The sequence below is a fragment of the Tenrec ecaudatus genome, chromosome 1 (genome assembly GCF_050624435.1).
Source record: "Tenrec ecaudatus isolate mTenEca1 chromosome 1, mTenEca1.hap1, whole genome shotgun sequence".
In the NCBI taxonomy this organism is placed as follows: Eukaryota; Metazoa; Chordata; class Mammalia; order Afrosoricida; family Tenrecidae; genus Tenrec; species Tenrec ecaudatus.
This window is the reverse complement of record NC_134530.1, coordinates 86,393,446-86,465,534: the sequence shown is the minus strand read 5'-3', so window position 1 is coordinate 86,465,534 and position 72,089 is coordinate 86,393,446. Positions and strand designations below refer to the sequence as shown.

The following is a 72,089-nucleotide window of genomic DNA, read 5'->3' as shown; positions in this document are numbered from 1 at the left end:
TCGCTCCCTCCAGAGCCAATTATACAATGCCTGATAGCTTCACCTGGCATCCTGCATGTGGACATCTGGATTCCCCACCCCTAACAAGTCCCAAGCCTCCTCTTGAATCTGCCATTGCTAAGCACCAGCTGATGATTTCCCAGACAGAAGCCATCTGCTGGTTATTAGGGAAAGTTAAATAAGCAAAGGAGCTGGGGGGAAGGTCAGCAAAAAGAGTACCATGTGCATAGAGAATTGGCCACCCATTGGCCTTTCTCACACAAGGTTCATGTGGGCTATGTTCAGTGTGCTTCACTTGGGATTACTCAGTATATTGGCTTATGGGATGTCCTTCTAATAAAGCCTGCCCTCATGTTCTTCCTTAGTGAAAATGAAGCTCCACAGAATCTCATCAGAAGCTGCTCCTCCTCTAAACAACAGTTTCATTAGGAACCAGAGAGTTCTGAGCCAGGGTAGCATTTCAGTTGGATTTGTAAAATGTTTACTCAACTTCGTGGTCGATGGTGAGCAAAATTGGCATGGCTGCTGCTCTCTGGGAGAATAAGTTGAAGCCGTGGTCTGGATGGCAAAGGTCTGATCCAACGGTGTGATCAGAGGTTAATTTGGTTCTAAGCCAAAACAGGCGAAATCATTAGTTGAAAGGTGAGGCAAAACTATGATACAATGTCAAGGGCTAACCAAGGTCAAGAAAGAACCCAAGATGGTGATTACTAATAATAGTTGCCACTCTCTGTGCCTATGTTTCATGGCCACACCTTTTTGGTGCACAGGGAGATTAGAATGATTTTTAAGAAGCAGGGTGGTTAGTTCACACATTTAGTCATTCATTCAATATCCGCTAACCAACTACTGTGCTCTAGTTCTTACTCCGTGTCATCCAGGAAAGAGAGGTATAAGAGTCCTCCTCCAATTAGAGGGTTCTCACAGGTTGTGTGAAAGGTTGCCACCCACCCAATGCCATCAAGTCAATTCTGGCTCATTGTAGCTCTATTGAGCGTTCCCACGGCCATAAGCCTTTAAAGGAGCATACAGCCTCATCATTTCACCTGCAGCACGACTAGTGGGTATGAACTGCAAATCTTATAGGAAGCAACCCAATATTGATCTAATAGTGCCACCAGTACACATTTGTGCTAATTATTGGGGAAAGTCCAAGATGCACTGAAGAAAGCATTAGAGAAAAATGAGGCTGCAGGGATTGACAGGATTTCCATGGAAATGTTTCAACAAATCGATGCAGTACAGAAAGCACACACTTGTGTATGCCAAGAAATTGGAAAGACAGCTAGCTGGCAAGCTGACTAAAAGAAACCCATATTAGTACCCATTTCTAAGAAAGGTAAACAAGCAGAATATCAACATTATGGAGCAATATCACTAATACTCACTTAAGTAAATTTTTGCTCAAGATAATTTAAAATAATGGTAGGAGTATGTCAACAGGGAGCTGCTGGAAATTCAAGCTGAAGTTCTTCTAGCATCCGTTTTGATCTTTTCTTTTTTTCCTGTCTTTTAGTGACCTTTCTGAATTCTTCCTGAATGATGTTCTCAATGTCCTCCCACAGCTCATCAAGTCTCCTGTCACTAGTGTTCAACGTAGTAAATCTGTTCTAGAGATGTTCTCGAAATTCAGGTGAGGTCAACTCCAGGTCGTATTTTGACTCCCATTGACTTGTTTTAATTTTATTCAACTTCAACCGGAATTCACATATGAGCAATTGATGGTCTGTTCCACAGTCAGGCCCTGGCCAGGTTTTAACTGTTGGTATCGAGCGTCTCTATCGTCTCTGCCCACAGATGTCGTTAATTTGATTCCGATGTATTCCATCTGGAGAAGTCCAGGCGGTTAGTCACCTTTCGAGTTCTTGGGGAAGAAAAAGGATACTTGCTCTAAGCAAAATTCCCTCATGCGATCTCCAGCTTTGTTTCTGTCACTAGGATTATATTTTCCAACTTCCGTTCCTTCCTCTTTGTTTTGAAGTGTTGCATTCTAATCACCAGTTATTATCAGTGCATCTTGAGTGCTCATTTGATCGATTTCAAACTGAAGACATTGGTATAATTCTTCAATTTCTTCATCATTAGCGTTTGTGGTAGGAGTCCTGGTGGCACAGTGGTTATGTATTGGACTGCGACCTGCAAGACCAACAAATTAAAACCACCAGCTGCATCAGAGCGAGAAAGACAGGCTTTCTACTCCCATAAACAGTTAGAGTCTGGGAAGCTCACAGGGGCTCTTCTACTACGTCCTGTAAGTTTGCAGTGAGTTGGCATCAACTCGATGGCAGTGAGGGTTTGTTTTGTTTTGCTGTTTTGCTGGTTGGTACGTCAATTTGAAAAATAGTTGTATTGGTTACATTTCCTTGAAGGCAGATAGACAATATCCTTTCACAGATAGACTTGGACTTCACAATAGATCATGAAATGCCCTTTCTGACAATGAATGCAATGTCATTTCTCTTTGCTCACGACATCCTTCAATATTGTAACTCGGGACTTGAATTTTTCTTCAGTTTTTTTAACTGGAGAAGTACTGAGTGTGTGTTTCCTTTTTGACATTTTTTAACTTCAAATCTTTGCACAAGTATTTCATTACAATACTTTGTTTTACTTTTTAGAATTGCCCTTGTGAATTTTCTTCCCAGCTTTTTAAATTCCTAATTTCTTCCATCATCTTAGTTACTCTCCATTCAGGAGTAAACTTCAGAGTCTCTTCTGACATCTGCTTTGCACTTTTCTTCCTCTCCTGTTTGTATTTGTTTGGGTTTTATTGTTTGTTTGTTTTTACCAGCACAAGACAGCATTCATTAACCTTTAGGGTGTTTTTGAGTCCTTTGAACTGAATCAGCCTTGCCATGCTCCCCAAAGTCTTTTCAGATCAGAAGACAGAGAACAGCCAGAAAGGAAAGAAAATGACTACCACAGACTGCTAGCCGGATATCCCCCTCCTGTCTCTTAAAAGCAGTGCTGCAGACAATAGGATAGCAGAGCAGAGGTGTTGGCATCCCTGGGGTCATGACGGAAAGGGCCTTGCCAGAAGGTTGTGGTAGAGGAAAATCTAAGACTGCTCCCCTTCGCAGGAGAGCAAAGATTCCCACTATGGAGACCAGGACCTGCTTCCGTCAATGACTGAGGTTTATACAGGATAGAGTGATGTGTGAGAGTGACACTGTTGGCAGACTTAATGGCAATTACTCTTATTCACATAATCATTCATGTTTTTGAACGACTATCATGAACAGGGAACATGATCAAGGAGACACAGTTTCTGACATCAAATTGAAAATTGAGACAAATGACCCAATATCCTACAATATGCTCGAAAATAGATAAGTATTGGAATGATGGAAAAACGTTACATAAACTTTCCAGGAAGATGTCAGGATAGGGAGGATTTGGGAAAGCTCAAGCCTGCGGTTTTTATATTGATACTTTTGGAAGATGTCAAAAGATCCATCAAGAAGACAACATGAGTCAAGGGCACTTTGTACATATGTAAAGGCATGGAAATGTGAAAATATATCCTGCACCCATGGGCCCATAAGTTGTTCAGTAGGCCTGGGCTCAAACCTGGAACTAGAAACAGAAGACAATGCCCAGAGACAGGTCAGAATGGTAAGTGATGCTGAGCCTTGCGGACTCCTGAGTGGCAGTTTGAGAGTTGGAGTCTGTTCTGTACATCCCGGGTTTCTAGCATGGATTATGCACGTCTTTCCAGAGGGATACTGAAAGAGAGTTTGACCTTCTGATTATTCTTAAAATAGCCTTTCAAATAAAAATGAAGTACTCAAACTGAAAATAGAAGGAGAATCTCAGCTTGAATCAAGATTGTCAGATATAATCAAGTCTATTCGATCACATCGTTCTCACCAAAAATCATGACTATTAGCAAGTGAAGCATGATTTGTACGGCCAATTACAGATAGTCTTAGGGAGCATTCATGTCTTCAATACCTTCATTGTTCTTTTTGACGTTTATGAAAACTCACTGCCCTGGAGTGGATTACAGCTCCCAGCGACCCTCGAGGACAGGGCAGAATCAGTCCAATGGGTTTCCAAGAGTGTAACTCTTTACAGCACAAAGAATCTCGCTATTCTCCTTCTGAGCAGCTGGTCGTTTTGAACTACTCACCTTGAGGATAGAAGCCCAAGCTGTCATCTCGTAATTTCACACTACAGTAGAGCATACATAAACCAAAGCCAACCTCACTGCCATTGAGTCAATGCCAACTCGTAGCCACACTGGACACATTTTCTGAGATTATACACCTTAACGGGAGCAGATGACCATCCCATCATTCTCCCCAGGAGCAGCTGGTGCGACTGACTCAATATCAACCCACCGCAACCCAAGAGGACAAGTATAGAGCTGCCCCTTCTGAAATTCCAGTGTCATAACTGTTTATGGGAATCGAAAGACCCATCTTTCTCCCACAGAGTGGGCGGGTGGTTTCAAACTTCGGACTCTGCAGTTCCAGCCCTCTAGGGCTCCCAGGATTCTCAAAATTGTATATGATATATAAATATCTACATAAAGCTAGAAAGTTGGAGGTGCTTGCTGAAATATATTTTATGAATAAATGTGAATAATCAAGAGTTTAACAGGCACGTTGGGAATGATGGGAACCCATCTGAGGGTTTGCTGTAGGACCATGGCATTTTAATGTTCACTCTTGGAAATAGCACCCCAGTGACTGTCTAGAGAAAGCCTGCAGGAAACCAGAATCAAGCTGACCCCCTCCCTGGAAGAGTGAGCTGCAGAGAATGACACTAGACCTCTGGTGGGGAAAAGAAACCAACCTACCATACCCAGATGGAAGCAAACCAAGAAGGAAAAAGAGAAAGGGGCAGTCGGCCTAGACTCCATATGGGCACATCCAGCCCAGAGGATGAGGTCCCTGCATGGAGCTGCTGGGGCACAGAGAGGACTGTGGGACAACCAACAGCTCAAGACAGGTTGTCCCCTAACTGGAGCATACGGAGATGGGGGACAATCATGGGGACACGCAGCCGAGAGACAGTGTGGGAATGGAGCATATCAGATCAGCAATCAGAGTATAGCTAAGCACAGAGCCCCCGAGGAACCCCTAGAATGAACTTCGGACTAGGAGGGGCAGCCCCTGGATCCCCCTCAGCACCAGGGGGGATGGTCCCATGGGGACCAGCAAACAGATCTGGACCGATCTATGGTCTTTTTTCCTTTTTTTTTTCTCTCTCATCTTTTTCTCTTGCCTGTTCTTTCTTCAGCCGTATGTTTTCTTATTGTTTGAACTAGGACATGGATGGGTTGCCTAATTATATTGGTTGGACCATGGCAAGAAAGCCCAGGGAGAAGGCAGTGGGGTCAATGGCCCTGGAAAGTAGAGGGAGAAGAAGGAGGCGGGGAGAAGGGTGTGGTGAGTGGATGGCGTCATGGACAGGAGAACAACTAGGAAAACAGAGTCAGCATCTAGGAGAGGGTAGGGGTCCTGTGAGTATTAGAGCAACACCAAGCTAGTGGAGAGGAAGCACTAAGAGGTAGAAGAAGGGAGAAAGTGATGGCAGGGCAGGAGGAGGCAAAGAAAACAGAGGCAAGCTCTAGGAAGCAAAGGCACAGATAGGGAGATTAACAGAGGTGTGCACTTATGCAAATACATTAATCCATAACAATAGTGATTTTGGCCTGTGTACATATAGTTACAAGGCAATACACGTAGGCTGCCAATGGGCCTTGGGCCTCGTTCGTACCTCCCCTCAATACAAGAACATATTGTAACAAATTGGCGTTCTGTGATGCTCACCCCTCTACCCCTACAAGATCACTGAAGACAATAGTGCATAAGCAGATGTGGTGAAGTCAGAGGATAATACCCGGCTATTAAAGGATAGAGTGTCTGGGGTCTTAAAGGCTTGAAGTTAAATAAGCGACCATCCAACAGTGAAGCAGCAAGCCCACATGGAAGAAGCACACCAGTCTGTGGGATTGTGAGGTGTCATCGAGACTGGGCAACAGGCATCAGAAGATTGACAACAAACGAACAAAAATGCATTGGTGAGAATGGATGGGGGTTGGAGTGGAGACCCAAAGCCCATCTATGGACAAGGGAACATCCTACCACAGAGGGTTCGCAGGGAGGGGGTGAGTCAAGTAGGATTCAGTAGAGCACTAATGGGTCACCCAATATACCTTTGTTCCCTGGAGGCCTCCTCACCCCCCGCTAACATGACCTCAGTGCTGCCTCCCAATCTAGACTAGACGGGAGCATGTACATAGGTATAGGCAAAAGATAAAACCCACAACACATGGAAGCCAGGAACAGAAATGGGAATAGAGGTACCAAAAGGGTAGGGGGAAGGGGAAAATTGGTGAGGAGGGAGGGGCCACCGATCTCAGTGAATGGCACATAACCACACAGCCCCCGGGCAAGGGGAAGAACAACAGAAACCAGAGGGGAAGAGAGACGGTGGTGGGAGTGAGATTTGAGAATAATTAACAATCTACAATCTATCAGGGAGCCACAAGGGTTGGCGGGGGGGGGGGGGGGGCTCCATGGAAAGTAAATGCCTAGAAAAGAGAAATGGAATATATGTATGAATATGTTGGATACAATTGATGTATGGTCTGTAGCAAGAGTTTTAAGAGCCCCCTCCCCTAAAACAGAACAGGAAAAAAGGGGTGTAGAGGAGAAAAGAATAGAGATAAGGACCCCATACCCTCCTTCAGGAGGATTTGTTGGAGGTCAAATTAGAAAGCAAGGAGCGCTCAAAGGGGCTCGGTGGGAATCTCTCAGCTGATCACCAAAAGAGCAGCTGTTTGAACCCACGGCCTCTTCCAGAGCAAAGACCTGGCATTCTGGTCCACATGACAGCTTTGAAAGCCACTGTGGACGTTGTACTCTCTTATACAGGGTCACTATGAGTGGAAATCAACCCCACCGCCACAAGAACAAAGTCTTGGGCAAAAAGGAAGTAAAGTATATTTGAAATCACAGCTATCAGTGTCCCAGTGACGTGAACAGTCAGAGCGGCTATAGGCTGCAAGGCTAAACTGATTCATTCCTCCCAAAATTACTCAGGTCCTTGGTCTCCAGGGCACAGGGGTTACATAGATTTGGGCTGGTTTTGAATTTGGATTTCCAAAGGCTGCCAGAATGTGTTCTAGTAGAAAGGGAAGGAGAGGGCACTCCAGGCCAGGGGGCTGCACACATGTGCAGGGAAAGAGAGGTGCTCTTAGGAAGCCAAGCATAGAAAGCTAAACTCTCCAGGACATGGAGGGCCAGGAATTCTGAAGTCGATGTAGCTACTAAATGTTACCTTAAAATACTGACCCAGCCAGAGTCTCATTAACGGCATTAGGGATGGGGACATATGGTTGGAAGGAAACACAAATCTACTCCTTATCCCAACTAGTTGGCTTGTTTATGTAGTTGCACAACAGGACCACACGGGGGCGAGCTCAACACATTGCATTCCTGAGCTGTTGGCCTCTTAGCATGTGTTCCTACCTTATTTCGCCCGAATTTTCTAATAATTACACTCTTCTGTACTGTTATGTTTTACTGTCTTTGGAAGAAATATTTTGGTTTTCTTTTCTTTTGCATTGCTTTGGTCTAGATGGTCCAGGTTTGATTTGGTTTGGTGCTGAGACATTAATGGTGCTTTAGCTAAATAGCTAATAAATTCTCCCGGGTCAAATTCAAATCCAGTCTTTTAGTTTTCAAACTGCACAGATAACATTCCATGGGACCACTGACAAACCTTGTAACTAAAATTCGCTTTAAAGAGTCCAGGGTATCATGTAGCCTAACCTCATAGTCCTCGTTTATAGATACAACAAAAGAAATCTCAAAAAAAAGCCATAGTAGATGTAGAAGTTAAATGGTTTAGAGAAATAGAACTTCTAGTATGTGGAACACCAGCAGCCTGGCTGTGAATTCTGTCGTCACCACTTAACGGCGGGAAACATTGCGTAAATTAGTACTTTGGAATTACTAGGTTAAAGTAATTTGTAATGTTTTTTCTTTATGTTTCAAAAGTTGCTGTTACTTCATAAGAACTACATATATTAGTCACCACCATCCTGATTTTAAAGATTATGTTTTTATAATGCAAACTTTACTGAGGCTATTTTATACATACCTGTTTTTAACGATACAGCATCCAAACAGGCTGACATATCAACAGACTTTATGATAAAGACAGCACTCCAAATCAGTAGGAGGAAGATGGATTAAGTAGCTAGTTTGAAAGTCATCTAGAAAAAACAGCAGTGTTAGAGCTCTGTTTCTCAAGACAAAATGTCAGATGGTTCAAATATATTTAAGTAGAACTTAAAACATTAAAGAAAGAAGTAGGAGGCAAAGGGCATACATAGAGGCCTAAATACAGGCATTTATATATGTAAATATATTTTTACATGATGGTGGGGAAATATATCTATGTGCATATATTTATAGGTGTAGTAGTAGGGTAGCAGATGGACATTGGGCCTCCATTCACGTACACCCTCAATACAAGAACACTTTGCTTGACTAGACGGACATTCCATGATACTCACCTTCCCGACACAATGTGTGCATAAGCAAATGTAGTGAAAAAAGCTGATGATGCCCGACTATCAAAAGATATAGCACCTAGGGTCTTAAATGCTTGAAGGAAACAAGCGGTTATCTAGTTGAAAAGCAACAAAACTCATAGGGAAAAAGCACACCAGATGGTGTGATCACGAGGTATTGAAGGGATAAGGTAGCAGACACCAAAGAACAAAAATCATCACTGTGTGCTCACCTTCCCCATACAAACACTGAAGACAAGTGTGTGCATAAGTAAGTGTAGCGAAGAAGGCTGATGGTGCCCAGCTATGGAGAGATATAGCGTCTGGGGTCTTAAAGGCTTTAAGGTAAGCAAGCGGCCATTTACCCCAGAAGCAACAAAGCTCACATGGAAGAAGTGCACCAGCCTGTGCGATCACGAGGGGTCAAAGGCATCAGGTATCAGGCATCTAAGAACAAAAATTCATATCATTGTGAATGAGGGGGACCCAATGCCCATCTGCAGACAACTGGACATCCCTTACAGAGGGGTAGTGGGGAGGAGATGAGTTACTCAGGGTGCAGTGCAGCATCGATGCAACACACAACTTTCCTCTAGTTCTTAAATGCTTCCTCCTCCTCTTCCCCCATCTCTTCATGATCCCAATTCTACCTTACAACCCTGGTTATACCAGGGGATGTACAGTGGTGCAGATAGGAACTGGAAACACAGGGAATCCAGGACAGATGAACCCCTCAGGACCAGTGGTGAGAGTGGCGAAACCGGGAGGGTAGAGGGAAGGTAGGGTAGAAAGGGGGAACCGATGACATGGATCTACATATAACCTCCTCCCTGGGGGATGGGCAACAGAAAAGTGGGTGAAGCGAGACGTCAGGCTGTGTAAGATATGATAAAGTAATAATAATTTATAAATTATCAAGGATTCATGAGGGAGGAGGGAGCGGGGAGGGAGGGAAAAAATAGAAAGAAAAATGAGGAGCTGATTCCAAGAGCCCAAGAAGAAAGCAAATGTTTTGAGAATGATGAGGAAAACGAATATACAAATGTGCTTTACACAATTGACGTATGTATGGATTGTGATAAGAGTTGCATGAGTCCCCAATAAAATGATTTTTAAAATAATATTAATAGCAGGGGCAGGGGAGGGAAAAAGGATGAGCTGATCACAAGGGCACAATGGCAAGTAAATGTCTAGAGAAAATGATGGAATATATGTACTATTATGTCAGAAACAATTGATATATGGATTGTAACAAGACTTGTAAGAGCCCCCAATAAAATGATTTTTAAATTTTTTTTAAGAATTCAAAATGAGATAAAACTATTGTATATTATTACCATAGGGGTGGCTTCTATAGGCATAACATATATTTTTTAAGGATAAAGAATACTGACAAGTTTTTTATGCATTAAACATTTAAAAATAGCTTTATTGGCATATAATTCATATATACAATTCAATAGTTCAATCATATTACAAAAAGTTGTAGTCATCACCAAAATCAATTTTAGAACACTTTCTTTTTCCACATACTCATTATTAGCTCCCTATGACCCCCTAACTTTCCCTGCAATATTCCCAAGAAATAATTAACCCAGCCAGTTAATGCCTATAGATTTATTAAATGAGAATTCGATTTGCTCCTTCAGATTTAGATTTTATTATTTCACAAATTTTACTATGCTTTTAAGAAAAAAGAACATTTTTGCAAATTAAAAATATTATAACCAGAGAAGTATGTGCAGAAACATACTATCAACACATATAATAGATAAAATTTACTCCACTTAACATATTAAGGTATATATACAAATCAATATGAAAAGAATCAACTTCCCAACAGGAAAAACAAACTGGGTAGAGGCAGTGAACTCAAAGAAAAATAAATACAAATGGCTATATAACCAAAAATATATGCACCTTCACTTTTGAGCATAAAAACAGTGTGCAATGAACTTGAAATAATAAATGATAACATGAAAATCAAATGCAATAATTTTTTCACTTATTCAATGGCATTTGAGCATAAGATTTTAGCTGGCATGGCAGCTTGATCAGGTCACTGCCCAATGACGGCTCCTTGGGGGTGTGGCCTTTGTAGAAGAGGAAACTCTGCCTTCCTGTTTCCCTAGTTCAGGGTCCAGCATTTGAGTGCACACAAGGCAACTGAACATGTCAGGGCTGGCGTCAGGCATGTCTGAATCCTCAAACTGATGTGCTTGTGTTTCAACATTTTAAAGAGGCCTTTCCCAATCCAATACTTTGATTTCTTGACTAGTGTTCATGGCTGTTGATTGTGGATCCAAGCAAAATAAAATCCTGGATGATGCCTTGTTTTCTCCATTTATTAGGATCTTGCCTACAGGTTCAAGTGTAAGAATATTCATGGTTTTTTTCTTATTTGAAGCATAATCCAGGCTTGGAATTTCATCCAGAAATACTTCAGGTTCTTTTTTTCAGTAAGCAAAGTTCTTTCATCCACATACTGCATGGTGTCCATGAATCTCCAATTCCAGATGTTTCTATTTATCCATGTTATTTATCTTCTACCATTCTTTACTCAGCATGCAGATTGAACAGTTAAGTTCTATGTACATGTCCTGCATGTGCACAGTTAAGCAAGTGTTCTGTAACAATGCTGTACATAATTTGTTGGAATGCACAATCAAATGCTTGTATACAGTCAATAAAACACAAGTAAAATTATTTCTGCTATTCTCTGCTTTCGGCCAAGATGCTGTTGACATGAGCAGGATTTTTCTAGTGCCACAACTTCATCTGAATCCTGCTTGAATTTCCGGTAGCTCTGTTGATGTAGGGTTGTAACTGGTGCCGAATTCTCTTCTCAAGACTTTACCTGTTTGTGATATTAATGATATTATTTAATAATTTCCACATCAGATGAGTCACTTGGTTTTTGGAAGGAGCACAAATAGGCCCTCTTTCAGCCAGTTGGTCAAGTAACTGATTTCCACATATCTCGGCATAGACAAGTGAGTGCATCCAGTACTTAATCAGCCTGAGGAAACATTTAAGTTGGGATTCTGTCTATTCCCGGAGCCTTGAATTTCAGTAAGGTCTTCAGTGCTACCTGGGTGTCTTCCATCAGTATCATCACTTCTTCGTCACAGGCTACCCAAGGCCATCTTTTCAACCACCAACCCTTCATGTCCAACGCTCTCTTCAGAATCACCGGAGACGATCAATGCTTCTTGATTTGATGCTTGACCACTTCCCACGGTGGAAGTTACAAGATGGCCAGTGTTTTAATCGTTGGCATTGGTCGCTGGGGTGAAAAGTTGAAGAACAGGCACAGTAACTGCTCCTCTTTGTAGGCTTGCGCATATGGCCCTAGCATTGGCAGCAATGCACTTCAGGGTATCTCCTGAAATGTTCTTTTTGACACGTGCAACACCATTTCTCTTTAACTTGTCATTCCTGTCAGCGTAGACCCTATATTTGTCTGATTTAAAATGAAAAGTACTTGTCCACTTCAGCTGACTAATCATCCCATTTATATTACTTCCCTGAAGAGGTAATTTTGGAGGGACAGAGAAAAGATTGGTGGTGGCCCGAGAAAGGGAGGTCTACAGAGGAGCTATCCATATTTTGTATTACATTTCATTTTTGGTGACTTGAATTTTCCTAAATTCATATTCAATAAGCCCCACTCACCAACGGTTACTAACTAATCTTTTCAGCCGTGCCTTCCCATTTTTGAAATGAGCCACATCAGCAAATGGTGGCCCTAAAAGCTTTAATCCATCCGTGTCATCAAGGTCCACTCTGCTCTGACAAGGCAGTACGTGCCCAGTCACATTTAGACCGACTTCCATCTTGTGACATTGATCAGACAATGTTACACGACTGCTTATGGGGTTTCCAGTGGTCAGGTTTTGTTGTTTGTTTGTTTTTAGAAGTAGACTGCCAAATTCTCCTTCTTAGTCTGTCTAAGCCTGGAAGCTCCACAGAAATCTGTCCACCATTGGTGACTCAGTGGTATTTGTAATGCTGGTAGCAAACCTTTTAGCACCACAGCAGCATCCAAGCCATTGCAGTCCTCCGAAATGGGAGCAGTGTTTCCATTTCATGTCACAAAGAATTTCCTTTTCTATTGTCTAAATTGTTACTAAAAATGAAAAAACAAAAGATGAATAAACAAAAAAGTTTTGACATAGAATCAAATCCTTATATAGCTCTCATTATATTCAAAGCAATTATATAGCTCTCATTATATTCAAAGCAATTATATATACATACATGCACTGGAGCCCTGGTGGCATGGTGGGTCTGTATTGCGCTGCGATCTGCATGGTCAGCAGTTCAAAAGCACCAGCAGCTCCGTGGGAGGAAAATCTATGTTTTCTACTCTGTTGAACAGTGACAGTGCGACAGTCTTCGAAACCCTCCAGGTGTCACTGTGGGCCAGCATTGACTCGGTAGCAGTAAATTGAGACGTGCGCACACATGGTGGTTGTGCGAAGTGAACAGGGCCAGGGCAGGGGCCTGTAAGATCAGCAGATGAAAGTTAGCAAGTGTTCAGAAGACATGGATGGCAGAAAGGCAGACCCTGCACCCAGCAAGCGGAGGGTAAAATATACTAGGTGCATTTATACGCCCAGAGAACTACCCACCAGCACCCGGCACTCGCCTTCCTTTGGCAGCACCTTTCAACTGGATTTAGAATAGTCCCGCCGGTCCTGTCCCTGACCCCCAGGGAAGAGCATTCTGGGGGTCTGGGACAAGAGGAAGAGTAAGGACCTCTGGTGGTGCAGTGGTTAGATCTTAGGCTGTCGGGAGTAAGTTCCCTAATGTGGACCCATGAGTGGCTTTGAAGACGTTATCAGTCGGCTTCATTAGCGATCATAGCAGCCTTACAAATCCTATGGGGCTCTTCTACTCTCTACCCCTCCTGGCAGCCTCCCCTCACCAGGGTTCCTAACGCTCTGAGTTCCTTCCTGTTCCCTCAAACATACAACACTGTCTAGGATTCTCAGCCCACACTTCCCCAGCACCGCTAACTGGCTGAGAGACCACTATTAAAGTGGTTTTGAAGATTACATTAAGGTAGCCAATGATCAATATTAACATGACTTATAGTAGGTTCTCACAGGTTTTCTGGTTTTGGTTTTGTATGTTCTTCTGTCTATGAAATCCAGAATAGGTAAATTAATAGAGAAAGCAGATGGATTAATAGGGAGAGTGGAGGGTGAGTGGGTTGGAAATGGGGAACTGATTACAAGGATCCACATGTGACCTCCTCCCTGGGAGAGGGACGGCAGAGAAGGGGGGGAAGGGAGACTCTGGATAGGGCAAGTTATGACAAAATAACAATATATAAATTACCAAGGGCACATGAGGGAGGGGGGAGCGGGGAGGGAGGGGGAAAAAAAGAGGACCTGATGCAAAGGGCTTAAGTGGAGAGCAAATGCTTTGAGAATGATTGGGGCAGGAAATGTGCAGATGTGCTTTATACAATTGATGTATGTATATGTATGGATTGTGATAAGAGTTGTATGAGCCCCTAATAAAATGTTTTTTTAAAAAATAGCTTCTTGGGAACATTGGGAGGATTGCACGCTGGCTGGTATGAGACAGAATTCACTATCTGTGCCCTGGTGTGGTTGATATAGATCCAGAGCTCTACAGCGGATACGGTGCCGTGTTAGCGTATGAGCACTGGGAAGAAGGACTGGAGGCACCTGTAAGAAATGTAGCCCTTTGCTTGATTCCACTATTCAGCTCTACAAACCAAGGCAGGTGAGAAGCAGAGATGGCCTCTACTTGGATAGAGTCATCACTTGCATAAACACATTTTTAAAAATTGAGTAATTACCATTCACTATCATTCAAATGTGCAAATGTATGAACATATGTATAAATGTCTGAGCATGCTTACATTCACTCTCTCTTCTCGCTTACTCTTTTATTCATTAAATGCCAAGGTCATAGAACTACCTGAGCTTAATTCCATTGTGCTTATATCTCACATACACCTTGGAAATTCATTCTACCACATTAGCTTGGTCACATTGGCTAAGCTGCCTCATAACACCTTTTCAGAAAGATGAGAAAAAGCATTAACACTGTATGTTGGTTGTGAGATTAACTGAGACCAAGGATGTCTACTTTAAACAGACACTGGCTGTTTTGGGGCCCAAGGGCCTTCCTCCCACGCATCTCTGTGCTCTGTTCCTCTCTGTGGCAATGAGTTTGTGTCCACATGCCCTGCACACAGAGTCCCTTCTGTCCTCAGAGACTGGCTGGGTGACTGGATGCCAGGCACCAGAAAACAAAATGCCTTTCTTATGGCTGTTCTAAATCTTTCTCACAGAACCTTTGAGGGAGGATGGCGGATCCTCTTCTTTATAGTTGGAGATCTGAGGTTCAAAAAAAGTGATGCAAATTTTCCAACAGCCCACATCTAATGAACAGGAGAACCCAGGTTCCGTTCATAGAACACCAGGGCTAGAATACTTTTCTCCCCACCTGCTGGTGGCCCTTTAAGACGAGGCTGTGTGACTACTCATAAGACGGCCCTTGTTGTTGTTAATCTCACTCAGCAACCTGATGTAGAACAGAAGAGAACAGCGTCTGATCCCAGCCGTACTCACAGCCTTTCTTTCTCTCAGGCCATTGCTGTAGCCACCAGATCCCCCAAGGAGGCTGTCCTTCTCCGCCTCCAGACGTCGTCTGTCCTGATGACATGTCCAGCGTACATCAGCTGAAGTTTCCCCAACCTTGCTTCTCAGGAAACTTCTTTTTGGCCTTATTGTTTTCTTTGCCCCATCTTCCTATTCATACGAAGCAGCTGAAGACACCACAGCTTGGTTCAGAAGCACCTTAGTCTCCAAAGCGATATCCTTGCTGCTTAACACTTTAAAGATCTCTGCAGCAGATTCTCCCATTCGACACGTCATTTGTGTTTGGTTTTGCTGTTTCTTCTGTGGGCACTGATTTGGGATTGAACTAAAATAACATCCATGACAAATCCAAACTCCTCTGCTTTTGTCGTCATGCTTACTGGTTCATTTTGAGGAGTTCTTTTTCTTGTACTGAGGTGTAATCCATATGGAAGACTGTAGTCTTTGATCTTCTAAGTCAGCCTTTAAAGTTTCCATTGTCTAGTGCAAGCCAAGGAATTTGTCGTCTAGTTAAATAGATCCTGAGTACTAGGGATTTATGTTTGCTGCAGCAGCTAAGAGCAACCTTGAGCAGGCTTATTGTCAGGCTCCAATGTGCTGCGTCCTGTGTCTTCTTTCACTGAACTCTAGGACAGTATTTATTCATCACAGTTCTACCCAGATGGCCTCATTCTAGAAACACATAGTAGGAACTCATGGCATCCATGCGTGTTGACTGTTTCTAAATAGTTCGGAAGGAAGTTCCAGTCCTGTATCGAATTGAATTTGAGTCTAGCTGAGAAGAGGAGAACAAAAAGGAGAGGAAACTGTCTGATGAGGTTTCAAGTGTAGTTTTTGACAGTGGAAGTGAGTATAGGCAGCAACGTTTCCAGGCCACGTTTTTCAGAGTGTGAAACTAAGCAACGGCGAGGTAAAAGGGTTTGCTGTGAAGCAATACAAAAATCTGGGGCACATCTTGCAGAATTTGTATTTCTGCTCTGAGGTACTTGGCTATCCAGCACACATGCACAGAGACCCACACGCCAGCTACCCTCAAGCAAGGTCAGGGAAAGGACAGACACCCCCCTTCATTCCAGGATGCACAGACGGGTGCATCTTCAATTCTGCCTCACACATGTCAGCTGGTGAAGAAATACAGGAACCTGTGTAGCATGGGTTTTGGACACTTGCCTACTTTGTTGTAGCTGGATTACCTTTGATCAAAGAAGTTCTTGTGCACAAGCACAAGAACATTCTGAACTGTACTATGACTCCTACCTGAGAGCACATCTTTAAGAAAAACAATAAGTTACTTATCTTAGGGACAAGTGTTTGCTCTTACTGTGGGATGCTTCATGTGTCTTTGTAACTGTTATTACTGTGGGATGCTTCATGTGTCTTTGTAACTGTTATTTGTCAATACTCCCAGAGAGCAGTATTGTTATAAAATCCCTGTCAATGAGAGGAGATGGGTGAGTATGGTTCTCAGCTGACGGCACCCACTCTGAGGATGTGGTACGGCTTCTCTTAAGATCAGAGGTTGGAGAGAAGCTGCCTCTCCTGCAGGAATGCTCTGGTTGTTTGATAATCAAGTAAACACAGGACGGGGCGGCACATTTCCTCATTCTACCTTCTCATTCCAAACTTCTCTTTGAGAAATGGAGTGGATTTGCTATGCATCAACTTCCTTCCTCTTGCCCTTGTTCAGTAGGCTTCACCACTAAGGTATGAAAGACAGAAAAAGCTCATGGGGGGGGGGGCGGTCTAGTGAAACCCAAGATATGTTAGAACTAGTAGTCATGAACATTTTAATTCATTATTCAATAAATAAACTCAAGTCTATCACTGTATCAAAGCAGAAGTTGTTTTTCACATGCTTTCCAGTTCCTCTCAGAAATGTTCCAACCTTTCACTCCACATTGATTCAGTATATTTGTAAGTTACCTGCCATGGGAAGCATGGTGCTAGGCCCAAAAGATTAAGTAGATGATGGACCCCACACAATCCCTCTTCTTTTGCAATTTCCATTCTATTCAGTGAGATCCATTATGACAATTCTTATTTAAAGTCTAACATGTCTTTTATTCCTAATAATATATTTTCTAAATAACGTATTTTATTTTAAACTTGTTCTAAAAATTTATTCCAAATAACATATTATCTATTAAGAAAACCAGACTTGTTGCTGTTGAGTCCATGCTGACTCACAGCAACCCCCTATGGGTTTCGGAGACGGTCACCATTTATGGGAGTAGAAAGCCCAGTCTTTCTCCCGAAGAGCTGCTGCTGGTTTCCAACTGCTGACCATGCAGCTCATAGCCCAAAGGGTAACCATTGTACCACCAGGATTTCTGCATAATATCAAGGGAGACCGTTAACACGAAATGAAACCTCTTCTTTGCTCATTCTCTACTGCATTTCTGGAACATCTCAGCAACTTCTAAAATACTAAGTAGCATATTTTCATAGTGCTTGTGAATAAGGTTTTCTTGATCAAGTGCAACTGTGGACATAGTCACTCATTGCTTTTGCTTATGTGCCTGGAAGTAAAAGGTGTTGAAACACTTCCATACTAGCTTCTGGTTCATACTTGAAGGCAATACATACTTTACATATTGAAGGTGTAGTTGCTTCCCAACAACACTTGCTATCAGTAGTCTTCCAGTTTCTTAGGGAGCTGTGCTTTGGCATCCGAACCTCATCCCCTTCTTTGGTGGGTCATGAACTCTAACTTGTGTCCCAGTAGGCCTGTGAGTTTTCAGAAACTGTTCAGCTTCTCAGCTTTGCAGTAACTTTTAGGTATTTGGAAAACACTGATAGGAGAATAGTGAGTAGAAATGGAGAGCCTCTCTGGGTTTCCTTCTTCTCCTAACAGAGGCCAGAAAGAAAGATATTTCTATCTTATCCTATCGGACAGTAGTGAGGACTAGATGTCTACCGGGTGGTAGAAATGTCAGAGACAAAGTCTAGGGGAAGAAAGGAGATATATATATATATATTCACTGCTATTGAGTCACTTTGGACTCACGATGATCCTACAGGAGGTGATGATTTTGAACTGATAACATTGTAGTTACCAGCTCAATGCATAACCACTATGCCACCAGAACTCCTTTATCAGAACACATGTCCCATATACATATAGATACCAGAACACACACACCGGAACATGTGTGTATGGGGGGGGGTATTAATCTTACTCTGGTGTTCTCAATATGGACTTTAGTAAAATCATTCAGTCTGCCATTATCAAAATTGGTAAATTACATCATTGAGAACAAACACATGGACTTGTTGAAAATTACAAGCATATATAAAAGCAGAATGACAAATGAGTCGCGGCAAACTTATCAAGGAGCTCTGGTGGCACAGTGGTTATGCATTGGACCGCTGACCACAGGTTGGAAAGTCAATACCACCAGCCACTCTGCAGGAGAAAGACGGAGCGTTCCACTCCTGTAAGATGTTACAGGCTCAGAAACCCACAGAGGCAGTTCTAATTCCCTCCTATAGGGTTTCTATGAGGCAGCCTCATCTTGATGACAGTGAATATACCTAGCAGTCAGGTCCAACAACTATCAAGACATAGGAAATCTTATTTACCTGGGCCCACAACCCACTCAATGATCTGAATTATAGCAAGCAGTTGGGAGTTGTGAAAAGTGAAGTGAGGCTGAACCTACTTGAAAACAGAACTGAAATGTTTTTCTAGAATAATGAGAGAGAAAGAGTCAAGGATGAACCCAAGGTTAAGTGTAAGCAAAAAAAAAAAAAAAGATTAAAATAAAGATTGCTTGTTATGCTAAATGTGGAAATGTGGCAACATATGATCCCCATGATGGTTTGTTTTTATCAATCAGCTCTAAGTATCTGTCCATGGATAATGAGATTCATTCACAGACCTCACCAAACATTCTTCAGAAACCAGGAGAAATTAAAATTCTTTGTTTCTGATATAATTGCAAAAACACAAGGAAGATTGGGATCCTGACAAACCGAGAGTCCTTATTGATGTTTACCGTAAGGAAATGACAAAGGTGAGGGAATCAAACTCGTTTTCTTGTTTAATCATTTTATTGGGGCTCGTACGACTCTTATCACAATCCATCCATCCATCCATTGTGTCAAGCACATTTATACAATAGTTGTCATCATTTGCAAAACATTTTCTTTCTACTTGAGTCGTTGGTATCAGCTCCTTGCTTTCCCCCTCCCACCCTCAACCTCCCTCCCTCATGAACCCTTGATAATTTATAAATGATTATTATTTTGTCATGTCTTACACTGACCAATGTCTTACTTCACCCACTTTTCTATTGTCTCTCCACCAGGGAGGGGATTATATGTAGATCATTGTGATTGGTTTCCCCTTTCTCCCACCACCTTTCCCTTACCTTCCTAGTATCCCTACTCTCATTATTGGTCCTGAGGGGTTTATAGTCCCATCTGTCCCTGTTTCCAGCTCTTATCTGTATCAGGGTACATACTCTGGTCTAGCCGGATTTATAAGGTAGAATTGGGATCATGATAGTGGGGAGTGGGGGTTGAAGCATTAAAGAACTAGCGGAAAGTTGTATGTTTCATCAGTGCTATACTTCAGCCTGACTTATGCACCCATTTGTCTTCAGTGATCGTATAAGGGAGGTGAGCACGCAATGATATGATTTTTTGTTCTTTGATGCCTGATACCTGATCCCATGATCACACAGGTTTGTGTCCTTCTTCCATGTGGGCTTTGTTGCTTCTTGGCTAGATGGTGCTTATTTATCTTCAAGCCTTTAAGGCCACAGACACTATATTTTTTGATAATCGGTACCATCAACTTTCTTCACCACATTTGCTTTGCATCCTATTTGTCTTCAACGATTATATCAGGAAGGTGAACATCATGGAATGCCAGTTTAATAGAACAAAGTGTTCTTGCATTGAGGGAGCACTTGAGTGGAGGCCCAATGTTCATCTGCTACCTTAATACTAAACCTATAAATATATGCACATAGATATGTTTCCCCACTGTCATATATAAATATATTTCCATATGTACATGCCTGTATTTAGACCTCTATAAATGCCCTTTACCTCCTAGTTCGTTCCTCTAATTCCTTTTACTTTCCTCTTGTTCCACTATCATGTTCTGCCTTCATTTGGGTTTCAGTAATTACTCTTGGTTACATTCCCCTCGATCAAACCCTACCAGACCTCCTACACCCTCCTCACCATGGATTTTAGATCACTTGCTTCTCCTTTGTCCCTGGATTTGTTAACACCCACTTCCTTTCCCTCACCTCCCTCTCTCCTACATCCCACTGGACCATCAGTCTTTTTGTTTTCTCCTCCATATTGTTTATTCCACCTTATAGCAAATGGAAGTGTTTGTTTTCTTCAAAAAAAAAAAACCCCAAAGTATCTGCTGTAATAAACTATTATAAATTTTGTGATGCTCTGAAGATCAAAAGTGTAATAACCACAAAATGTCAGGCGTCAGTAATGCTGGTTCCTCTGGAGGCTCTGGGGAGATTTTCCAGCAGTAGAAGCGTCCTGCGTTCTTGGGCTCTGAAGCCTTCCTCCATCATCAAAACCGCAGCCTGGCCTCTTCTCCTTTTGAAGCACTGCTTCTTTCCGAGCCAGCGTGTTCTCCTTGGCCCTCTCGCACCCCCTCTTTTACAGCTCTTCATGATAACAATGCATCCGCATTGTTACTCGTGCATAATACCCTCATGGGTAATCTCCCATAATATCCTCATCTGCCTTTACTTTAAATCAAAACACATGGCTTTCCATTCACTTCTGACGCATAGTGATCCCATAGGACAGTGTCGGGTTCCCATAGGGTTCACCGAACTGCAACCTTTTCTGGGGTCACAGACTCTGACTGTCACATTTTCCTCCCTCGACTGCTGGTGCATTCGATCCACCAACTTGTGGCTGGCTGCCAAGTGCTTAACCCCTCAACTACTCTTTCCTTAGTCCCACAGTCACAGGGTCTAGGCCTTAGGGCGTAGACATCTTTGAAATCTTTATTCAACCCAGCATAAGGGGTAAAAAGTGGAGACTCTTACAGAATGAAGGACTTCATAGGTCATGTCCACAGTGGGTCGAGTATTGGGCCGCTAACCACACACACGTTTGACAGTACAGATCTGTCATAACCCCCGTGGGAAAAGATGAAACTGTCTGAATTCATTACGATTAACAATCTGAAGCTGTAATTGGACTGGAGACTCTAGGAATATACAAACCTACTCACCCTATCTTCTGCCGATATATGAAGGAGATGTACACAAAAGGACAACAAATGATTTAGTAATTGTGGGATCTGTGTCCATTTCCCCTAAGGAGCCCTGGTGGCGTAGTGTTTAAGCACTCAGCTGCTAAGCAGATGGCCAGCGGTTAGACTTAACCATTATCCACAGGCAGAAGGTGCGGCAGTCTGCTTCAGTGAAGATTCCAGTCTTTGAACCCCCAGGAGGCAGTTCTAGCCTGGCTTATAGGGCCGATATTTGTTAAAAGCAACTCAATGGGAACAGATTTTTTTTTCTGGTCCCCAGTTGCCTGCTCCTAGTCTCTTCCTCGATAAATGAGCATAAGTAAAACTGAAGTGGCCATAAGAATTCAGTGTCAGGACTTAGTCCCCTCTACCCAATCCCACAGCATCCTCTTAGGAAAGAAGCAGAAAGAACTACAGACTGGATGAATGACCTTTGGTGTAGTGACCTGTCCACTTACTACACATCCCTGAATCAGTCTCTTGCATTTTACTCTTCAGATGAGAATGTTTTCTCCTCCTGGAGTGCGCATGTTGGTGAATTGCTCTCTCACTCCTCCTTTATTTCACCTCGTTGTCCTACCATTAACAGAAGCCTCTCTCCTGCTTAAAGGAAGAGACCGTGTAGCGACCAGATGCGGGACTGCACAGTAAGTGAATGCTGACAGAATGCCACACAGAGGAAGATGATAGCTTCATGAGTGATGGAATTAGCGAGGTTAACCTAGAAAGGAAACGGATCTGCGCTTAACCTAAATGGGCAAAATATTGAAAAGGCATTTCTCAAAAAATACATATGCACATGACCATTAAGCACATGAAAAGATGGTAAACATCATTGCTATTGGGCGAATGCAAACTAAAACCACAATGATATTTCATTTCATGCTCACTATGGTGGCTCGATTTAAAAGACTGGTACTAACACATACTGGTAAGAATTTGACATTTTAGAACCCTCGTACATTGCTGGTAAGAATGAAAATGGTTCCACCTCTTTAGAAACTGTCTTTCAACTCTTCAATAGTTAAATATAGTTACATGTAGACCAGTAATTCTATTCCTAGGCATCGACTTACAGGAGATGTACAAAAACATACTTGAATACACATAGTAGTATTATTTAGAGTAACCGAAAAGTGGGAACAATCCAAATCCCAATCAATGAATAAATATATAGAAAATGTAATATTATCCAGATAATGGAATGTGATTCAGCGTTAGCTAGAACTAAGCACATGTTCCACTAAGAATAGCATAGGACACACGACGGGTAGGAACCCTGGCGGTTCCGCACTGGGCTGCTCACTGCAAAGTCAGCAGTTCCAAACCACCCACTGCTCCCAGGGAGAAAGGCGGGCACTTTCTACTCCCTTAAAGAGTTGTTGTCTTGGAAACTCACAGGAGCTGTTGTACCTTGTCCTATAGGGCCTTTATGTCCCATAGGGCCTTTATGGGTCAGCATCGACTCGATGGCAATCCTATACTATGGCTAGGTCTGGGGGGAAATATGCTAAGGGAAAGAAGACAGGCACAAAACACCACCTAATGCATGATTCCATTGATATGAAATGTCTTGAATGGGCAAACCTATAAAGACAGACTAGCAAGTTGCGTGAGGTTTGGAGTGAGATAAAGGTAAAAATGGGAGACGGCCGCCAAATGAAGCGAAGGTTGTCAGATTAGATAGAGTGACAGCGACACCACTGTGGATCTGCGGATGCACAGCGAACTGTGCATTTTAAAGAGGTGAATCTGTGGTACACCTGAGATAGGCTTCAATAAGGATGTTTGAAGAAGTCATGCAACCATGAAAAGTGGGTGCATTGCCCTTTTCCAAATAAAAAATGAAAGAAAATAAATTCCAGATAATCAAAGGCCAAGATGTATGTCATCACAGCAATAAAAGACTAAGGTCATACTGGGGCCAGGAGCAAACTCTCACGTTTATATTTTATTTAACTTCTGTTTAATTCGCCTGCTATGATTGAAAGTTCATAAGTTTTACATATGTGGATTTGAATGCTATGGAATGAAAGGGTTTTTCATACAGTAAAAGAAGAGGGGGATATTTTTAAATGCCATAAAGTTTATGCTAGCAGAACCAGAATGTATTATTTGGGTAGTTTGTGACATTTTCACTTCTGATTAACATGAAGATTGTTTTTCAGTAATAAGAATCTGACTTAGAAAACATACAGATATATAATAATTTAATTTACATAATGATAATTTCAAAATAAATAAATTTAAAGGCTAATAAAATAAAATATTAAATATTAACAATCAGTTTTTAAAAAACCTTTTTCTAGATACCACGAGTATGATTTCACCAAGATGCTCATAACATTTCATTGCAGATGTATCTTAACAACAAAAATTAGATGAATATTTCAGTATTTCTACCACTAAGAAGAAAAACAAAACCCTTTTAAAAATCCAATAAAATTCACCTGTTGGGCTTGGGCAATCCTGCTCTACTCGGGAACATTGGAATTCTTCCTTCACTTGTTTGTGTTTTCATTGCATTGCTCTGTTGGTCTCTTCAAAAGAACAGTTGATATCAGCAGTGTGTTTCATTCTACTCATAAGCAATGTAATGTATATTTTTAATCACTTTTCTTTTTTTGAAATCATTTTATTAGGGGCTCATACAACTCTTATGGCAATCGATACATACATCAATTGTGTAAAGCACATTTGTACATTCGTTTCCCTCATTCTCAAAACATCCGTTCTGTGCACCCAAGCCCCTGGCATCAGCTCCTTATTTCCCCCTCCTTCCCTGCTCCCCTCTCCCTCATGAAACCTTGATTACTTACAAATTATTATTTTGTCATATGTTTCACTGTCTGACATCTCCTTTCACCCACTTTTCTGTTGTCTGTCCCCCAGGGAGGAGGTCACATGTAGATCTTTGTAATCGTTTCCCCCTTTCCAACCCACCCATCCCCAACCCTTCCGGTATCGCCACTCAGACCATGGCCCTGAAGGGATCATCTGCCCTGGATTCCCTGTGTGTCCAGTTCCTATCTGTAGCAGTGTAATCATTTTTCTTAACAAGGTTATTTATAATAGAAGCATAATTAAGAGTGGAAATGTTTTGCTTTCATGCCAAAGGGCCAATGTTCCCTTTCATCTACCATCTAATAACCTTCTTTATATAACTCATTACTAGCAATTTCCCCATGACATGGTTTAACTGTGAGCCAACTGAATGTAATTATGCAACAGAATGCAAATATGCACCATGGACTCTGCAGGAGTAAAACCTTGGTAATCTGCTTTGTTATTGACTTATTTATTTTTGTAGTTCAGCCTGACTTTACTTTCTTCATTACAATAATGAGCCACCTGCCCAAACTGTAGATGCACAAAACTAAAACAAGTATCTCTCTCTGAAGGCCCTAAAGTTTAAGGCAACTGCCCATTACCTCTGATGCACGCACAAGCACACACACACACACACACACACACACACACACACACACACACACACACACACACACACCAGAACCCAGCCAGGGACAGCCTTTGCTCTCGTGAGCCTGCCAGAACTTGTCTAATGAATGCTGGCATTAGACGCCTTCTTTCTCTTCCTCCTCCTGTTCCTCCTCCTCCTCCTCCTCCTCCTCCTGTTCCTCCTCCTCCTCCTCATTCTCCTCCTCCTCCTCCTCCTCCTCCTCCTCCTCTTCCTCCTCCTCCTCTATGTCATGGAGGTTTGTCATTTCCTAGGGGCCAGTGGGCTTGGTTGACTGATCGACTGGTGCCACTTGTGCTAGGTGTCTCTGAATCCGTGGATGTGCAGCTGTGGGTGGCAAGGGAGGGGGTGGATTCCATCTTGTTGATATCAACATGCGTGTGCTTCACGGTTGATTTCATGAGGCTCGGCAGAGGAAACTGTGTGGGTAGTAGAGCAGGCCCACGGGAGGAGGCAGCATAGAGGTCAGCAAAGCGTGTCACCTGCCTGGCGAAGGGTCTGCCAGCAGTGGCTCTCAAACAGGTTTCCCGTGGTCCTGTAGCACACGTCCATGTCAGGAGTTACTTCCTTAATGTGTCCCTGGATGCACCTAATACCTGGGCGTCCGTTGTGCGGCCTTCAAGGTACTTGTGAAGTTCAGCCAAGAAAATATGCAAACTCTGAAGTTCTTTGAACGGTGAACTCTTTCCATTGCACACATCTGCAGGTCCTGTGCAATTCCAGAATCACCAAGAACGTTCCCCCACCCTGGTCATTTCTTTGATTTTAAAATGCCCCCAAATTGTGACCTCCAATAACAAAACGCCCTTGGCTCTTTGCTCCTGACAGATCACAGGTTATATCAGGTGAGCCTCCTGGGTAGACAAGGACAGGCTGTCAGGGGCTGGTGTGCCATGCTAAGTTTCAACTTGCCAGCTTTAGTATCCTTGGCACATCACTGTACCTTCTCCAAAACAGAGTGGTTTCTGGGCGTCCACCAAAATCAGGTCAAAGTAGGGCTGCCATGGTCAATGGAAGCCCCCAGGCTTGGGCCATAAGGGAAATCAAAAGGATAACTCCTAATTTTAATCTGTGCATTTATAGTCATTGTTATTAGCAAAACACACTTTCCCTACTTCTTTCATCCAGCTCAGAAACAAGACAGATTTTCCATCTCTGACTGGATACTTTCTAAGATGTTCAACTGTTTTGTCCTTAAGGAAACCCTGGCCATACATCTAGTCAACAGCATTGCCTACATCCTAGAACACACTGCATAGGGCATAAAGAAGCCCCCATGTTTCACAGCTGGCATATCGGGATCAATTAATTTTAAGTGACTAGGCAGACCAACGGGTAGCTCTGGCTACCTTGAACAGCATGCTCGGAATGTAAAATCTCCCAGTGTCATCCTGTTGGATACAGTGATTTGGATACTGCTCTCTAGTTGAAGACAAATCTGTGGGCACGGACCAAAAGGTGTCCAGAGGCGTCAATTTAAAGAGAGTTCCAAGTAGTGTGTTAAAAACAAGTCCCCTGGTGGGAAATGTCGAATCATCAGCAAAGTTGAGCAGCTCCAGAGGATAGATAGCCCATAGACACCAATCTCTGCACAGTCTCAAATCCCAGGGACCTGTAACCGGGGTAGTTGGACAGCGCAAGTGTGTTATCCTTATCAAACCCCAAACACTTTATGTTTTCCATGGCTCAGCTGCGGGTCACAAAGACCCAATGATAGGCTTCTCGCCTGTTTTTTCAGGGCATGCTTATTCATGTTAACAGGCATATCTGCTTCATTCTCTATCTGGTCACTCCAGGCAGTTGTCATTTTACCTTAAATGTACATTGAATTTGGTTTCCAAGACGCCTGCTTTTTTATTACAGCCTGGAGAGCCTTAAGATGTTCGCTGTCATGTAGAGATCCTCCGTGAGAATCAGCTCAATAGCACACAACAACCAGTCCCTGCACTGAGACCCTCCTAGACCAGTGGTGCTCAACATGTGGGTCGCGATCCCTTTCACAGGGGTCGCATAAGCCTATTAACATGTATATCTGATGGTCTTAAGGACTGAGACACCGCTCCTCCATCCATCTCCAGGAGAAACAGGCCACAAGCAGATATACCCACATATGAGTACCCGGCATGAAAACTGTTAACCCATGCTACACCATGCTTCTAGACAAAATTGCATTTATCTGTCATTAGAAATAAAGATTTCACAATATAGAATTAAATATTGTTTTTTTATTAATCACTATGCTTTCATTATGGTCAAGTTGTAACAATGACAATACATCCTGCGTATCAGATACTTACATTGCGATTCATAACAGTAGCAAAATTACAGTGATGAAGTAGCAGCAAAAATAATTTTATGGTTGGGGGTCACCTCAACATAAGGAACTGTATTAAAGGGTTGTGGCATAAGGAAGGTTGAGAACTGCTGGTCTCAGGGGAAAATTCTGAAAACAGAAAGAAGAGTGAATGAGAACTGGCAAGCCAGGGAGGAAGTGAGATAGTGCTATTACATTGTGGGGATTACATTCAATGGCATGAAACAAAGCATGGATGAATTGTTGAATAGAAAACTGATTTTCTCTAGAAACCTTCACACAGTCACAATAAAAAGTTAAATACAAATATCTTAATTGATTACTGTATGCTAATAACAAAACTGACAAAAACCTCTGTTCTATGGAGTTTCTGTAGTCTTGAGGGAGAGAAGCAATAGACAAACAATGGAAAACAGTGTGCCAAAAGGTGTAAGAGCTATACAGAAAAGTAAAGCTGAAGCAGGGAGGAGGCCCAATTTTAATTGGCTGGTCAGAAAAAAACCTCACTGAGAAAATAATTTATGAGAAAATACCTGAAAAGATTAGCCCTAAGCCTAAAATTTATTGAACAAAGTAAGTGAGCTTTTATAAATTACGAAATGGGGAGTGTTTCATAAGTGATTAGATCAGCAAAACCAATGGAGAACTCCGGCAAGCTTAGTTGGATAGAGAGGCAAACCAGTTGATGGATTTTACCTTATGATCAAAATAACATTCCAACTCAGTAAGAAGATGATAAATTAATTAGAGATTTCACCTAGTCACCTAGAAAATTAGATTTCTCTGTATTTCTCAAGGTAAAATGCCTATAGCTCAAAATATTTAAGTAAAATTTAAATGATTAAAGAATTCAATGAATATGTGAGGAAACTAGTGTATATTATTGCAGTAGGAATGGTTTTGGATAAGCATAACATGTTCTTGAATCTTAAAAATAGTGACAATAGTACCACATTTCTACATGGGGAAAATAATATAGCTATTGAAATACAAGCAGAAAATACGAACAATGCATAATACAGATAAACATTTACCTCTCCTGGTATATAAAGTATATGCAAATCAATAAGGAAAGAATCGACTAGCTGGTAGGAAAAAAACGGGCAAGACTGTTATTTCTGAGAAAAGGAATATAAATGGCTCTATCAGAAACAGGTAATCCTGCACAGAGGTGGTAAAGCCTTTTGGTAGGGAAATCTGATAATATCTATCAGTATTTAAACAAGAATGCACTTTGACTTCATGGTTCCATCTTTATGAATGACAGATGGACATATTCTATAGACATATAGACATTCACACACGGATTTCAAAAGGCAATTCCTAATACATTCCTTGACTTGGTCACACAAAAGGATAAGTCAAAAGAACTGCTATTGGAGTTCCATTTCATACGTGCAAGGTTTTATCCCAAAGCAATGTGTTTAGCCAGGGGTCTGCAACTAGTGGGCAGGTACAGACAAGTCCTCTCAGCAATACTTGTCTTAGTTTCATTGGATGCTTTCAAAGAAAGGGAGAGAGTAATTTTGAAATCAGAGTTAACATGAAGTTTTAAACAGAAAACTTGGAGAACATCTTCCCAAATCATTAAAGTTTTGCGGCAAGTTTGCAGCATTTTCTGGATGGGTCAAGTCTTTTAAGAAGGCAGGGAAGACATCACAGATGATCCAAGAGAGGATAGACCACCACCTGGACAAAGGGAGAGACTGTTACTGAAGTTCAGAAACAGGTGGAATGGCTACTGGAGTTGAGATCTCACAGGGACCAGCATTTTCAAGGTGACGCAAGCACGTGGCCGCAGCACGTTTGAGGGGATCTGTTAGCCCAAGGTGCTGACCCTTCCACCACTCTCTCAAGAAGCATGGAAGCTAATGAAAACAATTTTATTGACTGACTGTCAACCAGGGACGAGTCTTGAATTTGCCAATATGACCCAGAGAGCAAGGTCCAATGAAAACAGTGACGTCTGACGGGATCTGCAGAGCCAGTTAAATTCACGGCAAAGAGATCAACTCAGAAGATTAGTGGTACCACAGGCTAATCTGGATAGATTTTCTTAAGGGACACTGGATGGAAGATCCTTAAATAAAATTGAATAGGAAGGGAGGATATTATTTAAATTACAAATCAAATTATGCTTTTGCTTGAGTAAAGAAATCCAATGGCTTCTGATCAAACTTATAATAAAAACAAAAACCTTTATTCTGGCTTTCAAACTCACTGTCATGTGACCTCTGTGCTCTTTCTATCATACATTACCTGCCACCTTCTCTCCTCACCCACCCTGCTTTAGGATGCTCCCATCTTAGTTTAGGGCCTTTGAACTTCCTAGTCTTTCTGCATGGACTCCTTCCCCACCCTCTATGCCACTCCCTTACCATACTAACATGTCTGGATTCTTCTTAACATTCCAATGTCAGCTTCTACGTTCCTTACTCATCAAACCTAAAGAAACCACCAGTTATTTTCTCTCCGCACGATGCTATTTCTCTGGAGTACTTATCATAATCTGATGTTTTCCTATTAATATTTATTTGATGGCTTATTTTTATTAAATCATTGTATTAGGGCCACATACAACTCTTATCACAATCCATACATACATCAATTGTGTAAAGCACATTTGTACATTCATTGCCTTCATCATTCTCAAAACATTTGCTCTCCCCGTGATATTTGTTGGCTTATTATCAGCTATCTTTAATCTGCACATAAATTTCTTAATAGCTGGGGTTTTGTTCATTAAATTAAAAGACAATTATTAAAATTAATGACTTCATCTGTAATGAATAGTAATCTACCAATCACTTACAAAGAAATGAAATTAAGAATATGTTTTAAACTATATAAAAATTGTGTCTCTATTTTCTTAATTATGGAGTTAGGGAAAGGTTAACAAAACAAATGTGTTTTCCATGCAACAATTATACACAATTTGTTTCATGTCATTAGTTACACTCCATTCACCCCACTTCCTGTTTCCCATTCCCATACATGCTTCTCTCCTACACATTCTGTGGTTGGAAGGGTTGCCAGCCCCCACCACTAATCATGGGTTCAGTAAGCACAATTGTACGGTTGAGATATATAAATATTATAATAAAGTCATCGAGAGCATAAGAGATAGAAGAGAGGAAATAATGGAGTCGGACACATTTCATAGTAGCATGCTCACCTCCTGGATGGCCATGATCTGACCGGCCAGGTCCATGCACAGCGCACAGCGAAAGCTGAGGCGAGGTGGGGCGGAGACCCGGCAGAAGGCTCAAGGACCCTGTTTATTGCTAACCAAGGGTCATATCTACTTAGGGGGGCGTTATTGCAGGTAACCACACGTCACAGGAAGGGGCAGTACAATAGGCACACACATTATAGGAAGGGGATGTACAATGGGCATAGGTGTAACAGGAAGGGGATGAGCTAAGCGTGTGCACATAGGAATGGGAGGGACTAGGGGTATTCATGTGACAAGAAGGGTGGACCCTAGATTCATGATGGTGGCCTAAGCTTGGTCACTCTTGGGTGGGCTTGATCTCTCTGGGGTCTCCTACAAGGAACCAGACAACTACTATCCTTATCAGAAGGGAGTGGGCCCTACTTGTTGTGGGAGAAACAGTGGTGGCTGCTTGCTCTAGATGACTGATAACCCTTAGGGAGAATAACCCCTGATCTACTCCTGATGACCTATAAGTAAGTGTGTAGTCATTCATTCGCAAGCAGCTAAGTTTGGCACCTTTCTGTGAACTTTGTCTTGGGCCAATGTTGCTCTTTTGATTTCAAAACTTGATGATTGTAAGAGGTGGTTACTCCCTGATGTTATTTTTCACTCTATAGGCCTTTCTATTGTTGAACCACGAGGGTCAGGTCAGCTCCAGGACTAGAAATGAGTAGGGGTAATAGTGTCAGGGCTTCCACCAGTTTCTCTCCAACAGTAAACTTGCTGTTTTGTATGATCCACATTGTTCCCCCACTCGCTCCAGTAATTTCTAACGTAATCCCTGACCACCTCTCTGGCCCTTTCCATTTTAGTCTTTGTACTACCTAGTCTTTCGACATGAATTCTCTCCCACCCTCCACTCTCCAGGTCTGGATCCTTTTTAGTATTCAGCTGGCGCATTGCTCTCCCACTCTGTTCAGGACTTTCTCATGTAATTCATTCTTGAGAGGCTGATAATAGTCACCAGACACCAACTATTTCTGGTTTCAGGGTCATGAAATCTGAGGATCTAGTTTAAAATAAATAAATAAATAAAATAGTGCTTGAAGCTTAGACACTTTTTTTTCAATCTTTAAAACACTTTTCAAATACCCCCTTTGAGGTCTTTCAGACAGCTGAACTCGATCATTCTCCACTTAGGGAGCCTGTGTTGCCTATTCTGTATCTCTGCTTTCTCTCCTGCGAAAGCGGGCTAACAAAAGCATCTCTTGCATCATGTTGCCAGGATGAGATCGCTTACCCAAGGAGGCGAGCGTGCTGCCTGAAATATATGAGGGGGCGCCAAGTTCACGGGCGGGAGCGGGGAATCGCATTATCTTTTAGTCCATTCTTCAGGAACGGTTTGTGTGTGTGACGAATCCTATAGATGCGCTGTCAACAACTGCTGTTGGCGTTACCGTGCAGAGGGCACGGCTCCCGTCACGCGGTGGACTGGTCGCTGAGAAACGAGCTTACGTGTTTGTGGCGCCCAAAGAGAAAGATGAGCTTTCAGGTGGAAGGGGGAAATGCTCACTGCGTCTCCCAGAAGCCAAGCTTGGCGGCGGCCAAGCTCCCAGTGGGCGGTGGGCTGGGAGAGGAGGGGCGCGGCGCGGGGCGGGGCGGGGCGGGCTTGGAGGGGCGGGGCTTGGAACTGGGGGCTCAGCGGGACTGCCACAGGCAGTGACCACGGAAGAGCCATGCACGCCCTGGCCTTGCTGGCACGGGTGGGCTCCCTGGGGGCCGCCATCTGGGCGGGGTTCCATCTCCCGACTCTCCTGCTGGGCGCCCTCGCCTTTCTGCTCTTTGTGGATTTCCAGAAAAGGCGGCACCCGAAAAACTACCCGCCGGGACCCTGGAGCTTGCCTTTCTTTGGTAACTTCTTTCAAATGGACTTCAAACGGGCTCATCTTTCATGTCAGAAGGTAGGAGCGAGCAAAGGTACCTGGTCCTGGCCCTGACCCCCAGGGAGGGGGCATTCCGGGGACACCTATCCTCTTTACCCTATTGCGATAACAGCAAACCATGCCATGGCTTTCCTCTGCAGGATTCAATAATGCATGACAAGGGCCCCTCAGAACTTACAGGCAGTATGCATGATGATGGGGATTTGGGGCAGTTACAGAAACAGCAACGACGCAAAACAAATAATAATAATAATTTGAAAAACCCAACTGCCATCGAGTTGATTCTGACTGGTAGTGTCTGTGTGCCAGGTTTCTGGGGCTGGAAACCTTTGCAGTGGCTGATAGCCTCAACTTTCTCACATGTGGGTTTAACACGGAGCCTGCTGTCAGCAGTCAAATACTTCCCTGGCAGGGCCACCTGGGCTGCTGGCGGGAAGCTGACAGGTTTCAAAATGGGCACGAGACCATTCTTTGGACTGGAGTGTCTTTTTTCAGCCACACTGGTAGGCATAACTCTGGTGCTCAACCTCGCTGTCTCATAGCCCCTTGCCTCTGCCTCCAAGGGCCAGGAAACGTGCCTGTTGCCCTGCCCCCTAATTTCAGCTCTGCCTCTCGGTGTGTCTCATGGGGCCTATGTTACTTCTGCTCTTTCTCATGTGCTTAATGCCGTGGCTTCTGGTACCTACGCTGCCTGGGCCTCCATTCACAGAGATCTCACCTGTGCTCTGAGGTGGTTCTTTTTTAATGGCCACAGGACTCTTCCTTCTCCTGCTTTAGAGATGGCTGATTTACATAAGCCATGGAAGAGCGAAACTGATGGTTCACTATGAGGGTTTTGCACACCCTATTTGCATGATCCCATTCAATCCGTTGGTGCGAGTTACATGGACAGAAGAGCCATATTTAAGCAATTTCACTTGCCCCATAGATAGAGATTGGTGTACACCCCTGAGATTGTGGTCCTCACACACCATTTGGGCTGAGATTGAATCCCTCTCCAGGTCTCAATTTTCAACAAGTGTAGATAGCTCTAGAAGCAGAACAATGAAACGAATCAGATAAGCATACCTTAGAATAATCAATGAACTGAGACTAAGAGGATCAAATTCAGAAGGGTTAAAACAGGACAAATCCGAAATAGGAAATAAAGGGAGGAAGTAGGATAAGTGATGTGACACTGGGAGATTGCAATGAATGAGATACAACAAAACATGTATGCATTGTTGAATGCAATGTACATGACATGCGATGTAAATCTCCACCCAATTCACAATACATAGCTCTAAAAGTAAATTTATGTAAAAGAAGTTTGGCATGTAGTAGAGTGAACTGGTGAGAAGAGAATGTTTTAAATTATGGGGAAATCGTACGAGCTAAAACATAATGAGAAGACCATGAAGAACCTGTTTTTTTTGTGGGGGGGTGAGATGTGAAAAATGTTCTCTATATGACTTATTATACTTATATATGTTTAAGATAACATATTAGACTAAAGTTGGAGAAGAGTGGACAAGCTAAATTAATGATTCAGTAGGATCTGAATAAATCTCAAAGACTTGTACTTAAAGTTGCTACACTGCTGAACACATAATTGGGACTCTTTAAACATCACTTATCTGTTAGTGTTTCCTGTTGTGATGCCTGCAGGAGGCTGTGCCATTGATATTTCCAATACTAGCAGGGTCATCCATATTGAACAGGTTTCCATGGAGCCTCCACACTAATAAAGCTTTACAAAGAAGCAATACGCTGTCCACTTCTGAGGGAATAGACACTAGAAAACGTAAGAATCGAAGCAACAAAGGAAGGGACTAGCCAGGGCACAGTACAGCACTGGCGAAACAAACAATATTCCTCTGGTTGCTCATCCCCAATATCATGACCCCAGTTCTGCCTTACAAATCTGTCTAGACTGGAGCATGTACTGGTACAGACAAGAGCTCTTGACACATGGCATCCCAGACAGATTAACCCCTCAGGAACAGAAATACAAAGAGGGTGGGGGAAAGATGAAGTGGAAAGGGGGAAAAATGGGGGAGCTGATCACAATTATGGACGGTAACACCCCACTCCCTCCCCAAAGGAGAGGAACAACAGAAATCTGGGTAATTTATAATGCATCAAGGATTCACAAGGTTTGGAGGGCGGGGGAAGGAGGGGGAAAAAAGAAGAGGTAAAATCGAGGGCTCAAACAGAAAGAAAAATGTTCACAAAATGATGATGGCAACATAAGTACAAAAGTGCTTGATACAATTGATGTACGGATTGTTATAAGAGCTGTGAGAGCCCCCAATAAAATGATTTAAAATTGAAAGAAAAAAAAAAACAGGATCAACCTCAGGTTGGAAGGCACTTAAGATCTCATAGGGGAAGAGCTGCTTTGATTTCAGTGATGTGGATGCAGTAATGCTTCCAGGACCTTCATTATCTGACGAAGCACGACTCGCAATGAGAAGGAACAGCGGAAACATCTATTAATAACCAGAACACGGACTGTACAAAGTATGAACCTAGGAAAAATGGAAAGCTTCAAAATGAAATGAAACACAAATTGATTGATCTTCTAGGCACCAGTAGTGAGCTGAAATGGACTCGTATTGGCCATTTTGAGTAAGTAATCGTATGCGTTACTATACCAGGAGTGACAAATTTGAAAAGAATGTCATGGCATTCATTGTCAAAGGAACATTTCGAGTTCTACTTTGAAGGACAACACTGTCTGTGATAATATAATATCTGTACACTTACAAGTGAATCCAGTTAATACAATTATTATATAAATTTGCCCACCAACCACTAAAACTAGTGATGAAAAAATCAAAGAATTCTACCAGCTTCTTCAGTCTGAAATTAATAAATCATGCAATCAAGATGCGCTTGTGATTATTGGTGATTGGAACAAAAAAATCAGCAACAAAGAATAAGGATCAATAGCTGAAAATAACAGTGGATATAATTTTGCTAGATCAATGACTTATTGATTGCAAGTGCCTTTTCTTTAAAATCATTTTACTGGGGCTCGTACAAGTCTTATCACAATCTATACTTAAATCCATCGTGTCAAGCACATTTGTACACTTCTTACCATCATCCTGAGGGAAGGAGGGTGGTGAAAGAAGGGGAGAAAATGAGGAGCTGATACCAAGGGCACAAGTAGAAAGAAAATGTTTTGAGAATGATGAGGGCAGGTGCCTCTTTTCAATAATAAAATACCACTATATATGTGACCTTTGCCATATAGAATTAACAGGGCTTAAATTGACTACACCTGTGAGAAAGATGCTAGTGAAGCTCAGTTTCAACAGCTAGGCAAAGCGAGGAGTTGGCATTATGAAAATTGGAGAAAAGATGGGAGCTGTCAGATATTTTATCTTGAGTTGATCCCCAGTCAATACTCATGGAATCAGCAGTCAAGAAATCAGATGATGTACTGCACTGGGCTGTGTTGGAAAGCAAGGGTGTTACTTTGAGGAGCACAGCGCATCTGACACAAGCACCTCACAGACATGTGAAGTTAGGACGACTGAATAAGGAAGGTTGATGAAGAATCAGTGTGTTTTAATTGTGGTACTGGTGAAGGCTGTTGAAAATATCAAGGACTTCCAGAAGAACAAACCAATCTATCTTGCACAAAGTACAACCCAAATGATCCTTAGAAGAGAAGATGATGAGCTTTTGTCTCCCATACTTTGGATATGATATCAGGAAAGACTGACTCTCCTCCACACCCCCTCCAAAACAAAACAGAAATGCCTCGATGCCATTTAATAAATAGTGACACGTAGCAACACTATAGGTGGACAAGGTATAACTGTCCCTGTGGGCTTCTTTCTCCCATTAAGTATCTGGTGGTTTCAAACTGCCGACCTCATGAATCACAGATCAATATATAACCACTACATCACCAAGGAACTCCAGGAGAGACCAGTTCATGAAAAAGGATATCATGCCTGGTCAAATAGCAGGTCAATTAAAAAGAAGACTTGAAATGAATTGACAGTGCCGGCAACAACGAGCTCAAACATAACAGCAATTGAGAGGATGGTGTAGGAATGGGCAGTATTTTTTTCTTCTTCTGCTGCTGTACCTGGTGTTGTCGAGTTGCAAATGACGTGATGGCACCTAAAAGCAACAGTTTTTCCATAATGTCTCCTGTCAAGGTTACAGGTCTACCTTCAACCCTGGATCCTTGATTTTTATATATATATATATATATATATATATATATATATATATATATATATATATCCTCTTGAAAGCATTGAAAGTTGACAAATTCTTTTTGGTACAGTGACTGTGTATGATGCCATCATCTTGTGATATTTTCTCCCTTGTTCAACAGAATCTTTCTATATTAAAACTTGAGGTGTGAATTTTTCTTCATGTCTTTCAAGTTGAGATATGTCAAGCATGCACTTTTAATTCAAAATCTTTGCATATTTCATTAAATACTTTAGATTGTCTTCTTGAGCTGTACTTCGACATTTTCTGTTCAGCTCTTTTTCCTCATAATTTCTTCCATTTATTTTGCTACTCGACTATCAAGAGCTTCGTTTCATTGTGCTCATTGTTGTTGTTGTTCGGTACCATCAAGTTGGTTCCAACCCATAACAACCCTCTGCACAACTGAATGAAACACTGCATGGTCCTGCATCATCCTAACAAATGTTCCTGTGCTTTAACCCGTTGTTGCATACATGGTGTCAATCTGTTTCTTGAAGGCTGTGTTAGTCTGGGTAGCCTAGAGAAACAAATTTACAGAGACACTCATATTTGTATAAGAAAAAACATACTATACAACAGCAATTGAATATTGAGAAAACATCCCAGCCAGTCCAGATTAAGTCCATAAATCCGATATTAGCCTTTATCTCTGATATCAATCTATTAAGTCCTCTCCAGAGTCATGAAACACATACAATGATGCCAAAGGCAGGAAGATAACTGGCCGGTGGGTGGGAAGTCTTGTGGGTACAGGGGCATTGTAAGCATCTCGGCGCCAACAGGGGTCTCCACATGGCTCCTCCAGCTCAGGGCATAGCTCCATGTGTCTGGTCAGCTGCAATGTTTCCAAGGGAGTGAGCGTGTGTCCCACCTCCAGTGAGCTATTTATCTCCTTAGCGCCTCCAAATGAGGTCAACAAACTACCACCTATTGACAAGCTAAACCCAACCCCTTCACTCTTCCATCTCAAATTAACAAAGGATTATGTAACTATCACAAGGGCTTTCCTCTTTTTCACTCCCTCTCCACTTCACCAAGTATGATGTTCTCCAGGGACTGGTCACTCCTGACAATATGTTCAAAATATGCAAGATGAAGTCTTGCTATCTCTGACTCTAAGGGCCATTAGGGCGCAACTTCTTCCAAGACAGATTTGTTTGTCCCTTAAGCAGTTAATGTTATTTTAATATTCTCCAGCACAATTCAAACTCATCGATTCTTCTTCACTCTTCCTTATTCAGTGTCCAGCTTTCACATGCATATGAGGTGATGGAAAATAGCATGGCTTAGGTCAGGTGCACTATAGTCCTCAGAGTAACACTCTTGCTGTTAAATATTCTAAAGAGATCTTGTGCAATAGATTTACCTAATGCAACACATCTTCTGATCTCATAACTGCTGCTTCCATGAGCATTGATTGTGGATCCAAGCAAGACTAAATCCTTGACAACTTCAACCGTTTCTCTGTTTATCATGATGTTAACTATTGGTCCATGTGGTAGTCATATAATCTGTTGTCAATTTGAGAGGATTGAGTGAAGGGGTGGAGTTATCCTGCCCGTCAGGTCGCCTCTTGATGATTTCATTTGGAGGCACTAGGAGATAAATAGCGCACTGTAGGCAGGACATAGGCTCACTCTCTGGGAGACACTGCAGCTGACAAGACACAAGGACCTAGACTAGTGCCCTGAGCTGGAGGAGCCATGTGGAGACCCCTGTTGATGCTGAGATGCTTACAATCCCACTGGACCCACAAGACTTCTCACCCACTGGCCTGTGATCTTCCTGCATCTGGTGTCATTACATGTGTTTCACAAATCTGAAGAAGACTTTCTACTGGCTAATATTGAATGTCTGGACTTGATCTGGACTGGGTTGGAATTTTTTCTTAATGAACAATTACTCTTTATATAAACCTCTTTCTTAAATACATATGAAAGCCTATGAATTTGTTTCTCTGGGCTACCCAGACTAACAGTGCATTTGTGAGAATTTTGGTCTTCTTTACATTGAGTTATAATCCATATTGAAGGCTGCAACCCTTGATCTTAATCATCAAGTGCTTCAAGTCCTCCCCACTTTTATTGAGCAAGGTTGCATCATCTGCATAATGCAGGTGGTTAATTAGTCTTCCTTAAATCCTGATGCCATATTCTTTTTCATAAGCCAGCTTCTCTGATTATTTGCTCAGCATACAGGTTGAACAAATATGGCTAGAGGAAACAACTCTGATGCACACCTGTCCTGATTTTAAACCATGTAGTATCCCCTTGTTCTGTTCCCAAAAGTGCTTTGGAATAAATGTACAAGTTCCTCATGAGCACAGTAAAGCATTCTGCAATTCCCACTCTCAGGGTGATCCATAATTTGCTGTAGTCCAAATTATGCCTTTGCATAGGCTGTGAAGACAAACACATTTCTGGTATTCTTTACTCTGAGTGAAGAGTCATCTGACATTAACAATGAGTGATAAATATTCCTTGTTGCACATCTGAATCCAACGTGAACGCAGTTGCCTCTCAATATGCTGTGGCAATCATAGAATGATCTATAGATAAGTTGCCTCATAATCCCCATTCTAAGAAATGAGGAACATCATTTCCACGGTAGCATGGTCATGCCATTACATGAGACCACAGGTGAAGCCCAAAAGCAGTAATCTGACTCTGGACATGCGTGCCTTCCTCCCTCACGTGTCTGTGTGCTATTCCTCTACTGCAGTGAATGCCCTGCACAGAGAGGTTTTCTGTCCTCAGATACAGGGGGGGGGTGGGGGGTGGAACAGGACCCAGTGCCTCTCTTATTGTTGTTCTCAATCTTCCTCACAGAAACTTGGACGGTGGAATAAGCACCAGCTCTCCCTTTGTAGTCAGAAAACTGAGGTTCAAAATATTGTGAAACAAATTGCCTAACAACCTACAACAAATGAACCACAGAGTCACATAGAACTCAAAACTAGTATACTTCTCTCCATATTCCTCTCACCTGATCCCAGCCATAAACACTAGGACTTATGCCAGTCCATAAGACAGCCCCTGTTGTTAAGTGCCATGAAGACATAGCAACGACATGTATGACAAAACAAATATTTTCTGGTTCAGCACCAGCCTTTCAACTATTCCTTTGTTTAATACCAGGCTGCGTCACTGTCCGTCCATGTCCTTTACAATCATCCTCTTTTTCGCTGATCTTCCAATTTACAAGGTTAGTATTCCTCTTAGGGGTTCAATTCCTTTTTATAACATGACTAAAGTATGTGAGAAGAATTTCCCCACTGTTGCTTCTCAGGGGCAATATGTTTCGGTATTCTGTTTTCACTGTTCAGCTTCCACATGCATGTGGAAGCAATTGGAAATGTTGTGGCTTCTACTTAGTGCACCTTATTAAAACATCCTTGCTTCTTCACATTTTGAAGATCTTTTGCAGCAGGTGTGGCCTATAAAGTACATGATTTCGTCTTCTGACTGCTGCTTCCATGGGCATTGGCTGTGGATGACAAGGGAATCCTTGGCAACCTCAATCTTCTCTTCATGCATCATGTTCTTTGTCAGTCTAATTGAAAAGAGCCGTGTTGTCTTTATGTCGGGGTGTAAGCCATATTGAATGCAGTAGTCTTTGCCTTTCCTAAGTCAGCCTTCAACTTTCCACGATCTATTACAAATCAAGGAATTTTTCTTCTAGTTAAACAGATCTCTCTATTTACTATAAATTTATATTCGTGAAACTAGGCTTACAGCTACCTTAACTTTCTTTGCTGGGTCTAATATGCTGAATTATGTGCCTCCTTTCACTGGAATTTGGATAGTTGCTCATTTCTCACAATTATGTACAAAGTGCCTTGTCTAGAAATATGGAGTGTGTGTCCTCGCTCATTCATGCTGTTGACACTGTTACTGAATGTTTTAGAAAGAGATTCCTAATCCTGTAATGAATTAAATTTGAGCCTATTGGCGAAGATTGGGGAAAAAGAGACAGAAACTCTTCTGTCAGGCCACAAGTGAGCTGTTTTTCTGTTTGTTTGTTTGTTTTTCACAATAGAAGATGCTATAGACATCAATATTTGAAGTCTGTGTTTTCCAAAGTGTGAAATGAAGGCACAAAGAGGCACAAGGGTTTGCTGCTGTGGTGCATTCATTGCATTGTCCCTGATCTGTCTGAGGTACTTAGCTGCACACAGACCCAGCTGCTGTCAGTGAAATCTCTTGCACCCACACTCCTCCTCCCTCGGTACCTATGTGCTTATTGAACTGTGCCTATTGTTTCAGTTTATGAAGCAATATGGAAACCTCTTCAGGATGGATTTGGGATATGTTCCTTGCGTCATTGTAAGCGGATTGCCTTTAATCAAAGAAGCCCTTGCCCACAAGGACCAAACCATTGTGAACCGCCCCATGACTCCGCTCCGAGAACACATGTTTAGCAAAAACGGTAAGATTCTTGCCTCATGGAAGATTTGTCTGCTTGCTGGTAGTAGAGGCTGTGAAATGTATCTTTGTGGCTACAGTTCTCTGACACTCCCAGAGAACAAACTCTTCATTGAACCACTGCCATTAGAGGAAGCTGCGTGGCCATGGGTCTACATTTATGTCGTCGCTCTGTCTGAGGAGGGGCCACTGTCAGTCCTGATGGCAGGGATTTGGGAGAAGCTGCACCCCATACAGAAACACTAGCTGTTTTGATAACCAAGTAAATCCATCTCACTGTGAGCTCACAGGAAGAGGCAGCACATTCTCGTATTCTACTTGCCTGTTTCCAAGGGATGTGGCTCTACCATGCATCAACTTCCCCTTTCTTGTCTCTAGCTCCCTGTGCTTTATTATTACGGCCATGGCAAATGGAATCTCAAGTCTTCTAGTCTGTCACCACCCCAGACACATTAGGACAGGCTGACATGAGTAATTTTAATTACTATCTAACAAATTTAAACATTTAAAACTTGAAATGAAACGCTCCAATCTATGACTCTAGCAAAACAGCATTTGTTTTTTCAGGTGCTGTGTCAGTCCGGGTAGACTACAGAAACAACATAGAAATTCATGTGTGTGTAAGAGAGAGCTGTAGATAAAGGGTAATTGTACATTAAGAAAGCATCCCAACACAGTCCAGTCCAAGCCCATAAGTCCGCTATTTGCCCATATGTCTGATACCGATCTATAAAGTCTTTTTCAGAGTCACAAAGCACATACAATGAGGCCGAATGCAGGACAATCACAGGCCAGTGGGTAGAAAGTCTTTGGATCCAGTGGTGTTGTAAGCATCTCAGGGCTGGCAGGGGGCTCCACGTGGCTTCTCCAGTTCCAAGGGCAGCATCAGGGTAGGTACACGTGGCTTCTCCTCAGGAATGTCTCTCAGGGAGTCCGCCTTGTCAGTGGAGAGTCTCCAAGGGAGTGAGTAGTGTGAGATGATGTCTCCCACTTCCAAGGAGGAAAATGGGAATTCCCAGAACTCTCAGGAGAAGGCCATGCCCACAGAGAGGTCTTACTGGTTCTATCTTGATTGACAGGCCAGACTCTACCCCTTCACTCATAATCCTTTCAAATTGACACCAGATTATGTAACTACCACGGGAGCTTTCCAATTCCTCTCTGAAATATTTCATCCATTCACTCCATGTCGATCCAGGGTTTTCATAAATTACCTGCCACATGAAGTGTGGTGCTGCGCATAAGAGATAAAGCAGGGAGTAAAATAAACAAAATACCCGTTCTTATGTAATGTATATGCTACTCAGAGACACATACCACCAATTAGTTTTAAGTTAACGTCCTTCATGTTATGAAGTTAAGTGCAATCCATATCTAAGCCAGCATCTAAATTTAGGCTAAGCTCAAACTAAGGAATTGCCTGTTTAATACAGAGAAGAGAGCGGCGAAACCATGCAAGGAGTCGAGCCTCAGACATGGGAAGAAGAGCGGCGACCTTGCAAACTTGAAAGACCACCAATGGCGAGAGCACAGAGATTAAGTGAGCTTCATAAACGGAGGCTGCCAGGCCTGGCCAGCAGTCACCCACACCTGCTCTTGCTGAGAACTTCCCTTTGGAGGCTGATAACTACAGAAGTGTGGGATGGACTTGAGTAGAGGAGGGATCATCGCATCTACAGCGTGCGTGTGTAGTGCCCTTGAGGTTGCAGAGTGCAAGATGGAAGGAAGGGCAGAAGAGCACACGCAGACAAGGGCACTTAAAAGCTTATTGTAGCGCTGTAGACAGTGCTAGGCTGTGTTAGGGAAGCTGCAGAAATGGCAGTGGGTCAGACCATCAGGGTGGCACTAAGGATGCCTGAATGTAAGGTACTCGGGATATCAATCCAATACTATATGATAAACTAGATGATTGGAGGTCAGTGAGGGTGAGGAGGATGTCTGATTGGAGAGATGATGAAAATAGGAAATATGTGGATAAGGACAAGGTATTTGGTTTGGTTTGGTTTGGTTTGGTTTGGTGGGAAGTTGTATAAAGAAAGTCAGGAATTTGGTCCTGGATATTGAGATTCTAAAGTGCCTTTCGGTTGGCAAAGTCATGCAAGCTGTTTTATATATTAGTCTGAAGGCCAGGGAAAGAAATGTCAACTATCACTAGTACAATATGTTATTTAGCATTTTAAAAGTTGTTGAAATTCCTAAAATGGATTATAGACTGAGCAAAGGAGTGTCAATAAAAGATAAGAAACAAAGGAAGTTACTATCAGATAATCAGGAGGGAAATCTCGGAGGCTTTTGCCCAAAGAACCAGTGGAAGATAATTTTAAGACGGGAAGTATCAGCTCAAAGATCAAATAAGTTTGAAAGTATCACTGAATCTGACAACGGGAGCTGACTATGTCATTGGATGAAGGAGACGGTAGAAGACAAATCCAGATGAATGGAAGTATCGTGGGAGGGAAGAATGACAAAGCAGTGTAGCATTCATTACCTGCGATATGCAACAACTGAGAAAACCTTGAGTCTCTAACTTCCCCTTCACTGCCCTTCTTCTTAATGTATGGCATTCTTCTGCTGTTTTCCTTCTTTCCTTGTGCTATTTTCATGAGTCATTCCCTTATCTTTCAAAACCTGGCTTAGGTAGAAGCTCTCCTATACAATCTTCATTCTCTCCTTAAGAACATGGGCTTTGCCGTATCTATAAGTGTGTTACTGGTATTTAACAAAATATAAGCATATATACATATATATATTGACTTTCTGACTAATATTCAGAGCTTTTGAATCTCGTAGGCCTGAATGTGAAGGCCTGTTCAGCTCCTATGTGACCTTGCAAACTTTGCTCAGTCCTCTGTTCCTTGGTTTCTTATCAGTAAAACATAAAATAATTATTCCTATTACCTACAGTTTCTATGTGCACACAGTGCATGGCATGTGAAAAGCACTCAGTAAAGTGCCTGGTATAGTGAACATGTAGTAAACGCTGACAAGGAAATCCATTGCTCTGAGATTCTTTTTCTGAGTAGGTTTTAAGGGCTTAATGCCCTTCTCCTGCCTTTCATTCCACATAATCTGTGAGATATTAACCTTATAGAAACAGAATGCGCAATACTGACTGTCTTTGTCCCAGGGTTGATCATGTCCAGTGGCCAGGTATGGAAGGAGCAAAGGAGGTTTGCCCTGACCACACTGAGGAACTTCGGTTTAGGGAAGAAGAACTTAGAAGAACGCATTCAGGAGGAGGCTCGCTGCCTTTGCGAGGCAATAGAAGAGGAGAAAGGTGAGTCTTTCATAGGAGAGGCCTCAGAGTTTATCTCATTCAATTGTTGAATGTGCCTAAGTATATCTCCTGTGCTGAGCCCTGGGCTAGGCACTGAAGCTGCCATAATGAAACACTAACCGTGAATCCTGCCCACGTGGAATTTATTGCAGAAAGACTGGCATTGCACACATTAGTGAATTTAAACCCTGACCATCGATTTGACTCCCCAAGCATTGCCTGAGTTCTTGCAATGTGATAGATCCTGTGCAGGGGACTGTCTCCAGTACCTCACATGCTGTGTGTGATAGAGTAGACTCTCCTTAGAAGCACCCTCATTCTGAAAGAATCCATGTCTTCCTTCCTCTGCCTCCAGGACAGCCTTTTAACCCGCACTTCAAGATCACCAACGCAGTGTCTAATGTCATTTGCTCCATTACCTTTGGGGAGCGCTTTGCGTACCAGGATGCTCAGTTTCAGGAGCTGCTGAGGCTGCTGGATGAAGTCACATACCTAGAAGGTCAAAAATTCTGCCAGGTAAGCAGTGCTCTTCTCAATCTTGGTTCAGGATATCAGGGCTGGAGCCAGGTACAGATTAGTTCTGATTGATTTATTAAGTTTAAAAATAGAAGTTTTTTAATTAACTTAAACAAAAATTAACATAAATCAATCTCTTGACATTATTATTTTCATGAACATTCCATTTTTGTACAAAGAAAACGTCTAGAACTGGTGTAATTTACAAAATTTTATACTGAACTTTTGTTGTGCTTTTTAAAGAGATCAATATTGTCATTGCCTTTGAGACTTAATTCTCTATGCCTCTTGTTGATTCCATCGACTTTCCTTCTTCGGAGGTTCTCTTATGTGTCTGGCTGCTTGTTCAGCAGGTTGTTTCCTGATCAATCTCTTAGTAAATACTGATTAACAATCTGTTATATGAGTATACCTCCACTTGTTAGTCTGTTTTCTAACAGTACAACTCTGGGTTATTTCTAGTCCATATGTGTAATAAATAAAGTTACCATGAACATTCCTGAACAAGTGTCTTTGTGGTTAGCCAATCATTGCTTTTGTTATTGTGTTAGTCCAGGTAGACTAGAGAAACAAATCCATAAAAAACTCATATGTGTATAAGAGAGAGTTTTATATAAAGGGTAATGATACATTAAGAAAGCACCCCAGCCCAGTCCAGTGCAAGCCCATATTTCTGCCATTCACCCATAAGTCCGATACCAATCTATAAAGTCCTTTTCAGACTCACAACGCACATGCAATGATGCCGAATGCAGGATGGTGACAGGTCAGTGGGTAGAAAGTCTTTGGATCCCATGGTGTTGTAAGCATCTCAGCTCTGGCAGAGTCTCTATGTGGTTTCACCAGTTCTAGAGGTCTGGTTGCATCAGGGAAGATCCATGTGGCTTCTCCAGCTCAGGGCACGGGCGTGGTTCCATGTGTCTTGTCAGCTGCAGTGTCTCCCAGGGAGTCAATAGAGATCTCAAGCAGCAAGTGTCTCAAGACCTCCTCACTTTTGGCAAGCAAGGTTGTATCCTCTGCACACCTATCCTGATGCCACTCTTCTTCCTGAAAGTCAGCGTCCCTGAGGATTTCCTGAGCATCCAGATTGAATGGTTAGAAGATACAACCCTCTGGTGTGAAGGCCATTTTCTCCTTTACCCTAGTGGTGACATGAAATATTTATCTTATGACAGCGACTAATTTTGATGAGGCTGATATTTTTCAAATGTATCCATATCATGAGGTGTTTGACAGCCTCATAACTTACCGTGTGGATGTACTAGAGTTCGTTCATCTATTTCTCCACAAACAGGCTTCTTTTGTTTCCATCTTTCTGCTTTATAAAAACTGGTGTGAAAAGCATGACTGTGCATATGTTGGTGTTAGTGTTTTGTCCTTGATTTCTGTAAGTTATTTATCAAGTTGAGGGATTGCAGGCTCATAGAGATTTACATTTGCACATGAATTTATTGAAGAAAGTGCCATGCTATTTCCCATAGGGGTTGTATAATTCTGCACTCTCACCAACAATGTATGAACATGCCAATCTCTCATCCTCTCTTCATCATTATTTTAACTTGTTTTTCTCTTATGGCTAATGAGCTAATATATTTCTCCATATGACTATTGGCTGCCTAGATGTTTTCTTTAGTGTGTTGTCTATTCACATCTAGGGTTCAATTTTTGATTGAGTTATTTTTATTCTTAATGTGTTGTAGTTTTCTTTAGATTTTTGAAATTAGCTCTGTATCTGCCAAATATTTTGCCAAATATTTTTTCCTAATCTGAGTTCTTTTTTGGTAGTGTGTTTATGACGTGTATTGGAGCTCTTACATGTGCCCCTATATTTTCATTACTGATATTTATGGTTTTAAGGTTCATGTTTAGATATTTAACCCATCCTGAGTTCATGTACATAGTGTGAGGTATGGATCTTGTTTCATTCTTTTGAAAGGGTATATTCATTTTTTCCGGCACTGTTTATTAAGGAGTGTATCTTTTCCCCACCTGATGTGTTTTAGGCCCTTGTCAAAAAGCAGGTGTTGGTAGGTGCTTGGTTGCATTCTGGGTTCTCTGTTCCAATCTATTGGTCTGTGTATCTATTGCTGTGCCTGCCACGGGCTGATTCGATTAGCGTGGCTGTATAACGTGTGTTGAGACTTAGGAGTGAAAGCCTTTGCTGTCCTTTTGTTCTTTTCACAGCGTTAGCCTGGGTTTCTTTCCTTTCCTAATAAAGTTGGTGATTATTTTTCCATTTCTTTGAAGAACAAATTCTCATTCATTTCAAAAAAAAATTTTAAGCTGTGCTCTTTATTTCTTAAGTTACTCAGTGGTTTTTACATGTTTTTCAGTTTCCATGTAATTGATTTTTTTAGTTAGTCATTCTAGGATTGATTTCTAAATTTTTAGCATTGTGACCTAAAAAAAAGTGTGTAGTAACTTGATGTTTTAAAATTTATTGATACTTGCTTTATGGCCTAATTTATCATCTATTCTGAAGCGTGTTCTATTTGCACTAGGAGAAAATTTATATTGGGCTTTTGTTGGGTGAGGTATTCTATAAATGTCTAAAACAGGGTCACCAAGCTTCAGCTTGAGAACCGTATGCGGTTTTTTGTGTATGGACATGTGGCTCTAAAGTAAAATCGAAAAAGAAAATAAAACTATCATAGTTTCATTCATAATCTTACCTTAAATTTTTTATTTGTAAAAACATGCTATAGGTCTCAAATAATTTTTAAATTGTTGTGAGGGACAGGATTGGCTTTTTTTCCCCCTCAAAAGTTAGTCAACCCATGGCCCAAGAGATCAGATGGATCAATGGTGTTGTTTAGTTCTTCTGTGGGCTTGTTGATTTTCTTTCTAGTTGCTCTGTACTTAAAAGTGCTGCATTGACACCTCTAAGTATTATCATAATATGGTCTGTTTGTGCCGTTGCCTCTATAAGCTGGACATGTTTTGGGTGGATAACTGAAATATTTTTCTGGAACAATGAGAGACAAAGAAAATTCAAGGCTGACTCTGAGGTTTCTGGGTAAGCAAATAAAACAGAGACGGAAACAAAAGACTGCTGTCCTGAAATGTGGTAAATTGTCTCCATGACGTTTTTGTTTTTATCAATTAGCTCTACAATGTGATTCCATGGATAATGAAATTCCTTCCAGGACCTCACCAAACATTATTCAGAGGTTGGGAGAAGTTGAAATTGTTTGTTTCTCATTCAATTGGAAAACACAAGGAAGACTGGGATCCTGATAAACCGAGAGACTTTATTGATGCTTACCTGAAGGAAATGACAAAGGTGATGACATAAAAGTTGTTTCCACCCCCCCCCCCGGTTTTCTTCTTTTAGAGTAAATGGGAATGTATTCCTTCCCTGAAATTTTCTGTAATAAATTATTATTAATTTAGTGGTATTCTGAAGGTCAAGTATCTAAAATCAATTTTGCTGGACAAAAGTTCAAACTTTGGTAGTGTTGATTCCTCTGGAGGCTCTTGGGAACTTTTGTTTCCTTGTCTTTTCTATAATTTAATGCAACTTGCATTCCTTGGCTTATTTCTCTATTGTCAACTTGAAGCCAACAGCCTAGCCTCTTCTCTCCTCTGTAACAACTGCTTATTTCTAACTCTGCATATTTTGTTTGACCCTCTTGCTTCTCTTTTATAAAGTCATTTCGTGATATCAATAGATCCCTATGGATAATCTAGGATCATTTCCTTATCTGCACTTTCTGTAAACCATGCTCATCTGCTATTAATTCAATTACAATGAAGAGTAGTCCTAGAAAAACTAGACTGCTACAGAGAATTCCCTGAACTGTAATCCTTTACAGAAGTACAGAAGCAAACTAATACATATTCCTCCTTCAACTGCTAGTGGGTTTGGCCCTCCAACCCTGTGGATGCATCCAAGTGCTTAATCACAGACCCTGAGGGCCACTTACCTTTTCTTTATAGGGACACATATTAACAGATTCCAGGGCTTAGCGTGTGGACTTCTTTGAAAGTCATTATTCACCCTACTACACATACGTCAAAATAGGGGCAGTAATACGAAATGGACTGGTCAATATGCCAACGTCTGAGGAGGCAGCATATGAGCAAGAATCAGTGGTGCTGAACGAAGAAGTTCAAGCTGCACTGAATGCATTAGCCAAAAACAAGTTTCTAGGAATTGATGGACTACCGATCGAAATGCTTCAGCAAGCCGATGAAGCACTGAAATCACTCACTCATCTATGCCAGCAAATAGCTAATTGGCCAACTGACTAGAAGAGGTCCATATGTGTGTCCATTCCAAAGAAAGGTGACCCAACAGAACGCTCAAACTCAAAAATAACATTTTTTTTGCATGAAAGTACAATTTTGCTTAAGATCATCCACCAACGTTTGTGGCAGTACATTGACAGACAACTGCCAGAAAGGCAGCCTAGACTCCAAAGAAGATATGAGTCAAGGGATACCATTGCTGTTGTCAGATGGCTGAAAGCAGAAAATACCAGAAAGATGTTCACTTCTGTTTCATTGACTATGCACAGACAATGGACTGTGTGGGCCATGGTAAACTATAGATAACCTTGAGAAGAATGGGAATGACACTTCATTGTGCTCATGAGGCATTTGTACATGTATCCAGAGGCAGTTGTGGGAACAAACAAGGAAATATTGCATAGTTTAAAATCAGGAAAGGTGTGTGTCAGGGTTGTATTCTCTCACCATGCAATACATATATAAATTTTTATTAAAATGTACTGATAATAACTTGTACTTATTTTTAATTATTTTTAATCATTTTATTGGGGCTCATACAACTCTTATCACAATCTACACATATATCAATTGTGTAAAGCACACTTAAATATTCATTACCTCATCATTCTCAAAACTCTAGCTATCTGCTTGGACTCCTGGAATCAGCTCCTCATTTTTCTTCCCCCGCCCTCCCACCTGCTCCCCCCTTCCTCATGAACACTTGGTATTTTATAAATTATTATTTTATCATGTCTTACACTGCCTGGCATCTCCCTTCACCCACTTTTCTGTTGCCCATCCCCAGGAAGGAGGTTATATGTAGATCCTTATAATTGGTTCCCCCTTCTAACCCTGCTTCCATCTTCCCTCCCCTTATCACCACTTTCACCACTGCAAGGGTGAAACACTGGATTCCCTGTGTTTCCAGTTCCCATCTGCACTGCTGTGCATCCTCTGGTCTAACCAGGTCTGCAAAGTAGAATTGGAATCATGATAGTTGGGGGTGGGGAGGATAGGGATGTCCAGTTGTCTACATATGTTCCCATAATGTGCTCCCCTCATTCATGATGATATGATTTCCCCCCCTTTGGTGCTTGATACCTGGTCCCCTCGACCCTTAGTGATCACACATGCTGGTGTGCTTCTTCCCTGTGGGCTTTGTTGCTTCTAGACTAGATGATTGCTTGTTTACTTTCAAGCCTTTAAGACCCCAGATGCTATATCTCATGATAGCCGGGCACTATCAGCCTTCTTCACCACACTTACTTATGCACACATTCTCATCTTCAGCGTTTATGTGGGGAAGGTGAGCACACAATGATGGTTTTTGTTCTTTGGTGTCTGCTACCTGATTCCTTCAATGCCTCGTGATCACACAGGCTTATGTGCTTCTTCCCTGTGGGCTTTGTTGCTTCTGAGCTAGATGACCATTTGTTTACCTTAAAGCCTTTAAGACCCCAGATGCTATATCTTTTGATAGCCAGGCACCATCAGCTTTCTTCACCACTGTTGCTTATACACGTTTGTGTTCAGTGATCATGTCGGGAAGGTGGATATCATGGAATGACTGTTTAGCTGAGCAAAGTGCCCTTGTATTAAGGGAATGCGGGTGAGGAGACCCAATGTTCACCTTCTACCCTACTACTAAACCTATGAATATATTCACATAGGTCTATTTCCCCCATCATTATAAATATATTTACATATGTACATGTCTGTATTTAAGTTTTTATGTATGCCCTTTGCCTCCTACTCCTTTCCTTTATTTCCTTATGCTTTCCTCCTGTCCCACTACCATGTTCAGCCTTCATTCTGGTTTCAATAATTCCTCTCAGTTACCTTGCCCTTGGTCACTCCCTACCAGTCCTCCCATCCCCTCCCTGCCACTGGTTTTGAACCACTCATTGTTTCCTTGTCCCTGGTTTGGCCAATACCTCCTCCCTTTCCCTACCTCCCACACTCTCATGTCTCTCCAGGACCATTGGTCCCGTTGTTTTCTTCTCCACCTTGTTTATCCAGCCTATCTTGTCTAGATAGACCTGCAGAGGTAATAATATGTGCATGAAATCATGGATGGCCTCGACAGCACCAACGTGGCATATAAGAACATGGTGACGATGGCAGCAACACCGACATGCTAACAAACAAAAAAGCCACTGACATACAAAATCTAAAAGAAGAGAAAAAAGAAAGAAAAGTCTGTTACTAGTTCAAGTTCTGTTTGTTGACCTTTAGGAGTGTTTTCCGGACGACTCTGATGGGGCGCCACGTCCTGGCCTTAGAGTCTATCCTTTATACTCCCTCGGTACCTCCTTACTCTGCTTCCCCCGCTGCTCCATTGCATGCCCTCAGTGTCTTGCCTCAGTGTGGTGGGGTCAGCTAGGTCACAAATCCCATACTGTGTCTCGGGTGCTTTCCCGTGTAGGGCCATGGGTGAGTGCAGGATGTCTCATCTCGCAGTGGGGCTGGGCATATGGTCCTCTCTGCATTGGCCGCTCCGAGCAGGGCTATCATCCTCTGAGCTTGTTGGGCCCTGGTGTGCTCCACTCCCTTCCTCCCACTTCATTTGCGTCAGCTTCCTTCTGGGTGTGGTAGGTCAGTTCCTTTCCCTCACCAGACGATCTATTTTCATTTTCTGTGGCACTCCCTTCCATGGTGAGGGTCGGGCTGATTCTGGTTGGGGTCGGGCGTGTGGTCCAGTCTTTTTGTGGATTCCTCCATGCGTTATGTTGCCCTCCTGGTTTGGGGTGTCATGGTGGGGTCCGAATGCTCATCCCAGTTCTGTGGGAACACAACGAACACTCTTCCCCTGGGTGGATTAGTGCCCTGTTTGCCCCGTGTCATCAACTCAGTTTCTCCCCAACCCAATTCTCCCTCCTCCTGCCCCCCTTCCCCTTCTTTATGTTGGACTCTCATGTACTTACTTTTTAAAGCAAAAAGTCATTTAACATACATAAACTTACTTATTTCAAAGCAGGTAATATTCTGATGTCCATGCGATACCTGATTTTTAAAACAATTTTTCATGGTGAATGTGTGCGAGGTTATATTTTAAATAATCATTTTTGTATTCAACAAGCTTAAACTACTTATCATCCGCCACCACTCATTAACTTACCTTACTCTCCGTTTTTGGATTTTTCCTTGCTCTCTTGTGGATAGCCTTAGCCTGTCAAACCTCTAGCCTATTTCTTCCTCTTCTCTCCCTCCCCTTCCCACCCTTTCCCTGAAAGTCCAACTGTCACACAGTGACTACTTCATTTCATATGTATCACTGAGTAAGGGCTTGACAATTAGAAGGATAACCTAGAAGTGAAAAAAAATAGTGTGGGAAGGATATGCGAATTGCTATATGAAGAGGGGAATTGAGTTTATTTTTTGATAAGATTCAAACATTTGTTGATTATGTGCACATTATAACTCAGGCAGCCTATCATGTGGTCTAAGAGGTTATTTCTCTTTTACGGAACAAGAGAGTGAGCGACAGAGAGTTCAGGCTACTTGTCTAACTCTTACAGCTAGTAAGGATGATGGTACAACTCAAATCTGGGGTTGGTTTGTTTTTTGTTTTTTCACATCTCCTTCTTTCCCATTGTACTACTACCTCCTCTCCAAATGAATCATGTGAGAAAATGCTTGCTTTGATTTTCATCTGCTCCAGGGCTGACAGTCCTAGGACTAGCAATCCTCCTCCGGAAGAAGCCAAAGGCAAAGGGTTTTCTTCTCAGAGCTTTTCCTTCCAGAGCCTTTCCTTAGGATGAAGCTCCCTGTGTTTTGGGGTAGCCACGAGTTCTCTGAACAACATCCATAAACCCATTTTCATTCTAGTGTGCAGGAAATACCACTTCCAGCTTCCATGAAGAAAACCTCGTCTGCAGCACACTGGACCTCTTCTTTGCTGGGACAGAGACAACTGCCACGACGCTGCGCTGGGCGCTGCTTTACATGGCCATCCACCCAGAAATCCAAGGTGAGCAGGCGGTTGGATGTGCCTTAACCAGGAGAGTGCACGTCTTCTGGAGCGCACTGCCTCAGAGTGGGGTCAAAAGATAGCGTGACACAATGGAAAGGTAAATGGGGCTGTCATTTTTCTGCCAGGCATAGTGATGCATCCTGGTAAGGCAAAAATAACAGGATGCCTTCCCTCAAGAAGCTGAAAGTCTAGTAGGGAAAACAGAAAAGTCAGTTGACACTGTTAAATTTCACCCAAGGGTGATATTGTTTTATGAAAATACAACCTGTTCAGTAATGACTTTCATCACCCTCTGACTCATGCCCAGAATCTTCAGTCTTGTGTACACTGTGACCTTTTCTGTCAGCTTCCACCGCACCCAGTCTACATGAAGGCCTAACGGAATCACATGCCATTCTTCTACTGCACTGTCCTGTCCATTCACGTGTGCTCTTCCTTATATCAAGACTACGTGGCCCAGTTTTCCTTCATGGTGAACCACAAAGCTCTTCTTGAAAGAATCATACCAGACACTGCCAATTCTGTGATGTTTTCCCACTCCTTGAGGAAAGTACTAGAATGTTCTTTCATTCAAGACAAAAAGATCCCTCGCCTCTTCTTTTAAGGGCATGTGTTCAACAACCCTATTATGCACATTGTTTAGGTCAAAACTTAGTTACATGATCACAGTTCCACAGGACCCTGGGAAGTGTAACCCTTAGTGGGGCAACTAGGTAAAATCATTTCAGAAAAAAAAGAATAGACATTAGTTACAATTATTAACAGTTTCTATTATTTATTGGGTACTCACTTAAATCAGTTAATGCAAAATTGCGTCAATATGAATGTGGATTTATCACCACTGATCAGATGAGGAAACTGAAGTTCAGGGAGTTTAATTTAACTTGTAACATGACAGTTGTAGTGCAAGAGTTTAACCTGAACTGCTCTTATACCAGGACCGTCTTTGTACCCGTATTTACCTCCATGATAAACTTGAGTCTATAGAGCCTACATGAATCTGCTAGTGGCAGCAGTGAACTCAGATATACCCACGGCCATGATGATGGCACAGGACCCACGATGTTTTCTTGTTATTCACCACAACACTCAAAGCACTTACTGATGACGCTCAAAGATTGCAGCTTTCAGTACAGATTACAACTCAATATAAAGGAAAACAAAACTCCTCGCTACTCGACCAGTAAGTAACATCATGATAACCACAGAAAAGACCGGAGTGGTCAAGGCTTTTGTCTCAATCAGACCCACAATCAATGCTCATGGAAGCAACAATCAGGAGATCATTGGTTAAATCTTCTGCACAAGACCTCTCATGAGTACTGAAAAGCAAGGCTGCTACTTTGAGATCTAAAGTTCACCTGACCCAAGTCATGGTATTTTCAAATGATTAGGAAAGACGGAAGACGAAATCGATTCATTTGAAATGTGGTGCTGGTGAAGTGTATTGGAAGTACTATGGACTGCTAGGAAACAATAAACAAATTTGTTTGGGCGGAAGTACAGCCAGACTGCTCCATAGGGCCAAGAATGGTGAAACTTCATCTCACATACTTTGGACATGTTGTCAGGAGAGACCAGTGTCTGGAGTAGAACATCATGCTTGCTAAAGTAGAATGGCAGTAAAAAAGAGGAAGGCCCTTGTGGAAGTTGGGTGATATTATATCAACTAGACACTAGTGGCTAGGCGTGGAATGAAACCTATCAATCAAGAGGTAGATTGGTGACACCTCCTTGTGACGATGGCCTTTTGTATGAAGCTGAGGGACTCTAGAAGTTGCCCCTATCTCCACCCCTTAGCCCTCTTGCTTGTTGTAACTCTGCCTGCCTCAAAGGTTGGCCTCATGTGAGTCACCCAACCCTGAGAGCTGCCAGTGTCCTGCTATGTTCCACTGCTTTTGGATCCAATAGGCTCTGCCCCACCAGCCTGTGACCTTCCTGCTTCCCAGTTCATTGTTCTGCATCATCAGACCTGAGTCTGAAGAAGGACTTATGGACTAGCATCAGAAGTATGGCTTTGAGTTGAACTGGGCTGAGATGCCTTTTTGATATATAATTATTATTGATTCAAAGCTCTTTCTTATAGTCGATGAGTGTCACTGCATTTGTTTCTCTAGACAGCCTGATGACCTAACACAGCCTTCAATGAGATGGATTGACTTCATTGCTATAACAATGGACTCAAACATAAGAACAATTATGTGTACGGTCACTATGACTGGGAACCAATTCACAGCATGCACTAGGAGTTGGAACAAACTCAATGACAGCTAATAACCACAACTACACTATCATATTAGCCAATTGGACATTCATTATTTCATCCTTTAGCCTAAATGGGCTCAAAGAAACTATGAGGTTGAAAATTTTCAAATCAGCCATTTGAAGGATTGATTTGGTTATTAATGTGCAATGAGATGGATTGACCAGTCATTGCAACAATGGGCTCAAGCATAGGAACAATTGTGAGGATTCTGGAGCACCAAACAGGGCTTCTTTCTGTTGTGAAATGGGTCCCGATGGGTTGGACCTACTCAGTGGCACCTAACAACAATAATAGCAACAGCCATCAGGTCACCACTCAGCAATGTACAAGAGAATGAAACACTGCCCATCCTGAGCTATGCTCACAATAGTTACGTTGTTTGAGCCCATTGTTGCAGCCCTGCATCAAACCATCTCTTTGAAGGTTTAAGAACCATTTGCTCTGTTTGTTTCCAAATGACTATTTGAAATACAGCAGCTGAAACCTTGGAGATCATCCCTACGTTTTTGGAAGAACCTGTGAAAATTTAACCAATAATAGACACTGCTCTTCTTTTCCAGAGAAAGTACAAGCTGAGATCGACAGAGTAATTGGCCGTTTACAGAAGCCCAGCATAGGCAAGCGAGACCACATGCCGTACACCAATGCTGTCATCCACGAGGTGCTCCGAATGGGCAACATCCTCCCCCTCAATGTGCCCAGGGAAGTGACGTTCGACACCACGCTGGCTGGATACCACCTGCCAAAGGTAACCAGAAATTGTCAGCATCAGGTCTTCAAACCTGGCTTTTTAGATAGTAAGAATCTTAACTTGAAAACATGTGCTAAAGAAACAATCAAATGTGGGGAGAGAGTTATGTATCTGTCTGGCATCTTATAATCAAGGGGCTTCATAAAAGTTTATGGTGAGATGGAATTAAAAGATGACGTTTTCCCATGAACTTTTAGAAGCCCTTTCATCTAGTAATATACCTTCTGTATCGTAGAAGTACTCCCCACTTTGGAGGAAGAAACTGCTGAAAACCTTATGACCAGCTTGGAATGATTGTCAAATACTGGAAACCTAAGCGAAGGAAGCCTAGCATTGTCATAGAGACCACGAAGGATGAGCCGCTCAAGGCTGAGGGCATTCTAGATGTGACTGAAGAAGAGAGCGATGCTTTCTTGGAGGGGCGTGAACCATGGTGGCATGAACTAGGTGAGGGTGGAGCCTTTGGTATCTTCATTTGCTGATGGAGCAAAACTCAAGGCAGAGAGAAGCGGCTGCGATTTTTTTTTAATGAATGGAACTTGGAATGTGCAAAAGGTGAATCAAGGAAACTTGCTGGCATTCAAAAGTGTAAGGGAATGCACGAAGATCCATATCCTAGGCCAGGGTCCTCAAACTACGGCCCCTGGGCCACATGTGGCCCACCAAGGACATTTGTCCGGCCCACCAGGTGTTTTTGCCGCTGCTGCCTGCCCTGCTTAGCAGCTGACTCATCCTTGGCCCATAGGAATTAGTTCATAGTTTTTTTAAAAACTGTAGTCCGGCCCTCCAACAGTCTGAGGGACAGTGAACTGGCCCCCTGTTTAAAAAGTTTGAGGACCCCTGTCCTAGGCATTAGTGAACTGAAATGAATTGGCCATTTTGAATCCGAAAATCATATGATTTCCCGTGACATGAACAACACAACCAAGAGGAATGGTGTGGCATTCATTGTCCAAAAGCATCTTACTAAATCCATCATGAAATGCAATGCTGTCTGTGAGAAGATTTTATCTATCTGCCTTCAAGGAAATGCAATAAATACAACTATTATTCAAATTTATGCACTGAACACAAAAGCCAGTGCTGAAAAAATTGATGAATTCCACCAACAGCTTCAGTCAAAAATTGATCTAACTGATGAATTGATAAATATTGATGATTGTAATGCAAGAGTTAGAAACAAAGAGAAAGCACTACTAGTTGGAAAAACATGGACTTGGTGATGGGAATGAAGCTGGAGATCACATGATGGAGTTTTGCAAAACCAACAACTTGCTCATAGCAATAGCTTTTTTCAACAACATCAAAGGTGACAATGCACACAGACTTCCTCATGTGGAATTCACAGAAATATAATCAACTGCATTTGTGGGAAGACACAATAGAGAAGTTCCGTATCAGCAGCTAAAACCAGACCAGGAAGTGACTGTTGGACAGACCATCAATTGCTTATTTGTGTGTTCAGGACAAAGATAAAGGAAATTAAAACAAGTTCACAAGAACTAAAATACAACTTTGAGTCTATCGTAGTGAGTTTCAAGAACAGCTGTGACACACTGAACACTAAGGGCAGGAGATCCGAGGAGCTGGAGGAGGACATCGACACGATCATTCATGAAGAAGGTAAAAGCCACTAAAATCACAGAAAAGAACAAAATGGATGCAAGAAGAAACTCTGAAACTTGCCCTTAATCTCAGAGTAGCTAAAGCAAATGGAAGAAAGGATGAAGTCAAGGAGCTAAATAGAAAGTGTCAACGGGCAGTTCTAGAAGAACAAAGCCAAATATTAGAACAGCATTTGCAAGGACCTAAAACCAGAAAACCCAAAGGGAAGGACACCCTCAGCATGTCTGAAACTGAAAGAACTGAAGACAGTATTCAAGCCTCGAGTTGCAATCTTGAAAGATTCTATAGGCAAAATTGCATGATGCAGGAAGCATCGAAAAAAGGATGGAAAGAAACAGAGTCACTACCAAAGGAACCAGTCCATGGTCCACCATTTCAGGAGGTCCCATATGTTCAAGGTCCCATATGTGCTGAAAGAAGAAGTTCAAACTGCACTGAAAGCATTAGCTAAAAACAAGGCTTCAGGAATTGATGGAATACCAATTGAAATGTTTCAGCAAGCTGATGAAACCCTGGAAGCAGTCACTCATCTATGTCTGGAAACTTGAAAGACCGTTCCTTGGCCAACTGACTAAGAGAGATCCATGTTTGCCATTCCAAAGATCGGTGACCCAAATGAACACTCAAACTCTAGAACAATATCATTTATATTGCACTCGGTAACATTCTGATTAAAATTATCCAACAACAGTTGCAGCAGTCCATTGACAGACAACTGCCAAAAGTTTAACTGAATTGAAAAGAGGACACAGAAAAAGGGAGATCATTGCAGGTGCCAGCTATATCCTGACTGAAATCAGAGACTACCAGAAATGTGTTTACTTGTTTTTCATTGACTACACAAAGGCATTCGACTATGTGGATCCTAATAAACTGAAAATCACATTGAGAACAATGAGAACACTGCATTGTGCTCCTGGGGCACTTGTTCACGTATCCAGAGACAGTGTGGAAACAGAACAAGAGAATACTGCATGGTTTAAAATCAGGAAGTGCGTGCTTCAGGGTTGTAACCTCTCACCATGTTTTTTCAATGTGTATACTCAGCAAATTATCAGAGAAGTTGGACTTTATGAAGAAGAATGCGGCATTAGGATTGGAGAAAGGCTAATTAGCAACCTGTGATATGAGATGCTATAACCTGGCTTGCTGAAAGTGAGGAGGACTTGAGCACTCGCTGGTGAAGTTCAATGATTATAGCCTTCAGTATGGATTACAATTCAATGTAAGGAAGCCCAAACTCTCACAACTGGACTAATAGGTATGATCATGATAAATGGAGAAAAGGTTGAAGTTGTCAAGGACTTTGTCTTGCTTGGATCCACAATCAATGCTGCTGGAAGCAGCAGTCCTGAGATCCAACGATGGGCTACATTAAGTAAATCTGCTGCACAAGAACCCTTTAGATTACTGAAGAGCAAGGCTGTTCCTTTGAGGACTATAGTGTCCCTGACCCCAGCCAAGGCATTCGCCATGCATCATATGCATGTGAAAGCTGGACATTGAATATTGAAGACCACAGAAGAATTGATACATTTGAATCGTGGTGCTGGGGGAAATATTAAAAGTATCGTGGAGTGCTAAAAGGACAAGCCAGTGTATGTTGGAAAAAGTAAGGTCAGCATGCTCTTTAGAGGCAAGAATGGCAAGACTTCATTTTACATACATTGGACATATTGTCAGGAGAGACCAGTCCCTGGAGAAGGACATCATGTTTGGAAAAATGTAAGGGCAGTGAAAGAGAGGAAGGCCCTCAACGAGATAGAGGGTCCCCTTGGCTACAGCAATTGGGTCAGGCATAGGAACACGTGTGAGGATGGCACAGAACTGGGCAGTGTTTTGTTCTGTGTGCATAGCTTTGCTATGGGTCAGAGTCAACTCTATGGCGCCTAACCACAACTATATGTATACATAGATATGAGTGAGCTTTAGAATATTACTGGTGCGCTATATGTTAATAGGTATTGGAGGAATGAAGGATTCTATGGACAAATAACTTCAAGAAAGGACTTGCTTTTCTGTGCTCTTGAACTTTTCAGAATTTTTAACTATATCAATTTGCATTGGAGGACAATGGTAGTTCAGAGGAAAAATTCTCATCTTCCATGTGGGAGACCTGGACTAAATTTCTGGCCAGTGGGCCTCATTCCCACCAAGACCTATCTGTCCTAAGAAGTTTAAGTTCTGCCATGACACTAATCTGGCTTCAGGAGGGCTTCCAGCGTGAGAAGAGAAGGCTGGAAGAAGTTCCCGCTGTTCTCCGTCTGACAGCCAGCCATGGAGGTCCCACGGATCTCAGCAGGCTGGCCCCACTGCGCACGTGGTCTCCAGGAGCTGGGCCAACTCAACAGCAGCCAACAAGAAAACATGCGCTGTGCATCGTTGTTGGGAAACAGCTGACAGTGGTTCTCAGGGACATGTTGTCGCAGAAAGTGTCTTTCTCTTGCAAGAGCATCTCCCTAGACTATGCCCTTGCCAGAGAGAATCTTGCGGTTCTGGAATGATGAAATAGCATGGGTTGCTTGAGAATACTTGAGTCGGCATCACACTAGTGCTGGTTTTCTAACATAATATCCCCACAGGTAGTTTTCTATCTTGCATGTACAGACCCAGTGTTAGGGAATTTACTGTCACAAAAGGGAAACTAATATTGTACGGAGTGAAAGAGGAACATCAAGCAAGCACTCTCAAGATGGTCTTTTGTTTGTTTGTTTTTTCAAAATGTCTCACAGAGTCAAGATGCTGCTTTGTTATACCCGTCTTTTAGATTGGGAAGTTGAGTGAGGTTCAGAGATAGCAACTATTTTCCTAAGGTCTCTCAGCTGGTAAGTGACAAGTCGGGACCAAATTATATCTGTCCTGATTTCAAGGTTCAGAGATATTTTTTTTGCTGCACCATATCCTCTTGAGGGGAATTGTTTCACTTTAACTTTAAAAGTCGAGCCTTGCTGCATTTCCCTCAATTCCTACTGTTGTCAGCTTCCCTTAGAGCCAGACCCAGACTCCTGGCGACCCATGCACAAGGGAACAAAAACGCTGCCAGTCCTGTGCCATCGCTGCCGTCAAGTGCCCATCAGACTGTCGTTATAGTCTTCTTTGGAAGTAGATTTTTGTTTAACTTTGAATTCCTCCCACAGAAATTCTGATTCTCCTCCCCATCATTCTTAATGCTCTTCTTAGTGACGCTCTGCCCTCCACCATCTTGTCTAGAGACTACACATGCCCTTAGTACCTCACCACCTGAGGCAGGCTCAGGTCCATTCCAGTTTATTTCAATTCCTCTATGCTATACATGTGTCATATATATCATAATGTTTAAATATAGATAGCATAGAGGAGTTTAAATATATATATCATAGAGGAATTTAAATATATGTGTGTGTGAGATACAGATAAAAAACTCACTGCCTTTGAGTCAATGCTGACTTATGACAAAATTATATATATATGTATATATTTGCCATATATATAGTAATATATTTAGTATATTTGGTAATATAATACATATACATATATATTAAAACCAAACTCACTGCCATCAGTTCAGTGCTGACTCATAGTGACTCCCTGTGGATTCCCAATACTGTAACCATTTCCCTTGGCTGCTGGAGCTTTTGAACTGCTGACCATGCAGATGGCAGCCTGTGGTAGTTACATCATTTGTTGTCAAGTTGAGACTTACAAGTGAAGAGGTGGAGTCTATCCTGTCAATCAGGCCATAACTTGATGACCTCATTTGGAGACGCTAGGGAATAAATAGCTTGCTGGAAGCGGGACACTGGTTCAGTCCCTGAGAGATATTCTTGATGACAAGCCACATGGAAACAGACTGATGGCAGCCAGAACCTCAGAGCTGGAGAAGTCACATGGAGGCCCCTGCCAGCACTGAGATGCTTACACCGCCACTGGATCCACAAGACTTTCCACCCACTGGCCTGTGGGCTTCCTGAATTTGGTGTCATTACATGTGTTTCTTGAATCCGAAGAGGACTTTATAGATTGGTATCGGATCTGTGGGCTAATATTTGACTTATGGACTTGACCTGAACCAGTCTGTGATGTTTTCTATATGTACAATTATTCTTTCTTATATACATATGAAGGTCTCTCTGCATTTGTTTCTCTGGTCTACCCAAACTGACACAGAGCCCAACTCGTAACCACGGCATCACCAAGACTCCCATATATATCACAGAGGAATTTTAAAAACTTAGAGTGGATCCCCAGAGGCTGACTCAGGTGGTGAGGAGCTAAGGGAGATAATGAGTATGTGTACTCTCTAGGCAGAGTGGGAGAGGGCATAGGAGAGTCCTTTTCAGGGATCATGAAGAATGAGGGAGACATTGGAATCAGAATGTCTGAACAATTTGAAGGTCTAGAACAGGATCCCTGGTGACATGGTGAATAAGCTGGGCTGCAATCCAATAGGTCTGCAGTTTGAAACCTCCAGGCACTCTGCATTCTACACTGCCCTATAGGATTGCCATGAATCAGAGTTGACTTGATGGCAATGAGTTTGGGATATGAGCCTGTGCTCTCAGGGGCCATTCCACCCTGCCAGAACTGACTTGTTGACAGTGAGTTTGGGGTCTGAGGCCTAGGAGGAGCCACAGTGGTGTAGTGGATTACATGACAGGCCACAAAGTGCAAAGTTGAAATTTCTAAACTACTCTACAGGATAATGATAGACTTTGTAGTCCTGTAAAGAGTTAAGGTGTAAGAAATCCAAGGGGCAGTTCTAGCTATATTATAGAATGAACTCAATGACAATCAGTGAGCTTTATAAGTTCTAGTGGCACGAGAGCCTGTACATTGTGTTGCCAATCTCAAGGTCGACAGTTTGAAACCACCAGCAGCTCTGCAGAGGAAAGATGAGGCTTTCTGCTCCATGAAGATATACAGCCTTAGACACACGTGGAAGTTCTACCTTGTCCAATAGGGGTGCTATTAATCAGATTATATTTGTGGCATTGAATTTGGTTTTCAAAGAGTTGCTAAGAGTTAGAATTTATTTCCTCACACCGAAGTCTTTTTGTGTATTTAAGTATCTCTTACCGAGAACAATCCCAGGAGGCAGATATCTGAGGCACTTTGCTTCCCCCTGGGTTGCCCTTGGACGCCCCTTAGCCACTGCTTCGGAACCCTTTGGACTCTGTCAGTGCAGGGTCAGAAAAGTGGCTCCCACACACTGATTTCCTTCTTGTGTGGGCATCCTGTGGGAAGAGCTGAAGTCTAAACCTCAGGTGCTGTCTGCATTTTTCTGGTAACTCATTGCCCTTCAAGGAGCCAGCTCAGTTCAACAGATTCCATCTACCACTGATTGTTAAAGTCAACATTAATAATTACCCTGGGAACTAAAATATCTAATTGGCTGTCTAATGCAGAGAGTGAGAGCGAGGGCAAGGGATCGGCCTGGCTCAAGTCATGGCTTACCCTCTGCCTACTGTGTAAATTGCCGGCATGTGTTCCTCTGCCTACTGTGTAAACTGCCTACTGTGTGCAGCTCTCAGAGCTCCCGTCTTCATTTGCAACGTTCATATAAAATCTACCAGCAAGATTTGTGTAACAGCAAAATTAAGTCTTTATGCAGAGCACTTACTACTTATTGTAGAGATGACTTCAAAGTAGCATGAATTTTATTAATTCAATACATATTCATTAAGCAGCTATATGCTCAGCCCAGGAGGAACAACCAGCGCACAAAAGTACTCATGCAAATGATTAGCCTCGATAATGACAACCCATGAAAAATGTACAAGGTGCGATAAAATGCAAATGGCGTGGAGCAGGGAGTGATCAGAGAAGGCTTCCAAACAGGAGTAAGAATGATTTAGGCCAGTTTGGTGGTGAAGTAAGGAAAACAGCATTCCAGGTGATGGTGTGTGTGTATGGGGGATGCTGTTAGCATGTTTTCAAAGCCTTGCAATTAGTGAAAGCCTGGCATGCTTTAGAAACACAAAGGAAGTCAATAGAGTGGGCATACAGGCCGGAGGAGGAGGAGGGTGGGGGGCCTAGGTGACGGGTCTTCCAGTTCAGAGTAGTGGGAAGTTCCTACAGGGTTTCAAACAGCAGAGGAGAGGATGAGTGAGTGTGGTTAAATCCTTTCCAAAGCTCTCCCTTCTTTCAGATGCAAACAGATGAAAGGGGGCAGACAGGGCCTCGGACATACTTGCTAGTTGCTATCAATTCAATTCTCAACTTATGGAAACCTCGTGCCCTCCAAAACCAAACCGCTGTGATCCACAGGGTTTCTGTTAACGAACTTTCAGGAGTAGATCATGAGACCTTTCTTTGTAGTCTGCCTTAGTCTGGAAGCTCTGCTAAACCCTTTTAACATCACCCACCCACCCACTGCCTTAGAGTCTGTTCAGACTCACAGTGACCCCATGTGACAGAGTAGAACTGTCTTAGGCTGGGTTTTCAAGACTACGTCTTTGTGGGAGCACACAGCTTCATCTTACTCTCTCAGAGTGGCTGGTAGGTTTGAACTGCCAGCCTTATAGTTAACAGTTCTATGCTTGACCCACTGCGCCACATGTAAACCTCCACTGACAGAGAGATAATGGCTCTACTTAAAGGACAATGGCTGGGAACTGAATGCAGGTCTCTTCCGTGAAAGGTGAGAATTCTGAACCTTGGGATAGAGCTAGAAGGCTCTTATAATAGAAGCATCCTAGGTGGTCGCTGGAGCTAATGTGGTGGCAGTGGATGTGGAACCAAGGAGATCGAATGAAGAGCAATTCAGGAGGTGACATCAGCCACTCTTGCTGAGGCCTGGGATGAAGGTAGAGGGAAGGGCTGGATTAAGGACAACGCCCGGGTTTCTTCCTGGATGTAGATGGGTGTCTTTCCCCAAGCCACTTGGTTCTTATTATTCAGGAAGATAGTGCCGTTTACCAGACATTGTATGGAAGTAAATCAGGAAACCAGAGATGACTGAGATAGATGCTTCTTACCTTTGTGGGGCAGCCACAGTCATCCCTGAGTGGGCGGCGGGATTGATTTTGATACAGCGCTGGCTAGTTAGCTGCTCTAGTCTCTGCTGCTGCATGCGTGGACCCTCCCAAGTCCCACAATGACCGAGCCCTCTAAAGAAGGTACATTTCAGAATCAATAGCAGCTAAATTTCCCTGCGAACATTGCCGGAAAGCATTTCTGATGCACCGCTGTAAACTTTGCCATGGGGGTTGGGCTCAGGGTTGAGAATGTGGGGGAGTTTAGCGTGTGTTGTGGGCACACAGGACTGGGAGCCTGCGTGGAGGCCTGTCTCGTGGGTCAAGCCTTGTCTGAACCTTTGCCGCTTCTCTAGGGGACCATAGTGCTAACCAACCTGACTGCACTGCACAGGGGGCCCATGGACTGGGCCACCCCGGACACATTCAACCCGGAGCACTTTCTGGAGAACGGACAGTTTAGGAAAAGGGACGACTTTCTGCCCTTTTCAATCGGTAAGTTGTAATAAATAAGTATGATTAGACTCAAAGTCAGACTTTCGGCCCTCTCGAATCTCCTCCTCGCACTAGTCTTTTGCTTTAGTTGGAAAGTCCCCAGGTGGCCTGCTTAACGCGATTCCGTTTTACCACTGGCCAAAGTGAAGATCCCCTGCACTGGGCATTGCTTTAGCTTCTGCTTGCTGGTGAGGGAGATCTCAGACTCACTTCATTCACCCCACTCCCAAACAAATCTCTCTTGGAAGAAGGATAGCAAGAATGCTCCTTAGAGGCCAGGATGGTGAAATTTCTTACTTCTTCTTAACTACTTTGTACATGTCATCAGGAACGACCAGTCTGGAGAGAAGGACATAATGTTTGCAAGATGGTCGATGAAATGGAGTGACATCAGGCGGCAACAATGGGCTTAAGAACGCTTGTGAGGGCGGCGCAGGAGTGAGCAGTGTTTCCTTCAGCCATACATACGCTTGCTCTCATGATGAAATCTGGAGTTTTTGACTATCAAGATAAATGTTGGCAGTAACAGATTATAACCCTTTGGATTGAAACGGGGACCCATGAATCCATGCTTATCTAAATAAATAAATGGGGAGGAGAACAAGCATTTCTTTGATGCCAACTAATGAAGGTAGAAAAAATTAGTCAGTTTGAAAATCACCATTCAGAAACCATCAGAATAATAGGTAATTTGGCCAAGAAATGCAAATGAATGCCAAAACTAAAGAATGAAAGTTCTATTTTTTTTCCATCTCAAAGCATGTATTAATTACAAGGGGGAAATGAATACTTTTATAGGGGAGAACGTAGTAAACAAAACCAATCATGGGTAGCTCAAAATACCATGACTTGGGTCAGATGAACCTTAATCCTCGAAGTAACAATCTTACTTTTCAATATCCCAAAGAGCTCTTGAGCAGTCATGCATCATTTGATCTCTTGACTGCTGCTTCCATGAGCACTGATTGTGGAGTCAAACCCACACCAAAACCAAACTCAATTCCTAGTCAATCTTGACTCACAGTGACCCCTTGTGGGTCTCTGAGACTAACTGCTACGGGCATAGAAAGCCTAGGTTTTTGTCCCGTGGAACTATTGCTAAGTTTGAACTGCTGACCATATGGATCAAAGCCCAATGCATAACTACTACACCATCAGGGATCCTGTAAGATAAAATCCTTGACAGCTTCAATGATTTCTCCATTTAGCGTGATGTTAGCTACTGGTCCAGTTGTGAGGATTTGGGTCTTCTTTACATTGAGTTGCAATGCATACTGAAGGCCACAATCCTTGATCTTCACCTGCAAGTGCTTCAATTCCTGCTCACTTTCAGCCAGCAAGCCGTGTCTTCTGCATATCATAGAGTGTTAATAAGTCTTTCTCCAAGCCTGATGCCACATTCTTCTTCATATAATCCAGCTTCTCTGATGATTTGCTCAGCATACAGATTGGATAAGTATATTGAGGAGATGCAACCCAGGTGCACACCTTTCCTGATTGTAATCCATGCAGTATGCCCTTGTTCTGTTCACACAACTGCTTCTTGATCCACACACAAGCCCATCATGAGCACAATGAAGGCTTCTGGAATTCCTATCTTTCTCAAGGCTATTTATAACTTTCTATGATCCACACAGTTGGATAAACTGGCACAGTCAATAAAATGCTGGTAAATATCTTTCTGGTCATCTCTGATTTTAGCCAAGATCCATCTACCATCATCAATGGTATCCTTTGTTTCACATCCTCTTCTCAATCTGGCCTGAATCCCTGTCGATGTACTCTGCCACAGTCATTGATGATCTTCAACATTTTCACTTGAATATGATATCAGTAATATTGTCTATAGTTTTAGCACTCTTTGGGGTCACCTTTCTTGGGAATGAGTATAAATATGGGTCTCTTCCAGTCAGTTGGTCAAACAGCTGTCTTCCAAATTTCCTGCCATCGGTATATAAGTACGTCGAGGGCCTCAATAGCTTGTTGAAACATTTTAATCGGAATTCCAACCATTCCTAGAGCCTTGACTTTGGCTAATGCTTGCAGGATACCTTGAACTTCTTCAAAGGCATAGGTGTGAAGAGCCTTAGATTTTTGTAGGTTTGGAGGAGGTCACCCTACCTGAACCACCTCTGGCTTTCCTATGGCCACAAGATAGGAGTCACACATGCCTCCATGCTGTCTGCTTCTTTACCCTCTTCCTCCCATGTGCTCAACGTCTATGCTGGCTTTGATAATTCATTGCATGAGCCACCGAGAACTCACAGACAAGGAAGAGGTTTTATTAGGGAAGTTAATTATCAGGATCATTAAAGAGTCAGGATACAGTCATTTTTCCACAGCAAGACCAGTCCTCAGCCAACACCCAAGTCTCTCTCTGGTCCTCTCTGCCATGTAGTTCTTAGCCTCTGGCTCTTTGGGTCTGGACGCTCACTTGTTGCTCTGCTTCACAGTCTCGTAGTCTCATCTCTGCTCCTCTCTTCTGTCACATGGTTTCCTTGTTTTGACTTCTGGTCTTGGCTTGGCTCCTGTGTTCAGTCCCACAGTCTCTGTTATCTCTGGTTTTGGCATCCACCAGTTCATATAGAGATCTCCATGTTGCTCTTTAGCATTGGTCTTGGGGTGGGGGTGGGGGGAGTCCTTTCTGTATCCTAGATAACCCTTATACACAGAGGGATGGCTTTGAAGGGCATGTGATTTTTATCTTTCAGTTGATTATACCCCCAAGGAAACAAAGGGTATGAAGTGGTTCAAGTCCTCTACTAAGTTAGAGACCTACATTGCAGGTTGGGCATCAAGAGGTTGCCATTGCCACATCACAGAAACCAGGTGGATTCAAAGTATTTTAAGTTTTATTTTTACATGCATGGGAAGGGAGAAATGGGGATCCTTCCTCCAAATGCCAGTCTCCCCATCTCTTTGTTCTCATAGGTTATGTATATAGACTGAGTGAAACAATTTTTCAAAAAGACAAAAATCTTGGGATGACAGGTACATGCTGGGAAAAGAATTGTTTTGACAAAGACCTTGTCACAGAGCTTCCAGTACTAGGGATCCTAGATGTCAATGGGGCAGGCTGGCAATACAGGTTCCCGCTCTAAATGAATGGGGAGAGAAAGATTCATAGCACTTCATAGGAACTGAGTCTTTGACTTAGATAGTATCCTTGAGAAAGTTTTGCAGGAGAATGTCTGCGATCACAGGATACTCTTGAAGACAAGTGAGAGGAGAGCAGTGTAGGGTCACAGCTATGAAAGCTTTCGAGTTGTGTCTTGACAGACTACAATAATTCCCAACTACGATTCTTCTAAGCCACATTATATTTCCATCATAAAATAATAGGGATAGACTCTTTAAGTTCCCTCTGTCACCTATGCCTTAATCCTGTGTATTAGCATATCAGAGCACCCCCTCTAAAATGGGATTCCAGCCACAGGCAGACAGTCCAGAATTTGTAATGTATCATCGTCAAAGGAATGAATGCTACCAGGGCCATATTAATTGACTGCATCTCAGTAAGCAAGGTTACATCCTTAAGGGACCTCAGAGCAAAGATTTGCCCCATGATTCCCTCCTGCAAGCCATGGGACTTCAGTGTCTCCCTGTGTTGTCACCTGACATTTGTCCTTGTCTGTAATGAGAGCTCAACTGACTCCAATATTATTTTAGCCAACTGTGCCTGCAACAACCCTATTTTTTTAAAAGGTCATATTTTGAAGTTCTGAAGAGGACATAAATCTGGGGGACACTGTCTACCAAGTCATGGAGGCCTGGTGGTATAGTGGTTATGTGTCAGACTGCAGTGCGCATGGTTGACCGTTTAAAACCACCAGCGGTTCTGAGGGAGAAAGCCTGGGTTTTCTACTCCCTTAAACAGTGACAGTCTCAGAAACCCCCAGGGGGCGCTGTGAGTCAGCAGTGAGTGAATGTCTACCAAGTTGAGATGCTGTGCACTTTACCACCGCATCTCTTACATTTAAGTATTGATGCCTTTGGAGCAGTTCTTTTGAAGGATTAAAGATTTTAACACACTTTTGTTTTTTTTAAGAGAAAAAAACTCACATTTTATTATTTAATAGATTGCTTTAAGAGAATTAAAGCCATTATCTTTTCCACCATATATATATATATATATATATATATATATATAATTTTATTGGGGCCTCTTACAGCTCTTATACCAATCCATACATCAAATTATTCAAGCACATTTGTACAGATGCTGACATCATCATTTTCAAAATGTTTTATTTCTATGTGAGCCCTTGCACAGTTTTTTTAAATTGTTTTGTTGTCTGCTTTTGTTATTGCTGTTTGTTAATTTTGGAAAGATTTTCTACTCTCTAGATCAACCTGGGCCCCATATTGTTAGACAGCCACACCTTCACTCCTGTGCCTGACCCTGGAAGGCATTTTTGAGTTTAGGATCTGGAACCACTTTCTCTGCCTCAGCTTACCCTGGAGGTTGTTCAACTAAACGATCCACTGTAAATGCAGTCCCGGGACACAGTCCTCCTTCTAATCAGGTTTGGCAGGGTGGGGGGGAGAGGATTTGAATCCTCCCTGCTGGGCACCTTCTCTACCAGGAAGGGTAGTCTAAGCTTCTGTTTTTGCTTTGCAGGAAAGCGGGCTTGCCTTGGAGAACAGTTGGCCAGATCTGAGCTGTTTATTTTCTTCACTTCCTTTTTACAAAAGTTTACCTTCAAGGCTCCAGCCAATGAGAAGCTGACTCAGAAGTACAAAATGGGCCTCACCTTGGCCCCTGCCAGCTACCGTCTCTGTGCTGTACCTCGAGGGTGATTCATTCCTGCTGGTTGAAGAATGGGGCAAAGCTACAGGTGATGTGGGGGGTGTTTGAGGATGTTAGAGCCTGCTCAGAAGAGGGAGAACAGAACCAAGCAGCACTAAAAAAGGATCCCAAGGAACCGGACTCAGAGGCCATGAAATCCAAATCCCAGCTCCCCCTTCTGTTCCCAAGGGAGCCTTACGCAGACCATTTATGTTCTCTAAGAACCAAAGGAAGTAATGGATATAAAGTGTTTATAAACCAAAAAATACATCATTAATGTGTTAGTCTGGGTAAACTAGAGAAACAAATCCATGGACACATATGTGTATAAGAAAGAGGTTTGGAGGGAGGGGGGAAAAAAAGAGGACCTGATGCAGAGGGCTTAAGTGGAAAGCAAATGCTTTGAAAGTGATTAGGGCAAAGAATGTATGGATGTGCTTTATACAATTAATGAATGTATATGTGTGGATTGTGTTAAGAGTTGTATGAGCCCTAATAAAATGTCAAAAAAGAAAAGAAAAAAAAAGAAAGAAAATGATTAGGGCAAAGAATGTACGGATGTACTTTATACAATTGATGTATGTATATGTATGGATTGTGATAAGAGTTGTATGAGCCCCTAATAAAATGTTAAAAAAAGAAAGAGGTTTATTATATACAAGAGGAATTGAACATTGACAAAGCATCCTAACCCAGTTTAGTCCAAGTCCATAAGTCCGACATTCGCCCATAAGTCCGATACCAATCTATAAAGTCCTCTTCAGACTAATGAAACATGCTTAATCTTAATGAAACATTGTGTTTAACGCAGGATGATCACAGGCCAGTGGGTAGAAAGTTTTTGGATCCTGCGGCGTTGTAAGCATCTCAGGGCTGACAGGGTCTCTATATGACTTCTCTGGCTTCAGAGGTCTGGTTGCATCAGGGCAGGTCCATGTGGCTTCTCCAGCTCAGGGCACTAATGTAGTTCCACGTGTCTTCTCAGCTGCAACGTCTCCCAGGGAGCGGCAGAGAGAGAGAAGTGATTCCAGCCTCCAAGGAGGAAGTACTGGATTTCCCAGAATTCTCAGGAGAAGGCCATGCCCACACAGGCCTAATTCATTGGCTATGATCTGATTGACAAGCTAGATTCCACTCCTATACTCTTAGATCTTTCCCACAATTAACATTTTGCTAACCTCACCCTCCCGCCTCCTCTGGCCTGTTTTAGCTTTTGGCCTGTTGCTGTAGCCCATTAGTTCACTCAAGGTCGTGTAACACAGCTGAGCGCAGCGAGAATGCGCACCCCGGGAAGCACGGGCTCCCCTACTGCACAGCACCGAGGAGTCCTGGGTGGGGTGCGGTCAATGCACTGTACCATTCAACGCAAGGTTAGAGGGCTCAGGTTTGTGTCCACCCTGAAGCATCTCAGAAAAAAAGGCCTAGGAGCCTATTTCTAAAAAAGGCAAACTTGGTGGTCACTTTTGAACTTATTGGTATGTGCTTTATCTAACTTGGTGTTCTTGGGGAATTCAGCAAGTCCGAAATGTATGATTCCTGATTTACCAAGAAAGCACCTGTTGCGTTTTTTTCTTAACATTTACATAAGGAATATGACCTAGGGCTCATGGCCAATGAGAGGATGGCCGCATTTGACCATACACAGGAGCCCTAGTGGAATAATTGGTCACGCGCTGGGCTGCTAACCTCAAGGTCCACAGTTTGAACCCACTAGCCACTCTGCTGGACAAAGATGACACTCTGCCCAGGCAAGATTAACAATCACACTCAGTTTGGGGCACATTGGTAGGACTAGTTCTCTTCTGGAACCTTACCATTCAGTCACAGAGACACGCTAGGACAGAGTCCTGCCTCACAGCAGTTCCAGAGAACCCTGGTACCCCGAGGTCAGAGCACTACTCTGCCAACCTAATGATCAGAATCCACCAACTGGAGACAGGCCCGGCACACTGGGTCCATAAAGATTACAGGCTTGTAATTCCTACTGTTTTATAAACTCAGAATCAATGCCATGGCCACGAGAATGGATGGTCTAGAAGCAGACTGCCACATCTGGCCCCTGTGCAGCAGGTGAGTTCTCCGCACTATGCCACCAGAGCCTCTTCTGTCTTGGAGGGAAGTTACATGTACTCAGCCTTGTCTCCTGAAGCTTTCCATCCTGCGTCTGGTCCCATGCTGTTTCATATGGGTATTTAATCATGTGGTGACTGTGTATCTTTTTCCATCAAACTAGATTGTAAACTTTG

At 42.6% G+C, this 72,089-nt stretch overlaps 1 protein-coding gene and 1 pseudogene across 1 annotated transcript; one reads left to right on the top strand and one right to left on the bottom strand.

The window, feature by feature from the left end:
• Positions 1 to 24,999: 24,999 nt before the first annotated feature.
• LOC142429388 (cytosolic purine 5'-nucleotidase pseudogene) lies at positions 25,000 to 26,709 on the bottom strand (annotated as a pseudogene).
• A 5,377-nt stretch (positions 26,710 to 32,086) lies between these two features.
• Positions 32,087 to 70,357, top strand: LOC142435901 (cytochrome P450 2J2-like). Its single transcript, XM_075539951.1, has 9 exons — positions 32,087 to 32,334; positions 40,806 to 40,968; positions 44,092 to 44,241; positions 44,597 to 44,757; positions 47,864 to 48,040; positions 52,819 to 52,960; positions 55,790 to 55,977; positions 64,916 to 65,054; positions 69,676 to 70,357. Exons 1-9 carry the CDS (start codon positions 32,110 to 32,112, stop codon positions 69,852 to 69,854), a joined length of 1,524 nt encoding a protein of 507 aa, XP_075396066.1. The 5' UTR covers positions 32,087 to 32,109; the 3' UTR covers positions 69,855 to 70,357.
• The last annotated feature ends 1,732 nt before the right edge of the window (positions 70,358 to 72,089 follow it).

Excerpts from the sequence above, each read along its gene's own strand:
- LOC142435901 (XM_075539951.1), top strand. The coding sequence starts at position 32,110 with ATGCACGCCCTGGCCTTGCTGGCACGGGTGGGCTCCCTGGGGGCCGCC. Across the intron at positions 44,242-44,596 it reads GGCAATAGAAGAGGAGAAAG|GACAGCCTTTTAACCCGCAC; the intron begins GTGAGTCTTTCA and ends CTCTGCCTCCAG. Across the intron at positions 52,961-55,789 it reads CATCCACCCAGAAATCCAAG|AGAAAGTACAAGCTGAGATC; the intron begins GTGAGCAGGCGG and ends CTTCTTTTCCAG.